The sequence below is a fragment of the Pelobates fuscus genome, chromosome 3, assembly GCF_036172605.1.
Source record: "Pelobates fuscus isolate aPelFus1 chromosome 3, aPelFus1.pri, whole genome shotgun sequence".
NCBI classification, from domain to species: Eukaryota; Metazoa; Chordata; class Amphibia; order Anura; family Pelobatidae; genus Pelobates; species Pelobates fuscus.
This window is the reverse complement of record NC_086319.1, coordinates 318,168,541-318,229,488: the sequence shown is the minus strand read 5'-3', so window position 1 is coordinate 318,229,488 and position 60,948 is coordinate 318,168,541. Positions and strand designations below refer to the sequence as shown.

Below are 60,948 nucleotides of genomic sequence, written 5' to 3'. Positions count from 1 at the left end.
CAACTTCTATATTTTAAATTATGCACAATTCTTTATAATTTATAGGCAAAATGGCCTCTGCATAAATACTCACACTTTAGACATAGAAAGGATATTTAAACGTATATGACCAAATTTGTTTTATAAAGAAAAAAAATAATAATTAAAAACAAAACATTAGTGTCACGATTGCTTGTTAAAGTAAACTTTTACATGTACAACCACATTAAAAAAAAAAAAAAATGCAGTGCCCGACTTTACACTAAAGAATGTAGGCCAGTCTGTTTTTGCCTATTAATCCCACTGAACATATCTGAACAGACAAAAATTTAAACTCACACATAAGAGGACTACAAACCTTATTTGTGTTTTTCAAACAAATACTCATCTAAAATAAATGTTGAATCTTTTAAGCTACCATCATGTGTTCTTGACCAAATTTGTTTGCTTTGCAGCATTAACCTTGTTCAGACAAGGATTTTTTTTTCTAATCAAATTTTAAAAATCGCAATAAAGTTTTACTTCCAAATAAATTAGATCTATACCAATGAATATATATTTGGAGTGGTTGCTTTTATCGTATACCTATGGGATTGTTGAAACGCATCCCATGGATTCAATTAAACTAGTTTTAATATTTCTATCAAAATTTAGAAAAAATAAAATAAAAATCTCCTCTCACCAACAGCCATTACAGGCGCAATTATACTTTCAATTTAAAACGGATTCACACCAATCCTCTTGATTTCTGCCTACACACTCTGGCATTATGACAAGTGTACACCTCCAGTTCTTTGGGAGCCCAATTCAGATTTCAGGCTCACCTCAAGCTCTAAAAGGAGTAACTTGAAATCAACATTCTTTGGTAAAGTGAAGGGGGCAACCCTGTTTAGGGTGATTTCACAGAATTTGAGTTTACTGGCGGTAGAGTTCTAGGAGATGACCTCTCTCTCAGTGCCTGAGACAGCAAATTGCACCCATCGGAAACGGCACAAGCAGAGCTTCTCAATCTGTCCTTGTAGTCTGTCATTTTGCTACTGCTATCAGAGTGTTGGGTTATATCCCTGAGACATTGGGTCAGGAGCACACAGGCAGACACCACACTCATAGCACCCCCTAGAATGGCAGTCTGTACTGCTTTGCCCTCTGAATTCAGGATGGCAGCTTTACCCAGAAACTGAGGCTCTGTGGCAAACCCTACTAAGGCATGGACAGCCTGTACCAAGGGTCCACTGAAAAGGGCACAGCGATTCCTAGAGAGCTCACTAGGGGATGTCTTCACTTCCTTCACACAGGCCAAAAGAGCGGTGGCACTGGTACTCATGCACTTGACTCCCAACTTAAATTGCTCTCTGGCAAACTTGTCCCTCGATCTTTCGCTGGCGGAGACGCTGGAATCTGTGAGAATCTTGAGGTTCTTCGACAAGTTCTGGGAGACTTCTAGCAGCAACTGCGGAGTCAGTTCCGACAAAGGTACCGTCCTGAGGGTGGCACAGCTCTGCTCCACCTCATGCCTACACCGGGTCACCTTGTAGCGGTCCACCAAGCCGGGCAGCGCCGCCTGCGAGCCTGGCACCTCCACAGCAGCCAAATACGCAGCATGGGCGGACAGTTCGATCAACGACACCACCAGGTCGCCCATCTCCCTCAGGCTCTCGCCGACCTCTGCAAACTTGCCCATGTTGAGCTGGCTCTGGACATCATGGGTGAGGATGGAGAGGCCCTTGGTTCGGGCAATGACTGTGTCTCTGCACTTCTCAAAAGCCTCACCCAGATGCATGTTGTTCTCCGGGTTGACAGGCCGGGGCTCGCTGGACAGCAGGAGGAGGTCGGCCACCAGCTGCATCTTGGCCTTGCACTGCTCGCAGATAGTCAGCAACTTCCTGCGGGGCTGGGAGCCGCCCGGGGCCACTCCGGAGGGCAGGGAAGACCGGGCGGAACCAGAGCCGCCGCTAGCCATCTCGGCCGGTGCAGCCTCTCATACCCCGGCCAGTGGGAGCGGTATCCCGGGGACCCCCCCGCCGCATCATCCCAGGGAGGGCTACCGGGGCACTGCCCTAAATCCCCGGCTTTACCTCTCACACCCCTCGGAGGGTCACTGCTCTCATGGCTGCGGTCAACGAGCTCTCTGCTTTAATTAGTATTCATTTATTTTAATCCGGCAGGAAAAAAAAAAAAAAGAAAGAAAGTGACCCGCCCGAACCCAGGCTCAACCTCTCCCGGCCCGGATAAGGAACGTGGGACGGCGCCGCCCTGTGACGTCATCCACCAGAGTAGCAGCGATACCGAAAGGAGAGCGGGGATGGAAGGAGAGTGAGAGAGCGACATCTAGAGGCCAAGAGGTGTCACGCAGGCCACATGGACAGGCACTGCAGAGAGAAATGTCGAGTTACTGATGGGAAGTGTGAATTGGACCTGCAGTCATCATTCATTCTAAACTCTGAATTGTATAGGATTAGAATCGGTGGTAAAACTTGGCCACAAATAGCCAAGCTATAACTATAGTCCAGTTGATGAATTCTTCCATATTGGCTATTTTTTTATATTTTTTTTAAACTCAATATTACCATTCAGATTTGAATTTGCTGCAATTTTGGAGTTTAGTGAATAAACCCGCAGGCTTAGAGGCCTCCCACTTGTACTGATTTTGGTGGGACAGTCCTGATTTTAGGGTCCTGTTATGCATTCCCTGGTTTATTTCCTAGTGTTGTGCTTTTAGAGACACCAGGGAACTTTCCTAAAAAAATCATAGTGAGCATGTCATTAGATGCGCATGCACTATAATCAGGGAATCAGGGCCCCGCAGAAGGCACTGAAACCTGCTTAATTGGCATGCAACCTGGCGTGCGTTTATACCAGACTGTAATTCGCAAGGCCTGCCCCCTTTCTGGACTGGTCAGCGCCAGTCACATGATTCGTGATGTTGAAATTTGAAAAATAGAAACATTTGACAAAAAAAAATGCCTAGACTTGGGATTCCAACCATTGGTCCTGTCAAATCTTTACAGAGTTATACACCAAAGTGTTAATTATCAGGAATTCAAAATTAATTTAAAATTGTAAATGCACTTACAATAACAAATACAAATACAATAAGAAAATTGTTATGTGGAATAGAGTACAGGTGGTCACTACCAGCATCAGACATCTTGAGGTTCAGTACAAATTTAGCCAAGCATAACATGACAGAGCCCCATTGTAATCTGCAAATCATTCATATATACACCTTGTAGGCTATCAAATGTATAGATTTATCTATACAATAAAAATACACTAGCATTAAGGTCTAGATTGGGCACAGAAGATGCAAACTGTAAGTCAGCAGGCAAGGGAGGGCTTGAACATTTGGGTTTAGGCTGCAATACAAAAGGAATAGGCTTTTGATGCGCACAAAACTCGCAGATCTCTGTGTGAATGGTCTACTTGACAGATGAAGGCTGATGGAATTTTGAGTTGGAGTGTGGCATCAAATATCCCTGCAACCTCCATCTCTATGACCTGCACATCATTATGGAGCATTCACATTGATCTATGCAGATACATAGTAATTTTCTTATGACTCCACTACTACCATTAGCATTTGACGTGTGTTATGAATGGCACAAGCACTATGTTCAGTATACTCACCCTGTGGTCATATGTAAACACCTCCGAAGGACATCATATTCATCATAGTCTGAAAACCTGGTCAACCCCATATTCTGCACTCCAGGAGAATATCCCACTTGGCCAGTCCAGGTCTGGAGAACACTAAGGTTGTGGGATGTCAACCCAGGTTCAAACCCACACTGTGCTAGGCTAGCAAAGCCCTGCAGTACTGTACCAGCAGAAATCCCATTGCACCTTCCGCTGCTATTATTCCACAGCTGCATGTAACAATCTGAATACGCTGGTGGCCCACAAGGCAATTACCCTCGGCGCCCCTTGCAAGCCCTCTCATATCAGCAGTATTATTCATTAAGCCATGAACTGTTAGGGACTCATAACAAGTGAATTGTAGGCCAAAACAAACAAACTGTAAAAATTCTCCATCTCATCTATTTTTTCCACGTTTTGGCCTACACGATGCAAATACCTTGTCATTTACCAGATATTTACAGGTTATTAGAAAAGACTGCTTATGTGTCTGCACTTCACTCATAATCCTCTCTGAATACAGAAAGCTTTATTTTTTTGTAGTAATCACAGAGGTTGTCAGCTGAGATGCAAGTATCATACTTGCTAACACTGGGAGATATGAGATCAGAACAGATGGACAGGTCTCAGAGGCATTGCCAGCGAAGTGACTAGCATAACTGTTGACGCCCCAGAAAAGAGGCAGGGCTGCCCAGAAAGTTTACAAGCCCACCTGTTATAGGACTGAAGGGGCCTGTGTGGCCAGACCCCAACCTGCAGGACCTTGTAAAGAGTGCTGCTGAAGGGCTTTCTGCAGGGCCCTAGTGCCAATGCACAGCACTAGTGCATCTAATGATGCACTTTCGCTGTGCTGCCCAAGGACAGTAGGACACCAAGAGACTAAATTAGCACAGCGGGACAGGACCCTAAAATCTGGACTGTCCCATAAAAGAAGGATGGATTCATGAAGAAACATCAAGAAACATCAAAAACCAAAGTATGGAGTTCAATACACAGGAAAACCATTGGTATCAGCTGATTTCCCTATAGAAACAGAGAGGTCCTATAGAACGTTCAAAGCAGAGAATATGACAAGTGTGAATTTTCAGTAGGCTTTGGGGTAAGTAAGAGAACACATAGCCATCACATATATCAGCCCCTGAGTTCATATCTCCTTGCCACCATATATCTTTTTCTTCTTAATTTTTTATAATTTGGGACAGTAAGCACATTCATTAGTAATCCAAAAAGGTATCACAAAGTTATTATTAGTGAGTAAGAACCTACAAAAAGTCCTCCTGCAATTCATCAGCAGCTGGTAAAGTACCGTATGTGCTTTTCAGACTTCTTGGATGATCTAAAGTTTAAATGGATTGCCGGATCTCCTCCATTGTGAAAAATGAACGCCTCAATGCATATGAAAGGATAAACAACCTTTACATATATTGGGACACACAGCCATATGTTCACTTGGAATAAAGGTTATTTATCCTTACCTATGGATTGAGACGTCCTTTCTTCATGATGGAGGAGATCCGGGGATCCATTTAAGTTTAGTGTCTCTCTGCAGTTGCGGAGTTGCCTCTACTAGGATTTAGATACACATTGCCTGCTTTTTAAAGAGTGTAATAAAATAATATATATTATTTATTATAAACATTTTTATTGAGCCAACAGTATGCAATACACAATTTATTACATATGTTTCAGTAGATTTCTTTGTTTTGTTTACACAGAATATAGCAGGTGATGATCACAAATGAAATGTCCCTTAAATTCCCACCCTCCCCCTGAGCTTTCTCTTATAGGATAAGGATTGCATATAATTATTTATATTTATAAAGTGCCAACAAATTCCATAGCGCTGCACAACAGGTGGACTGACAAACAATTATTTGTAACAAGACAAGTTGGATGCACAAGAAGAGAGGTTGTTGACTTCCCTGCTCAATGAGCTTACATTCTAAAAGGAGTGGGGTAAATTTGCACAAGAGGTAATGGTAGGATGTATTTCATGTATGGGAAAATGTAGGTTACTAGGACTATAAAGGCTTCATTTTTTGGATGACACACAGGGCCGGCGCTACCATAAGGCGGCCCAGGCGGCCGCCTTAGGGCGCACCGGTCCTGGGGGCGCAAAATCAGGCTGACCGGAAGGAGGGAAGCGCACTGCGCTCCCCTCCAACCGACGACCTGTTGTAGCGTGGCTGAGCGCCCGGTTCTGCGGGCGCGAGAGGGAGCACTCTCCCATGTGTGCTTCCTCTTCAGCTCCCTCGCGCACCGCGTAGGGATGCCGGAGCCGGAAGATGACGTCATCTTCCGGCACCGGCATCCCTACGCGGTGCGCGAGGGAGCTGAAGAGGAAGCACACATGGGAGAGTGCTCCCTCGCGCCCGCCCGGGAGCCAGTCAGCAAGTCAGCCAGCCAGCCAGCTAGCTAGCCAGCCAGCCAGCTAGCCAGCCAGGGAGGGAGCCAGCCAGCCAGCCCAGGAGCCCAGCAGCACCACTGGACCACAGGGAATCCCTTCAGCACTCCAAAAAGGTAAGGAGGCTGAGGGATTAAATTAAAAAAAAAAACATGTGTTAGTGTGAGTGTTAGTGTGTGTGTGTGTCTGCTAGTGAGTGTCAGTGTGTGTGTCTGCTAGTGAGTGTCAGTGTGTGTGTTTGCTAGTGAGTGTCAGTGAGTGTGTCTGCTAGTGAGTGTCAGTGTGTGTGTTTGCTAGTGAGTGTCTGCTAGTGAGTGTCAGTGAGTGTCTGCTAGTGTGTCTGCTATTGTGTCAGTGAGTGTGTCTGCTAGTGTGTCAGTGAGTGTGTCTGCTAGTGAGTGTCAGAGTGTGTCTGCTAGTGAGTGTCAGTGTGTGTCTGCTAGTGTGTCAGTGAGTGTGTCTGCTAGTGAGTGTCAGTGAGTGTGTCTGCTAGTGAGTGTCAGTAAGTGTGTCTGCTAGTGAGTGTCAGTGAGTGTGTCTGCTAGTGAGTGTCAGTAAGTGTGTTACTGTGTGTCTCTTACTGAGTGTGTTTGTGTGTGTATTAGTGAGTCTGTTTGATGTCTGTTAGTGAGTGTGTGTTTGTCAGTGAGAGTGTATGTTTTGTAAGTGAGTGTGTATGTATGTCTGTCGCTGAGTGTGTCTGTCAGTAAATGTGTGTGTCTGTTAGCTGGTGTGTATGCATCTGTTCGTGAGAGTGTGTGTGTGTCTTCAGCACTTACCTTTCTCTAGCGCCGGACTCCCTTGGCGCTGGGGATCCCTCCGCCTCTCAGCTCCGAATGCTCTTGCCGCACACGCATTCAAACCGCCCATAGGAAAGCATTACTCAATGCTTTCCTATGGACGTTCAGTGTTTTAGAATAGCGGAAGCTCCTCTAGCGGCTGTCAGTGAGACATCCACTAGAGGCTGGATTAACCCTCGGTGAAACATAGCAGTTTCTCTGAAACTGCTATGTTTTCAGCTGCAGGGTTAAAACTAGAGGGACTTGACACACAGACCACTTCATTGAGCTGATGTGATCTGGGTGTCTGTAGTGGTCCTTTAATTGTGTGTGCATCTGCATGCACTGGCGTACATACCGCGGTCGCAGGGGTCACAGCCCTGCAACCCCTGCGACCAGGTGCCCGCCGCCATGTGTTGGAGGGGGCGAGGATATGAATGACATCATATCCCTGCTCCCTGTGTACCACACAGCGCGGCTGGCGCCCTGTGATGGGGCTGGGCTGCAGGACAGGACTCCAAGGAGCCAGACAGCATGCATCCAGGGGACAAGATTGAACTGATGTAAGTATGTAATTGTGTATGTCTCTGTATGTGTGTATGTCTCTGTATGTATGTATGTATGTATGTAGGTCTCTGTATGCCTGTATGTCTTTGTATGTATGTTTCTGTATGCATGTATGTGTCTGGATGTTTCTGTATACCTGTATGTCTCTGTATGTACAAATGTATGTTTCTGTATACCTGTATGTCTCTGTATGTACAAATGTATGTGTCCGTATGCCTGTATGTCTCTGTATGTACAAATGTATGTGTCTGTATGCCTGTATGTCTTTGTACGTATGTGTCTGTATGCCTGTATGTCTCTGTATACCTGTATATATGTATGTGTCTGTATGACGGTATGTCTCTGTATGCGTGTATGTGTCTGTATGCCTGGATGTCTCTGTATGTATGTTTCTGTATGTCTGTCTATGTATGTATGTATGTATGTATGTGTCTGTATGACAGTATGCCTCTGTATGTATGTCTATATGCCTGCATGTATGTCTCTGTCTGTGTCTGTATGTCTCTGTATGATTATTTCTGTGTTTGTATGAACCTTATTTTAAACGAGGGTGGGGGGCACCAAAATGCATCTTCGCCTGTGTAACTAAAAATCCTAGCACCGGTCCTGATGACACAGTTGCAGGAGAGGAAGGTGGGTTATCAAAGTGTGTGAAGGGAAAGCTATTAACAGTTTAATTGATATGCTTTCCTAAAATTATATGTAGTAGATGGTCTGCCCTCTATAAACCCGGTAAATTTCAATTAATATAGGCGAATATAAAATAACATTTTAAACTGCAAATTTATGTGTGTGGAAAACAGTTTCTGAGTTTTTCATGTATTACATGGTTTTTCTTTTTTGGTTATAACGTAATACACCATTTAGCTGCTATAATCTGATTTCACTAACAAGCCGCTATGAACTTGAAAAAGAAACCATTTGAGTTGCATATGTGGAAAAAGGAAATATTGTATCAGCAACAGCTTTGATCCCGTGGCCAGATGGCACAAATCAGGGCAGGGTCAAATCTACGTGTAATTGTATGTATAAAAGGCCTTATCTTAGCTCTCCATGTGTATTGCATAAATACTACAAATAAGAACCAGGGAAAGTCTACAAGATAAGCACACTCCAGAACGTCATACAGCTTCCCCTCCTGTTCCTCACTTGTATGGATGGATTAACCCAGTTTTCTCTAGGAATATTTATATATTCTTACACTATAAGAAAATAGAATAACTTTACAAATATTACCTTCATAATGTCCAGCACCATATTAGATATGCTGTAAAGATATTAATTGTAGAACTTTTGTTGAATGGCACACATAACGCTGCATTCTCTTTTTTAATAGGTGTGCTAGGGGTTTCTCCACCATTAGCCCCTCTAGGTTGTAAGCTTGATTGAGCAGGGTCTTCATCAACGTACTGTTCCTGTAACATTTGGAATTTGTCCAATTTATTGTTAAATTTCCCCCTCTTATAATAATGTAACGCGCTGCGGAATATGTTGGCGCTATAGAAATGCCCAAAATAATAGTAATAGTAATAATAATAATGGCCTCACCTATTGTCAGACAAATTAGTCTATTAATTAATTTTCCTTTAACTTTGGTTGTACCACTCACTGCTTAGCGTTCAGCCTAATCATCACTTTGAGACATGGTGTTAAAGGAAAACTCCAGTGCCAGGAAAACAATCCGTTTTCCTGGCACTGCAGGTACCCTCTCCCTCCAACCTCCCATCCCAGGTAGCTGAAGGGGTGAAAACCCCTTCAGGTCACTTACCTGAGACCCCGCCGATGTCCCTCGGCGGTGGTTTTGGGTCGGCATCGCTCCTCCCAGTAATCACGTCAGCCGGTGGGCGAGACTGATCCCGCCCGCCGGCCAAGGAAACCTAATGCGCATGCACGGCAATGCCGCGCACGCGCATTAGGTCTCCCCAATGCTTTTCAATGCTTTCCTATGGGGAATTGAGCGACGCTGGAGGTCCTTACACAGCGTAAGGACGTCCAGCGACGCTCTAGCAAAGAAGATCTTTGCTATGAATCAGGAAGTGCCCTCTAGTGGCTGTCTAATAGACAGCCACTAGAGGTGGAGTTAACACTGCAATGTAATTATTGCAGTTTATAAAAAAACTGCAATAATTACACTTGCAGGGTTAAGAGTAGGGGGAGTTGGCACCTAGACCACTCCAATGGGCAGAAGTGGTCTGGGTGCCTGGAGTGTCCCTTTAAGGTGTGGCACTTTGTAACACTCATAGATTTATGGTCAATGGTTTACTAAAACGTGTGCCTCTTGTAGCCCCAAAAGTGAAATATCCACCCCCTATTGTATCTGTTGTCACATTGACCAAAATATCACCTTTAATGCACCTCTTGCATTGCGATCTGTTAAATGCAGAGCATTGCAACCTTCGCAAACATACTTCCTGGTTGACTAGAGGGAGATTGGGCTTATACTTGCAGGTGCGCTCACAGACAGCCTTCAGGTGAAGAATCTAATTCTGACAACAGACATAATTATTGCACAGAGTTACCATTAGTCAGCCCAGACTTAGTCACGTGTGCAGGGGGTGTAATTACAGAAAATTATTATTTTTGGATTTATATAGCACTAATTTATTCTGCAGTGCTTAAGCAGTGGTCATGGTGGTTGGAGTAACCCTTTAATCCTAAATTTAACTCCTCTTAAAGGACCACTCTAGGCACCCAGACCACTTCAGCTTAATGAGGTGGTCTGGGTGCCAGGTCCCTCTAGGATTAACCCTTTTTTTTTTTATAAACATAGCAGTTTCAGAGAAACTGCTATGTTTATACTGAGGGTTAATCCAGCCTCCAAAACCTCTAGTGGCTGTCTCATTGACAGCCGCTAGAGGCGCTTGTGTGATTCTCACTGTGAAAATCAGAGTGAGAGCACACAAGCGTCCATAGGAAAGCATTGTAAATGCTTTCCTATGCGACCGGCTGAATGCGAGCGCGGCTCCTGCCGCGCATGCGCATTCAGCCGATGACGTCGCAAGGAAGAAGGAGAGGAGGAGGAAAGCTCCCCGCCCGGTGCTGGAGAAAGAGGTAAGTTTAACCCCTTCCTCCCCCCAGAGCCCGGCGGGAGTGGGTCCCTGAGGGTGGGGGCACCCTCAGGGCACTCTAGTGCCAGGAAAACGAGTGTTTTCCTGGCACTAGAGTGGTCCTTTAAATATTAAACACCCCATGAAACTTAGCTTAACTCTAAACCAAAGCTGACTAACTGTAAATACCTCTAATGCCACAACTATAATCCCTTTTAAGTTTTTAATCCTGTTAACACTAAAAACCCTATGTAAACTAACTTGGCTGATGTCATCATCATGTTTAATTAGAGAAACATTGAGAGGTTAGTGAGCATGTGCAGAACAATGCGCAGAAAATGCTGTGGTGCTCCAATTAAATTGTCTCTATGAGGCCATTTCATTGAATAGCCGAGTTTAAAGGGACACTATAGTCACCAGAACCACAACAACTTGATGTTTAGAAAAAAGACTACATGCTGTCTAGTAACACCTCTAGGTGCAGCCACTCAGATAGTCACTATCTGACATTGAATGCTCCTTATAGAAATGCATTAATTCAATGCATCTCTATGAGGCGTTGCTGATTGGCAAAGTGCTTTGTCACGCATGAGGAATGGCCTCCCAATGCTTTTTTGTCAAAGCATTGGATTGACTGAGATCATCAATATTTATTCTCTCAGCCATGGAGACGGGGCCAGCCGCGTAGAGACCAGTGCGGCGTTGGAGAAAAGGAAAGAAACATATATTTTAACTCAATTCTGACGGGGACCATCTAAACAGGTACTCAAGCACTAAAGTGTTAGGAATACATGTTTATATAGTGTTCCTCTAATTTGGCTAATAGTGAGGAAGCACCTCTAATGACTGTCGGAAACCCTGCAATGTAAACACTGCTTTATCTACCAAACGCCAGTTGCAGTGTTAAAGAGACAGGGGAATAGCACTCAGACAGACCACTTAATTGACATACAGAGCTGTGATCAGAAATGTTGGGACCCCTTACACAGCTTAAGGCCTGGGGCCAAAGGCCTCACCCCAGACTTGCCCACCCCTGAGTCCACCAACAGGGCCCATCCCCAAGTCCGCCCCCAAGGATAAGTAAAGTGGATGCAGTGTGTTTTTGTGTATATAGTGGATGCAGTGTATAGTGGATGGAGTGTGCTTGTAGTGGATGGAGTGTGAGCATGTAGTGGATGCAAGGTGTGTACATTGGATGTGATGTGTTTAGAGGATGCAGTGTGTGTGTTTGTATAGTGGAAGCAATGTGTGTAGTGCTTGCAGTGTGTGTGTATACATTTCTATGGTAGGATAAGGGCTTCTGTAGACATTTTCTTTTTTAAAAGAATACATATATTTATTTTATTGTATTCTCCCCTCCCAGCTTCTTACCTGTGGCAAGCCTGTATTCATTTAGACAGTTACATGCACTCACTATATACTCACATTCACAGATGCAAGCACAATGCATTGCAAGAAGAAATAAAAAAAAAATAATAATAATAATATATATATATATATATATATATATATATATATATATATGTGTGTGTGTGTGTGTGTGTGTGCCTAGCTATGCCTACAGTGTTCTATTACAAAATTAATGAAACTAACTGTATCTGCTGTTTATTTTGGGGGAAGGGAGGGGGGGGGGGGGACTTGACAGGGGACACCTTAGAACTCTGTGCCAATAGGCACCTGATGTAAATCTGCCAGGATTGCCTTGTGCCTAGTAATGCCTACAGTGTCCTAGTACAAAATTAATGAAACTAACTGTATCTGCTGTATATTTGGGGGGAGGGGGTGACTTGGCAAGGGACACCTTAGAACTCTGTGCCAATAGGCAGCTGATATAAATCTGCCAGGATTGCTTCTCTAAACATGATCCGATGAATGGATATAAAAATGTAATGGTCTCCCAATTGTGATTGATATTCTGCTCTTAAAAGAAACTCACATGTGTTTCCTCTTTCCTTTCACTATATCCTAAAATAAAACATTTTAGTAATTACCGTTAGACAGAAACTTCAGCTAATAGACCCTCCCCTCAAATATCCCTATAACAGCTCCAAACAGTGCTTCCAGTACAGCTCCTATCATTATATCCTCCCAGCCCCCCGGCGTTCTATTCTAAACACTTGTTTTCACAATATCTCTGTTGCAATGTATCATGCTGGTCACATCCTGTTACCATGGAGACAATAGAGTCCACCGCCAATGACAAACATGGCGTCTAACAGCCCAACAGGTTCCACCAATCGGAACAGCAAACAGGCGTCGCTCTGCTATTGGTGGATGGTGCAGAATGAAGTAGCCAATCAAATAGAGAACTCGTTCAGTATCCGGTGTGGGTGCTGCTGGGTGTCTGTACGAGTGGTGTGTGCTGCTGGTGGAGTAAGATGGCCGCCTTCAGGCTGTTTGGTGTGTGTCTGTGCTTCCTGCTGCTTGTCAGCCTGGCTGGCTCTGTGGATGAGAAGAAGAAAAAGAAGAAGGATATTCGGGATTACAATGATGCTGACATGGCTCGGCTGCTGGATCAGTGGGAGGTGAGAGCTCCAACTAGCAGGCTTTACTTAATGTGTAGGTGGAGAACAAATAATGACTTATTTAACCCCTTAAGGACCAAACTTCTGGAATAAAAGGCAATCCTGACATGTGACACATGTCATGTGTCCTTAAGGGGTTAAAAACAATAAAAAAAATAAAGGTCTAAAAATGGGGACATGTTTTTGTTTCCATATAATCCTGCCATGCTGTCAGTTTAATTATTCAGCTAATGTAAATGTTTTTTGCCTGTGACTGTTACATTGAGTGGGTCTCTGTGTGACATCTAATGATCCACCCATCAATACATTGTGAAAGGTAAGATATCTGTTCGATATATATACAAACATATTGTTCATTGCTAGTCCACGTTCACTTTAGTTTTTCTTTTTAGACTTGGCTGCTTTGTATTCAGCCAGGAAGAGTGGGATTGGATTCCTGCAGTTTGAAGTCATTGCCCATATAAGTGTGTAAGTCAGCATTTCTCTGTGGTGCTGATTCATTAAACTATGAATGGTGCAGAGTTATTGAGGGGGAACTGCAATTGTTATGCTCAATTAGCCGAGCAGGGAAAACTCTCCCCATCTCAGCTATTCTATAACTTTCAGAGACAGTATTAGTCATCCTCGTTTACTGGTTAAAAGGTTGCTGCAAGCATCCTAATGAGAGGAAACACTTGTGCTGTTACCCAGTAAGGGTGCAAACTATTTTGGAACAATTTGCCACTTACCTGGTTCCCACTGGTCACCGAAACACAATGAATGGTAGCTGAATGACATCCAACTTCTGCAGAAGCCACATATTCATTCATTCATTCATTCACTCACTCACTGTCAGGGTCAGCAGAGCTCTCTAAGCAAACACATGAGCACCTGCGCATATAGTATACACAGAATTGGCAAACCTGACTTTTTGTTCTGGGTTAACTTATGAAAGCTGCTCAAGGTGGAATTACACCTCTGCTAGCAGCATTAAATAACTCTGCATGTGTAGTGTCTCATAGTGGGAAAACCAGAGCACTGAAGTGGTTGGAGTAACTATTGAAGAGAATAAAAACTTCTGAGTCTTTAGTGTACTCCTATAACAGGGAATTGGGAAATACCTAAATCCTGGACTATTGGTGTTCTTTGAGGACCTAGCTGGAAATCACTACTCTCTACACCATTATTTACGAAAGTGTGAATTGTCGAAGTTCACATTTTAAGCCAAAATTTCTGTTACCATTTTTTTGTTTGACTACAATTTGAAATTGTAAAGCACTATGGAATCTGTTGGCGCTATATAGTTGGCGATAATAATAATTCCTGACCATTAACACTTTAGTAAATAACCCTTTGTCGTGTGATATAGAATCACCATAACCGGTACTTACACACTTTGTAGGATTTTAGTGTCAGCCTGCAGATCAATGTCAAACTGTTTTTATAATTGTTTGACACTTGCCTAAATCTCCCTGATGCCCAAAGTCCATCTGATGGTCTCAGATTTCGTTAAAACTGATATTCTCATTCCCCACTAGAAAAGTTAATTTTTTATTCAATTACTACAGTTGTTGGCTAAAAGTGTAAGCTGACACAAAAATAACTGAGATTCAACTCGCTCAGTAATTATTAACAAGCACTGTTTTTACTGGGTGGAGTCCATTAATAAGCACTGTAGTTAATGTATATTCTCAGTGCTGTGACCCTAGTGCATTTTTATATTAACTGTTTCTGCTGAGCCTTTATTATTATTATTGGTATTTATAAAGCGCCAGCATATTCCGTAGCGCTTTACAATATTATCAAAGGGGGAGATTTAACAATAAATGAGACAAATACAAAAAACTTACAGGGACAATAGGCTGAAGAGGACCCTGCTCAAATGAGCTTACAGTCTACAGTAATTGATTCATAGTGTGTAGAAGTTGCACTTTTTTTTATATATGATCATGTTTGTATTTTTAGCAGTATTGCTTCTAACAAGCATTGCTAATGATTATTTTCTAAACTCCAGTACCGTAACCATTATAGTGCAATGTTATGGTGCCAGGAGTGCCCCCTAGTGTAAGTTGAACTGTTTGCTAATGTTGTAAATTCAGTTTTGGAAAAAATTCTTAAACTTTGCTGTAGTGCTGGAAGAGTCTATTGGGCATTACACTGATACTTATGGTAGGCTTAAAGGACCACTATAGGCACCCAGACCACTTCCACTCAATGAAGTGGTCTGGGTGCCAGGTCCCCCTGGTTTTAACCCTGCAGCTGTAAACATAGCAGTTTCAGAGAAATTGAGTAATGCTTTCCTATGGGCGGATTGAATGCGCGCGCGGCTCTAGCCGCGCATGCGCATTTGGAGCTGACGTCGGCAGGGGGAGGAAAGGTCACCAGCACTGAGGTAGCCCGGCGCTGGATTAAGGTAAGTGGATGAAAGGGTTTTAACCCCTTCAGCCCAGCGGGAGGGGATCTGATAACCCTATAGTGCCAGGAAAACTAGTTTTTTTTTTTTTTTTTTTTTCCTGGCAGTATTATATAGAGAAATCACTAAAACAGTCTTACCTCCCAAATTACTTGTATCAGATGGAGATGGTGCTGAAGGGCCACTTGCAGATTGCATTTTAAGCCTAAACATACCCTATGTCAAGTTCACTATTCCATCTCAATTCAGTCGATAGGGTAGGAAGGCTTACTTTTACTAAAAACAGTGTTTTTGTTTAAATATTTCATAATCAACCAGTCCTCAGAAGTTTGGTTTCCAATTATCTATTCCTTCTGAACAACATTTCAGAAGAAGAGCATTTGAGGAGTCATGAAGGAAACACTTACTTTGATTTATTGAATAACCCTATGGCAAATGGTCCATATTTTGGGCTTTGAGCTTGTCAGAAAATGTACACATTTCTTGTGAGTAGGTTGTTCTAAATCACAAGATGTAAGAAAGGCAAAAAGTGCAGATTGCATGTTTCAAGAAAACTGTGACAAGATTGTTTGCTAAATTAGCCACTCATAGGCAGTGTATTCGTAAAACTCTAGACAGTTACTGTTTATCTAAGTCTGTATGAATAATGCACAACCATATTGTTTGTCCACTTTTCTCTTTGCAATGTTGTAGCATTGATTACAGTTCCTGGATCACTATATCTAGATGGCATTTGCACTAATCCCTTTCAGTAGAGAGATGAGTGATGATGTAACTGTTTTTCCCGGTCTATGTTTTTTTTCATTAGTTGTTAATGGCTGTTAAATTAACATTCTGCAGGAAGATGATGATATAGAAGAAGGTGACCTCCCGGAACATAAGAGATCTCCTCCTCCTGTGGATTTCTCGAAGCTTGATCCCAGTAACCCAGAGAGCATTTTACAGATGACCAAGAAGGGCAAGACTATAATGGTCTTTGTGACTGTTTCTGGTAACCCCACTGAGAAGGAAACCGAGGAAATTTCAAGCCTGTGGCAAGGCAGTCTTTTCAATGCTAACTATGACATTCAGAGGTACGAAGCTTCGATGAATTCAATACTTTATTCTACTTGGTTACTGTCATACGGGGGAAGCTGTATATATTCTAATGCACACTAACATTACATGAATCCCTTAACCTTTCATTGATTTTGTTATGATTATGATTGACTAGCTACATATTGGTGTTCTTCCTAAATAAAGCATATCGGCACGCTCGCGAACAGAAAGAGAGATTGCACTTTTTTTAATGCAAGCTTTCACTTCATTACTGCATCTGCAGATTCCATGATGTTTAAAAGTGCTTTAACTCTCTGCTTTAACTCTCTGTTTCTTGTGTTTGGCTTTCTTCAACATTTTGCCTGATCGCAAAAATAAAAAAAGTTATGTTTCTTTCAAAAAGCAGATCAAAGTAGCATAATTTTATAGTATTCTTTCAGTTTTGCAATATTTGAAATTCACTTTTGAATTCGAATTTTAAAGGCACACTATAGGGTCAGGAACACAAACATGTATTCCTGACCCTATAGGGTTTGTGGGGATATTTATGGGATAATAATAGTAAACAGATGAGAAATTGCCCACGATTTTCAATTCTCAGATCCCTAATCGTTATCGTTATAAGTGAAAATGTAAACCATATAATTAAGATCACAAATTGCTATAAAAATAGATATTTTATTGTGACATTTTAAAATATAATATTAAGTAACATGCGTGACAATAATCAATGGAATTTGAGTATAACGATATGCAATACAATATGGTAATTTAAAACAACATTTCCTAATGACTAAGACATAGTTTAAAATCTAAAGCATTAGGTGTCAAGATTGATTTACGACCCTTTCACAGAGACAAAGAATGTGAAGTTTCAGTGTGCAGCATGAGATCATAAAATAAACTTTCAGCTGGCAGTTTAGAAATAACCCTTGCAATGCTGGCTAGACCTCCTAAGTAATTAAGATCTACTTTTATGTAATTTTAATAAAAATAATATTTAAATAGTCAGTAACCACTCCTTGATCCATCCAATGAGAAATCTATATGTTTAATAAGCTGATATTTAATTAATTTGTCTAACAGATATTTTATCTTATTTTAGAGCAAATCATACAGCTGGATAAATGGTCATGATATGCTAACGTGATATTAATCACACAAATACATTAATGGCTATATTAATCCCAGCTGCAGATAGGATGCTATAACCATATATATATTCTTTAATAATTAAGATTTCTAAATATGAAATCGAATCATGATTTATCCAGTCATATATCATGCTATTAATTTAATTAATTTAAATTAATTAATTAAATGCCTGTATATTTACCAGTTAAGTAGATATTTTCTCATCAGATGTTCTCAGGTAGCTAAGTGTCATGGTGTCAGGATCAGGACAGGGATCCAACACGCAGAGTACAAACAGGAGAGATGTACGTATACCGGACCTTAGAATGGCCGGACTAATGTAAGGAGAAAGCAAAGAATGGTCAGAGACAAGCCGAGGTCGAGGGAACGAGAGAACAGGTAAGCGAGAGACAAGCCGAGGTCAAAGGACACGAGAGGTAAACAGGAACGAAAGTACAAGCCGAGTCAAAACCAAATAGACAATAGAAATAAGAGCACTGAGGAACCAGACAAGCTAGAACCACGACAGGGCAATGAACCATTACACACATCCCTCTTTTATACCCTGGTTCTTTAATTGATGACTCCGCCCTTGCCGAGCCCTGATTCGTTGTTCAGAACTAGATTGACAGGTCGGGATGTGATTGCCGTCATGACGTCGGCTCCTGAGCGCCGTGTCATAAAAGGAAGCGGGGCTATCGCGGCCGGCGTGAGAATGACTATGAGAGCTGTGAGGATTGGGTGAATCAGCCCCCCTGAGAGAACGGCCGTCGGGAAGTCTAACCTCCTCCGAGGTAGCGACTTCAGGTACCCTGACAGTACCCCCCCCCTCAGAAACACCCACCGGGCGGAAGGAACCGGGGCGAGACGGAAAACGAGCATGAAAAGCCCTGAGGAGGCGAGGGGCATGCACATCTTCCTGGACCACCCAAGACCTTTCCTCAGGACCATAACCTTTCCAGTCAACAAGATATTGCACCCTCCCCCGAGAAATTCGAGAATCGAGGATGGACTTGATCTCATACTCCGTAGGAAAGCTAAGTATTTAATCCCGTCGTCCCTGATCCACAAACTGTTGGATTAGAGACTTGGGAAGGTGGGTCAGGGTGGTGGTACCAGTTCCACCTAAATGAGGGCTTGGACCCCAAAATTTATATGAAAACTGTAGAGAGATTGTGTAGATTGGATAGCTCCCCCTTTAAAAAGGAAAAAAGGGGGGACGCTCCCAATCAACCTGGTATTTGGAAAGAACTCAATTTAATAGACTTGTACCTTGGATATGTCCTAAAAAGGTATCGCTAAGAAAAAGCATATGGATATTGGAAACACTAGATAGACATGTATCCTAACATGAGCAGTGAGACACTGTAACTTTATTTAATGAACTGTAGAGAGGATACAATGTGTCCGTGTCCAATAAATGCTTGATATCAGAACAGATCCTAAGTGGATATATCTCAATACCCCAATACCAATAAAGGCAAATTATGCCGAAATAAAAATGGATAGTGGTAGAGTAATCCACAATTCGAAGGAAAAGAAAATATGATACCTTTAAATCTTATATGGAAGTTGGACTGATGTAACAGTTACAGCAGTGTAGTACAATATGAGGGGGGACACAAAGTGTCCGTTTGAGCTATAGCTTTAGAGTTGCCCCGAAGGGTAGGTTAAATGCTAAGGAGTAATAGGGTGAAGTGGTAAATGAAAGGGAGGGAGTTCCAAATTCCCTGGTAGTCCACTATCCTAAACTCCTGTAAGCTCCCCCCAACACCTTCGTGGGTGTTCTATTCTTAGTAGAAAGCTATGCTCTGTCCCCTTCTACTACTGTTGCATCCCTTGAAATTTTAAATCTTAATTAGAAGTTGCACAGATGTAACAGCTACAGCTGTGTAGTACAATATGAGGGGGGACACAAAATGTCCGTTTGAACAGTAGCTTTTGAATTGCCCAGAGGAGTGGGTTATATGCTAAGGAGTAGTAGGATAAAGTGGTAAATGAAAACAGGGGGTTCAAAATTCCCTGGTAATCCGCTGTTCTAAACTCCTGTAAGCTCCCCCCAACACCTTCGTGGGTGTTCTATTCTTAGTAGAAAGCTATGCTCTGTCCCCTTCAACTACTGTTACTAGATTAGTCCAGCTTCTAAAGAGAAATAATAGCCATTCTGTTAACGAAAGCAAGAAAAGAAAAAATAATAATAAATAAGTGAGTATCAATAATGGATTCCCTCGTGCATCGTGATGTGCTCAGTGGGTGAGGGAAATCCAAGTGGAAACAACCCTGTCTAGTAACAGTAGTTGAAGGGGACAGAGCATAGCTTTCTACTAAGAATAGAACACCCACGAAGGTGTTGGGGGGGAGCTTACAGGAGTTTAGAACAGCGGATTACCAGGGAATTTTGAACCCCCTGTTTTCATTTACCACTTTATCCTACTACTCCTTAGCATATAACCCACTCCTCTGGGCAATTCAAAAGCTACTGTTCAAACGGACATTTTGTGTCCCCCCTCATATTGTACTACACAGCTGTAGCTGTTACATCTGTGCAACTTGTAATTAAGATTTAAAATTTCAAGGGATGCAACAGTAGTAGAAGGGGACAGAGCATAGCTTTCTACTAAGAATAGAACACCCACGAAGGTGTTGGGGGGAGCTTACAGGAGTTTAGGATAGTGGACTACCAGGGAATTTGGAACTCCCTCCCTTTCATTTACCACTTCACCCTATTACTCCTTAGCATTTAACCTACCCTTCGGGGCAACTCTAAAGCTATAGCTCAAACGGACACTTTGTGTCCCCCCTCATATTGTACTACACTGCTGTAACTGTTACATCAGTCCAACTTCCATATAAGATTTAAAGGTATCATATTTTCTTTTCCTTCGAATTGTGGATTACTCTACCACTATCCATTTTTATTTCGGCATAATTTGCCTTTATTGGTATTGGGGTATTGAGATATATCCACTTAGGATCTGTTCTGATATCAAGCATTTATTGGACACGGACACATTGTATCCTCTCTACAGTTCATTAAATAAAGTTACAGTGTCTCACTGCTCATGTTAGGATACATGTCTATTTAGTGTTTCCAATATCCATATGCTTTTTCTTAGCGATACCTTTTTAGGACATATCCAAGGTACAAGTCTATTAAATTGAGTTCTTTCCAAATACCAGGTTGATTGGGAGCGTCCCCCCTTTTTTCCTTTTTAAAGGGGGAGCTATCCAATCTACACAATCTCTCTACAGTTTTGATCTCATACTCCTCCTGACCCACAACCTGGACAGAACGAGGGGAAGACACAGTGGAGGAAAATCTGTTACACACCAAAGGTTTCAATAAAGAAACATGAAAGGAGTTCGGGATGCGCAAGGCAGGCGGAAGAGCCAGACGATACGCAACCGGGTTTATACGAGACAGAACCCTGTAAGGACCTATGTAACGAGGAGCAAATTTCATGGAAGGAACTTTCAAGCGGATGTTTCTGGTACTCAACCATACCCTATCACCCGGAGAGAACACTGGAGCCACCCTTCTGCGTTTGTCAGCGTGTCGTTTGGACACCATGGAATTATGAATAAGAATTTGTCGAGTCTGATCCCACAACTTTTTCAGATTGGCAACATGAATATCAACCGACGGTATCCCCTGGGAGGGGGAGACCGACGGAAGAACGGAAGGATGAAAGCCATAATTCATGAAAAAGGGGCTAGAACGAGTAGAATCGCAAACAAGGTTGTTGTGCGCAAACTCCGCCCAAGGAATCAGACCGACCCAATCATCCTGGTGTTCAGAAACAAAACAACGCAAGAACTGTTCAACCTTTTGGTTGGTGCGTTCAGCGGCTCCGTTGGACTGGGGATGATAGGCAGAGGAAAAATTTAATTTGATACCAAGTTGAGAACAGAAGGACCTCCAAAACCGGGAAACAAATTGAGACCCTCTATCAGAAACGATTTCAGAAGGAATCCCATGTAAACGAAAAATCTCCCTCGCGAAAATCTCAGCCAATTCGGGAGAAGAGGGCAATTTAGGCAGAGGTACAAAATGAGCCATTTTGGTAAACCTGTCAATTACTGTGAGGATAACCGTATGTTTCTTAGAAACCGGTAAATCAACAATGAAGTCCATAGCCAGACAAGACCATGGTTTCTCAGGAATTTCTAGGGGGTGCAAAAGCCCACATGGAAGCGTATGAGGTTGTTTAGTCCTCATACAGACATCACATGCCCTGACGAAGTCCTTTACATCCTTACGTAACGAAGGCCACCAGAAATCTTTAGAAATCAGAGAACATGACTTGCGTATGCCAGGGTGTCCGGCAAATTTACTGTTATGAAAACACTGCATAAGTTCCAGTTGGAGTTTAGGAGGAACGAAGTACCGATCCCCCGGAATAGGTCCGGGTGCCAGATGTTGTAACTTCTTGATCTCATCCAGCAACGGAGAATGAATCTTGATGCTAGTGCTGGCAATAATATTACACTTGGGAACTATAGAAGAAAAATCCATATCAGACATAGTAGAAGGTTCATGTTGGCGAGACAAAGCATCGGCCTTAGAATTCTTAGAACCAGGTCTATAAGTGAGCACATAGTTGAAATGAGTAAGGAACAAAGACCAACGAGCCTGCCTGGCGGACAATCGCTTGGCTTCCCCTATATATGACAAATTCTTGTGATCCGTCAAAATAGTAACCGGGTGTAAAGTCCCTTCCAACAAATGTCTCCACTCCTTTAAAGCCATAATGACCGCTAACAGTTCCCTGTCACCAATATCATATCTGCTCTCAGGCCCAGACAATTTCCTGGAAAAAAAAACACATGGATGCAGTGGTTTATTCAAACTTAGCCTTTGGGACAGAATAGCGCCTACACCTGTCTCTGAGGCGTCTACCTCGAGTAAAAATGGCAAAGATGTGTCCGGATGAACTTATATCGGTGCTGAGGCAAACTGTTCCTTGAGAGTACTGAAAGCAACAAGCGCCTCCGGAGACCAGGTCTTAGTATCAGCACCCTGTCTAGTCATGTTGGTAATAGGAGCAATAATAGACGAGTACCCCTTAATGAAGCGCCTATAGTAATTTGAGAATCCGATAAACCTCTGAATGGCCTTGAGTCCCTTGGGCAATAGCCAATCCAAGATAGATTGGAGTTTAACAGGGTCCATCTTAAACCCCTCTCCAGAAATAACGTAACCAAGAAAATTTACCTGAGATTGGTCAAAGCTACACTTCTCCAATTTGCAGTACAAACCATGCTGTAGGAGCTTATGCAATACCCTTCTGACTTGTTTGTGATGAATCTCAGGCTCTCTAGAGTGTATTAGTATATCATCCAAATAAACTATAACACATTCATGTTGAAATTCCCTAAGAACCTCATTAATCAAGTCCTGGAATACAGCAGGAGCATTGCAAAGCCCGAAGGGCATTACCGTGTACTCCTAGTGGCCATACCGGGTATTGAAAGCCGTTTTCCATTCATCACCCTGCTGAATTCTCACCAAGTTATAAGCTCCCCTCAGATCTAACTTGGTAAAAATCAAATAGCTCAGTAATCAGGGGAATCGGATAAGCATTTCTGATTGTTATCTTGTTCAAGCCCCGATAATCAATGCAAGGCCGTAGTGTGCCGTCTTTCTTATCTACAAAAAAGAAACCGGCCCCGGCTGGAGAAGAGGACCTCCTAATAAACCCTTTGTCTAGATTCTCCTGAATGTACTCCTCTAAGACTAAGTTCTCCTTAGTGGATAGAGGATATACATTACCCCTCGGAGCCATAGTACCAGGTAGGAGTGTAATCTTACAGTCAAAGGACCTGTGTGGTGGTAAAGTATCAGCCTTCCTTTTATCAAAGACTGCCTTTAAATCCAGGTACCGAGAAGGTATCTGTAAATCTGTGGGCTGGTTAGAGTTACTAGGTGTGTCCACTACGCACAACGGTGCGATTTTCTGTAGACAACCTTCCTGGCAACCCTGACCCCAAGAGACTCTCACCTTGTTCCCAATCAATAATAGGGTTATGCTTTTTAAGCCAGGGGTACCCCAAGACTATAGGAACTGAAGGAGATGAGATAAGCATGAGAGAAATATCTTCCTCGTGTAAAATACCAATGGTTAACTTAACTGGAATAGTCTCACGAGAAATAACAGGATCTGATAATGGTCTACCATCTATGGCTTCAACGGCCAAGGGTGTCTCCCTTAGCTGAGATGGGATAGAGTGTTTCTTGACAAAGGCTTGATCAATAAAGCTTTCAGCTGCTCCTATTAATGCCATAGCATTTAATACTCCCTTATCCCAAGTTAAAGAAACATGTAACAGTAGCCTATGATCCTTGTAATCATATGTAGAGGACAATATAGAAACACCCAAGGCCTGTCCTCTTGAGAAACTTAGGTGCGAGCGTTTCCCGGACGGTTAGGGCAATTTAGGCGTAGGTGACCTCCTACTCCACAATACATACACAGAACCTCCCTTCTCCTATATTGTCTTTCATTTTCTGAGAGGCGAGTGTTACCAATCTGCATAGGTTCTGGGAGAGCTAGGGTAGTAGATTCAGAGTTCTGAAATGCGGGGGTTAGTCTTAAGGAAGGTCCATAACTACTGCCTCGAGTGTTCTGCCTCTGTCTCATGCGTTCATCTATACGAGAGATAAATGAAATTAATTCTTCCAAATTTTCAGGAAGATCTCTTGTGGCAACCTCGTCTAAGATCGCATCTGATAATCCGTTCAGAAATACGTCCATATAGGCTTGTTCATTCCACTTGACCTCTGCCGCCAAGGATCTGAACTCTAGCGCATAATCCATAAGGGTTAGACTATGCTGTCTAAGACGTAATAGTAATCTAGCTGCACTGGCCTTTCTCCCCGGAGGATCAAAAGTCCTCCTAAAAGTAGTAATAAATGCATTATAATTATAGACTACTGGATTATCATTCTCCCACAAAGGGTTAGCCCATCTAAGAGCTTTGTCAATGAGTAGCGAGATTATGAATCCAACCTTCGCCCTGTCTGTAGGGTAGGCGCGGGGTTGTAATTCAAAATGAATCCCTATCTGGTTTAGGAAACCTCGACAGGTATCCGGGGAACCGCCATACCGTAAAGGGGAAGTAACACGGGAAGAGGCTCCCACTGTGGCTACCTCTAGGCCTGTGTTAGCAAGGGAGATGGGTGGTGTACGCATCTCCTCTGCTTGATTACTCGGATGGGATAGCAATGCTTGCAGCGCTAGAGCCATTTGGTCCATTCTATGATCCATGGCTTCAAACCTCGAGTCAGGAGAACCAATCTGAGCGTTTGTACCTGTAGGATCCATGGCCCTGTCGTAATGTCAGGATCGGGACAGGGATCCAACACGCAGAGTACAAACAGGAGAGATGTACGTATACCGGACCTTAGAATGGCCGGACTAACGTAAGGAGAAAGCAAAGAATGGTCAGAGACAAGCCGAGGTCGAGGGAACGAGAGAACAGGTAAGCGAGAGACAAGCCGAGGTCAAAGGACACGAGAGGTAAACCGGAACGAAAGTACAAGCCGAGTCAAAACCAAATAGACAATAGAAATAAGAGCACTGAGGAACCAGACAAGCTAGAACCACGACAGGGCAATGAACCATTACACACATCCCTCTTTTATACCCTGGTTCTTTAATTGATGACTCCGCCCTTGCCGAGCCCTGATTCGTTGTTCAGAACTAGATTGACAGGTCGGGATGTGATTGCCGTCATGACGTCGGCTCCTGAGCGCCGTGTCATAAAAGGAAGCGGGGCTATCGCGGCCGGCGTGAGAATGACTATGAGAGCTGTGAGGATTGGGTGAATCAGCCCCCCTGAGAGAACGGCCGTCGGGAAGTCTAACCTCCTCCGAGGTAGCGACTTCAGGTACCCTGACACATGGGTCTCTTTCTCTGCATGGAGTGTCTTGATTTTCTGAGTGTCCGATTCTGCCTGGATCTCTCTCCTCAATTTTGAATCAATCTTGGCTATTTTTGACGTCATTTACGTTATCTATATGTGGCCTATAACCTATTTTATCTGTCAGATCAAGAGGATTTCTTCAGACTATGCGTCTCCATTTTCTGCTATAATTCCTAAAATTGATAGTTTGTGAACTAAGTTTCACCTTAAACTATAATGGGACGTTGTACAATATCGAAAGTAAAATTTAATTATTTAATCCTCTGTCACCCAGGTCTGGGTTTTTAGAATTTATTATATTCCATTAGTACCTAGACAGTCTGTTATCACTTGGTTTGTTTATACAAGACATTCCATTCAGCTCGGGCAAAGTGGTCAGTTTTAGAGAAAAGATAGAAATTCTGTGTCTCTTTGTTAGCTTGAAACTAACAAAATGGAGTCTGATCTGTTCAACAATGACTTCAGAATATACACTTTGTATTTCTATCATAGCACAAAATGTCTGCCGATATAAATACCGTATTTTTCGCTCCATAAGACGCACCTAGTTTTTAGAGGAAGAAACCCAGAAAAAAAATATTCTGAACAAACTGTCCCATAGTGTTTCTTACTATGGGACAGTTTGTACAGAATATTTTTTTTCTCCCCTGTCCCATAGTGTCCCCCCCTCCCATAGTCTTCTCCTCTCTCCCATAGTCTTCACTCACCCCCTCCCCATAGTCTTCACTCACCCCCTCCCCATAGTCTTCACTCACCCCCTCCCCATAGTCTTCACTCACCCCCTCCCCATAGTCTTCACCCACCCTCTCCCCATAGACTTCATCCACCCTCTCCCCATAGACTTCATCCACCCCCTCCCCATAGACTTCATCTCCCCCCCTCCCCATAGACTTCATCTCCCCCCCTCCCCATAGTCTTCATCTCCCCCCTCCCCATAGTCTTCATCTCCCCCCCTCCCCATAGTCTTCATCTCCCCCCCTCCCCATAGTCTTCATCTCCCCCCCTCCCCATAGTCTTCATCTCCCCCCCTCCCCATAGTCTTCATCTCCCCCCCTCCCCATAGTCTTCATCCACTCCCCCCTCCCCATAGTCTTCATCCACTCCCCCCTCCCCATAGTCTTCATCCACTCCCCCCTCCCCATAGTCTTCATCCACTCCCCCCTCCCCATAGTCTTCATCCACTCCCCCCCCCCATAGTCTTCATCCACTCCCCCCCCCCCATAGACTTCATCCACCCCCCCCCCATAGACTTCATCCACCCCCCCCCCATAGACTTCATCCACCCCCTCCCCATATTCTTCTCTCCCATACTGTCCCCCTCCCCTTGTCCCATAATTACTTACCTGTCTTGCAGCACAGGGCGCACCGCGGTAGTGGAACTTGAATTTCATGTTCCGGTTTCCGGCGGGACTGAAAGGAAGTGCGCATTCAGCTTGTGCACACTTCCTTTCAGTCCCGCCGGAAACCGGAACATGAAATTCAAGTTCCACTACCGCGGTGCGCCCTGTGCTGCCGGCCAACGCTGCAAGACAGGTAAGTAAAGCTTCACATTCGCTCCATAAGACGCACAGACATTTCCCCTCACTTTTGAGGGGGAAAAAAGTGCGTCTTATGGAGCGAAAAATACGGTACCCTGACAGGTTAAAACCACCTTATTGCCTCCATAAGTAAATATAGTATAAAATCTTACTTGTATTCAAGTCTGCAGCTACTCCACCTGCCCCTGATCTGTCTGCTTGGCTGACATGATCAGAAGTGATTATCAGAATCAATCACAATGCTTTCCAATAGAATTGGCTGAGACTGTCAAGAAGGCAGATCGGGGCAGAGCCAGCACAAGTTAAACACAGCCATGGCAAATGAGCATCTCCTCTTAGAGATGAATTGAATCAATGCATCTCTATGAGGACAGTTTAGTGCCTCCATGCGGAGGGTGGAGACACTGAATGTGCAGCACTACCCCAGGAAGCACCTCTTGTAGCCATCTGAGAGGTGGTCAGTGGAGTTATCACTAGGCTGTAATGTAAACACTGCATTTCTCTGAAAAGACAGTGTTTAGTGCAAAAAGCCTGAAGGGAATGATTCTACTCCTGTTCTGGTGACTATATTGTCCCTTTAAGGATTAACTATTTTGGTACCCCAATAAAGTAATACCTTTTGCTGCGAGATTGTGCTGGACACTACTTTAAATCCTTGTTGAATGTATTAAAGGAAACTGTCACTTCACAGAATTTTTTATATAATGATTACTTATCCCTATATTTAAGAAAAATTTATTTGTGAGATGTAAACAATTAAAGGACCACTATAGGTACCCAGACCACTTAAGCTCAATGAAGTGGTCTGGGTGCCAGTTCCCTCTAGTTGTAACCCTGCAGCTGTAAACATGTTTCACTGAGGGTTAATCCAGCCTCTAGTGGCTGTCTCACTGAGAGCCGCTAGAGGCGCTTCCGTGATTCTCACTGTGATTCTCGCTGGACGTCCATAGGAAAGCATTCAGTAATGCTTTCCTATGGGCGATTTTGAATGCGCATTCGGATCTGACATCAGCAGGGGGTGGAGAGTTCCCTAGCGCATTAGTTCTCCCTGGCCGGTGGGCGGGATCTGTTTCGCCCACCGGCCAATGTAAAGACTGAGAGGAGCGGCGGTAAGGTAAGTGGCTGAAGGGGTTCTAACCCCTTCAGCCCAGCGGGAGGGGGGCCCAGAGGGTGGGGGGGACCTAATGACCCTATAATGCCAGGAAAACAAGTTTGTTTTCCTGGCACTATAGTGCTCCTTTAAATACAATTTTGAAATCCACACCTCTTATTCTGCAACTGGGCATCTCCATTTTAGCCCCCTGTCCATCGTTGTTTTAGCTCAGTACTTTGCTCCTGGTAGTCAACATAAAGGAAGCATTCAGAAAATGAAATGAGCTAAATGAAACAATATTTCTATTCCTTTTCTTCATTTGCAGCGTTTGCCCTGAAATTGCCTAGTCTAAATAGGATGATGATGTAATGTTCATTATCTTTTAAGGAAAGCTATAGTGCCAGGGAAACAAACTCGCTCACATTAGGATTTCCCCATAGGAAAGCATTATTTAGTGCTTTCCTATGGGCTTTTGGACGAAGCTGGACATCCTTATGCATAGCATCAGGTCGCCGAACATCCCGGAAGTCTCTCTAGTGGATGTCTGGTAGACACTAGAGGAGGAGTTAACCCTAGCAGGTAGACCACTTCTGCCCATTGGAGTGGTCTGGGTGCCAACTACCCTTAACCCTGCAAGTGTAATTATTGCAGTTTTTTATAAACTGCAATAATTACATTGCAGGGTTAACTCCACCTCTAGTGGCTGTCTACTAGACAGCCACTAGAGGGCACTTCCTGCTCTATACCTGTGTGGTCCTATGGGGACCTCTAATGCGCATGCGTGGCATTGCCGCGCATGTGCATTAGTTCTCCCAGGCCGGTGGGCTGGATCTGTTTCGCTCACCAGCCGATGTAAAGACTGAGAGGAGCAGCGGCGAGAAGAAACCACCGCCGAGGGACATCGGTGGGGTCTCAGTTAAGTGACCTGAAGGGGTTTTTACCCCTTCAGCTACCGGGGATTGGGAGGTGGGAGGGAGAGGGGACCTGCAGTGCCAGGATTGTTTTCCTGGCACTGGAGTTTCCCTTTAAGGAACCTGGGGCAATGCACCCAGACCACATCAATGAGCTGAAGTGCCTATAGTGTCCCTTTAATATAATTTTTTTTTTTTTTAATGGAGCATCCCATGGAAAAAGTCATCACAATTTACAGGTGTTAATATTTTATTCAGTGGTGTAAATTTTGAGAAAGTGACAGTTCTCCTTTTAAAGCATGTTTTTTGCACGTTTGAAGATATAATTTTATCAAGGCTCAAAATTCCCGCTCGGTCACCAGCCTTTAGCAAGTGAACATTCAGTGTGGTGAGTGTGCCATGGGCTCTCTCCAATCATGCAGTGGCAGGAATATAGGAATTGAAAATACGAGCCCTGCTTTTATTTTGTATCACACGTACTCTTCATATTAAAGTCACATATAAGAAAAGTTCACACGTGATGGTTTCCTACATGTACTTCTATATGCAAACTGGATGCATATCTATTCTTGGATGTACCATTGCATATAATTTTATTAAGTATATATATATATATATTTTTATTTTTTTTTATTGATAAAATTCATTCCAATTCTCTTTTTATACCCAGGTTTATTGTTGGTTCAAATCGTGCAATTTTCATGCTTCGGGATGGAGGCTATGCTTGGGAAATCAAGGACTTCCTTGTAAAACAAGAGAGATGTGCAGATGTGACTTTGGAAGGACAGGTGTACCCAGGCAAAGGAGCAGATGGATCTTCAAAAAGTAATAACCAGATTAAACCGGAGAAGAAAAAAAGTACCAAAACTCAAAAATCTAAGTCGTCTCATGAAACTAACAAGGCATCTTCACCAAAAGAAGATTTATGACAGCTGCTACCAAGTAGAAGACTCTAAATAAAACATAGAATAGTCCCATGACTGGATTTCTGTTCTAGCACATGGGTGCTTTCAATCAATCAGTGTACTTGTCACTAGGCTGTAACTGGTCTGTTTCACATGGAACATGTAATGCTATGTATGTCTTTCTCCTAAGCACAACTTACTCCCTAGTGTTTTTATATGCCCGGGTGAACAGTGATTGCTAAACCTTAAATCCATTAAGGACAACTGTCATAAAAGTTTCAATTAACTTAAAAAAAAAAAAAAAAAAAAAAAAAAGTTATTACATCAAAAGGGTTACTTATAACTTAATAGAAAAAGAATGTCATATTGGGCTACAAATAAATTCTAAATTCACACTGCTTTTCACACGCCCCCAAAAATGTAGTGGATGGAATAGGAAGGGAGCGAACTGGGACACAAGCAGATTATGTCTGTTGTCAATGTGCTTTGACGAAAGACATAAAATATGCAGAATTGACATTGTCACGTGTGCCGGGGGTGTAACTAGTCCTTGGAACACACATGCAAATAACTCTGTGAATGAATAATATGTGTTTTTATGAAGAAATATCATTTTTATTTTTTTTTTAAATCTAGCTGAGCTGCCATGCTGGGGCACTACTCTTATCTGACCGGCTGCTTCTCAACCTAACATGTATGCTTCTGCAGTCTCTCACAGAGAAGCAGAGTCTGACCCAACATGGCTGCTTGGTCAGATAAAGTGACATTTTCTCAAAAAAAATTAAAACTAAATACACAATTTAAATAAATATATATAATGTAACATTCATTAAATATAATAAAGTTTAAAACAATAAAACACAAGAAGTGAAAATTTAACGTCAGTTGTTCTTTAAAGGTACACTAACGTTGCATGCCTGAATCCTTGTGCATTAAATCAGGTCATACCAAGTTTACACAATATTCATTGGTTGAGAGCGGTCAGCTGACACTCTCAGACAATGAATACTGTTGAAATTTGGTATGATAATGTAGAAGTGTGAATTGTTTTTTAGCCTAGCACTTCAGACCTGAAAGGTTTCAGGCACTTGACACAGCAAGGTAAGTGATCAAACTGTTCCTAACTGGATATGGCAGATTCTTGTCCGAGAGAGCCCTGGGACTCCTAGCACCAAACCACTACAGCCTGCTATAGTATTTGTAGTGCTTAGAGTTAGGGATCAACCAATATAAACTTTCCAGAGCCAATACAGATTATCCTAAAATAACAATACCAATACCACTTATCAGAAATATGCAGAATATCGGCTCTAATAATCGATAATTGGTCTAGCGTATCTCTAGTGTGGTGAGATGATCATTGGTAGTCTATGCAACAATATCCAAACTTTCTTTTAGGTTGCAGCCTTTGTAATTGTGGTATTATTCTAGGTACAACCATGAAGAATACAACTGGTGTTGGGTTCCCCTATACCGATACCGTGTCTAATCGTTCTGGGTGGCTTTTTACATCTTGACTTACCGTAGTTTGTTAAATTATGTATTTTATTTTTGTTTTACCCACAAAGCAAAATGGCAAAGTGTTGACATCTTGATTTAAAATACATAACTATTACAAAACTTGTTTGTGCTACTGGTGCCGATATCTGCATACTGGAAACGATTATTAAGTCTCTATATAAAAAAATGTATTTAAAATAATGGAAGGACTTTTTTTCTTAGGTTTACAGGAAACAGAGGGTAACTCATTCAAATATTAGAGTACATCTAAATACCGATCATCACAAATTTGACTGTTTGTAAAACATGTTCGTACTAATGTGATTGTAGTCTATTAACAAGGCCACCAATAACTTAGATGTAGGTATCTTGTTGGTACGGAAAACCTTCTCCCCCTAACAAAAAGAAGTGCCATGAAATATTTATGTATTTGTAGTTTGAAAATCATGCAATAACATCAGTCAGTTTACATACGGTACTGTTCCTCTTACCATTTCAGGTCCAAGAATTGCACCAACTCATCCTAAAAATCTATCTACAACTTGTGATTGTACTGGCTAATAATATTTTCTACAACTTTATTTGAGAAACTGTGTGTATGTGTGTGTGTTTTTTTTTCCTTTTTGTTGTTTTTTTTTTCTTCACATTTTAATGTTTGTTTTGTTTTGTATAATTTCATCCAAGCCTGTGATCTACTTGACATTTAATTTGTTTAGGATAGTGATTCTGAGTCTCGTTTGAAATAAACATGTCATGTTAGATTTCAAGCAACAGCCCATAGGTTGTCTAAAGTATAGATAATTGCCTTTCACGTTGCAATGGAGATGTCAAGCAGGTGCATTGCTAAATTTATTTTACTACAGTTATTTTATTACAGCTAAAGAATGGGTCACCCTGCTAGTGCCATAAGTTGCCAGTTGAAAATCGTTATAACCCACTGGTTAGGAGTCTTGTGCCAGCAACAACTGTGCCAATTTACATACTGGAGCCTTGTTTCGAAGGATTATTGGGATAAATGCATTTGAAAGCTAGTGTATGGGAGTGAAGAGAAGGCTGCACAGTATTATAATCTCAGTATTTCTATGTCTATTATGCATTGTATCCCACTATTATTAAACACTATACACAGCTGTTAAGAATTCTGCCAAATACTTTCTTTCCTAAATACATTTTTTTGCTACATTTTAACCAAATATTGCTTGTTCTTATTCTCCAATAATTAGAAAATATTAGTAACAGTTTGCATGATTGTTTCTAATTAATTTTGTGCTCCAGTATATGCCTAGTTTACTTGGTGACAGTACCAGAGGAAGTCGAAGTAAGTGGTCAACTGCATTGGTAAACACATAAACAGATTACTTTGAATTGTTAAACAGTGTGGAAATTGATATTGTTAGCTCCAGAGGATACGCTTGTTGGTTTCCATATCTCGACTTTTTGTTACAAAATTTGAGTACTTAAAAAAAATTTGAGCATTAAAATCAGCCACTATACAATTTGGTATCATTCAGTTCTGTATGTACCCAGCTGTGCTGGCATCAGACAGTCAAGGCAGCATGTTACCCGTTGACCTCTGGTGAGGGACAGTGACAACAGTAGAAGGTGGCCTCTGCACTGGTACAGAGGTAAGTTTTAATCTTTTATTTATTTTAACTTTGGGGAGGGGGCACCAAGCTAGGCATTGTTACTCCAACCAAAACCAGGGTTTTCTTAAACCCCCTTTTTTTTTTGTACTAACCCTTTGGATTAAGGTGGATCTAATTAATACATATCCTGAAATATAGTACCTGGTGTTTTGTACCTATATGATTATTTTGTTTTTGTAAGGACTCTGATGGTAATTTTCTCCAACTCATTTCGTTACCCTTCCCCTGGCAGGTTGCTTTGTGTTTTGCAAATTAGTTACAATTTAACACAATCATGAATCTTTAATAAACAGTTTGACACATAAAACACACATTACTAAAAATAGAGTAGTAATAATGTGAAAATAGAAACGTGGAACACCACTTACCAAGTGTTACCTCACAGAACACCCAAAAGACAAAGTGAAAAATATATAAGTTGAGGGATCCCACCCAAATAGAATCCCTCCACTTATAGGCTAACTGCCACTTAAATATATATGTGACAAAAAAATACAACCTGAGAGGTATATATAATGATCCAGAAAATTATGTGTCTATAAAAGAGACAAACTAGGAATAGTGTAATACTGTACACAAAATATATAATGAAGGAGGAACATTGTCTATTAGTGGTGGAAGTGTCCGCTAATGATCTGTAGAAACTAAAGTTAAAATATAAAACGACCAGTGTTCTTTATTAAACTGGAAGCAAACACAGAAAAGAAAAGTAGCAATAGTACCTGCAAAACTTTTGAGTACATCCATACAAGGAGAACTATATTCTTAGAATGGTAGGCAGTGGACAAAAGTACTGTAAGATTTGTAACAAGAAAGGTGTGGCAGTGGCGTTGAAGAAAATATTCCTAAAGAACACTCCAAACACATACATCAGTTTGTGCTTTATGTGTGGTGGGCCTTCTTTTTTTTTACCAAGTGACTTCATTAGACTTTGAACCTTTTTATAAATTAACCTCATGGTTTCCTGGCTTTTAAGAATCCAGTACGATTACTTCAAGGTCTTGTGTAGCAAAATATAGTGGAGTGCTTAAAGGGACTCTCCAGTGCCAGGAAAAAAAAAGTTTTCCCGGCACTGCAGGTCCTCTCTCACTCCTCCTCCCCCCCCCCCCCATCCCATGTTGATGACGGGGTGCCCCTCGGTGCTGTGTCAGGGTCCGCCAATGCTCCTCCTCCGTCAACTTCATCTGGCGGGGGAGACCTATTGAGCATGCGCGGCCGGCAGCAGGGGAGGCCTAATGCAGATTGAGGAAGCCATTTCAGCAAAACGCATCTCTGGGACTTCATTAAGACATTTAATGTTAAAGTATATACTTTTTAATTTATACTTTTATGTACTACTTACTAGCCATCATAGTTCCTGCATCTCCCTAACCATACCAGGCTGGTTCTTATGAGCCAATTTATAGGCTCCAGGCTTGTGAGTATTCTACTTTTTATATATTGTAATATTTTCCAAGTGATTGTCACACTATTTTTGAATCTCTTTTTCTGAAATACCTGAACCTATCACCTAATATAAGGATACCAATTATCATTAATCAAGAAGAAAGGAGAAGGTCAACTAAACTGACCTATTGGCTTATACTTCCAGAGCTAGGTTATAGCTCTGGACCATGTGAGTCCCCCATTATTTTGTTCATTAGATATATATCTTAAAGGGTTCTGCACTTTTTTTTCCTGCTATTTTTATTTATCTTGAAGGTATACATACCATCAGATTACAAAAGATACAGGAGTAAGTGTTAAGTTAAAGTATTTTCTATCACACAGAGTGACCCACATATTCACAATCACCGTTAAGCGTGAGTTTTTGGGAGAACTGCACATCACGGTGTGGAAGCAGCTGTATATACATGTTTTGTCACATGTAATTATTGTTTTTTATACAGTACTTACACTCAATAGGGATCCATCTTTAGTTCTCAATGCCTTTTGTGAGAGTCAATTTGAATCTCTTCAAGAGCTCCCACTAAAATTCTTATCAGTGAAAGTTGACTTCTTAATTGCTATTATTTCACATAGGAGAGTGGGGGAAATAGAGGAAGAACATCCCTTTTGGTACTGCCGCTAATAATAAGGAAAAAAGAATTTCGGTAAAAAGTAAAATTTCTTGTGACTCCAGAATAGAAGGTAATACGGGCAGTCACCGATGCCGACTTACTCCCTGTTCCATGTTGAGGCTTGTCAGATGGGTTTACATATATGATGAGTATACAGGTTAAGGAGGACTTCCACATTTAAGCTGAACCTTGCCAGTGTGTCCCCTTACCCCTCAATGGTATATGGTGAGCAAGGAGTGAATACAAATATTTACTGCAGAGTTGAACAATAAAACACAGGTTTGTACTCTGATTCCAATTTCCTACATCTCAAATACTGTGTTTTCCCTCCTTTCTTTTTTTAGCAAAATAATGGTTAAATCCATTCTACTGTTTCTGTTTAGTTTCTTGAATGAATATGGCAAAAAACACAAAACAAATGCCTGTTAAACTGCGGTTATCCAGCAGATGGCAGTATATAACTAGTGAAGGACCAATATTGTAAGAAAAATCTCTAATTAGTCCACTGAATTTAAAAACCTTTTCATCTCGGTAGATTTTCTTTCAGTATAAAACAGGTGAAACAAAAAAAAAAAAAACTTGAAATTAGTGGTTATCTTCCAATGGAATTGGATTTCGCTACTTGCACCTCTAGGACAACACACTTTTTCCCCTCATGTGATTTACTAATAATAATTTTCGCTGGGCATGTTTTTTTAATTAATATTTCCTTTAGGATTAAGACATATTGCTATATATATATATATATATATATATATATATATATATATATATATATATATATATATATATATATATATATATACACTGCTCAAAAAATAAAGGGAACACAAAAATAACACATCCTAGATCTGAATGAATTAAATATTCTTCTTTACATAGTTGAATGTGCTGACAACAAAATCACACAAAAATAAAAAAATGGAAATCAAATGTTTCAACCCATGGAGGTCTGTATTTGGAGTCACACTCAAAATTAAAGTGGAAAAACACACTACAGGCTGATCCTTTGATGTAATGTCCTTAAAACAAGTCAAAATGACCGGTCCCCATTACGGAGGAAGTCAGAGACGAACTCAGATGGTGGCTAGACAGCATGGAAGCGTGGAACGGTCGGGCCATCTTCGGGAACACACCCGACATAGTCATGGAGTCGGACGCCAGCCTCTGGGGATGGGGCGCGACAAGCGGAGACACTTCAACAGGAGGCGCCTGGACATCCCAGGACCTCAACCTGCACATAAATTGCTTAGAACTTCTGGCGGGATCATTCGCCATCCGCAGCCTAGCAAGAGACAAGACGGACTGCTGCATCCTCCTCCGGATGGACAACGTCTCTGCAGTCCGCTACATCAACTGCCTGGGCGGTGCCCGATCCCGCATGCTATCGGAACTAACAAAGGAAATTTTCGATTTCTGTCTACCCCGCAACATCTCCCTCAAAGCGGAATACCTCCCAGGGGAGACGAACATCACAGCGGACTGGTTCTCACGCCACTGGCGAGACACCAGCGATTGGAAACTGGACCCACGGATTTTCAACCTATTGATGGAACGCCGGGGTCCATTTCATCTGGATCTGTTTGCGTCTCGCAACAACAGACAAACACAAAGGTTCTTCAGCTGGCTCCCAGATCCGGAGAGCGAAGCAGTAGACGCATTCCTACAACCATGGCCGAACACGGGGGCTTACGCCTTCCCTCCTTTTGCCATGATAGCAAGGACCATCCACCACCTGAAAAGCAAACTAGTCTCCCTAGTGCTTATCACCACCCTATGGAGGGGACAACCATGGTTTCCAGACCTCCTGGCATTATCGTACAAGGATCCCCTCCTTCTACCCCACCACCCCTACATCCTCACGGATCCAAAAGGCAACCCTCACCCAATGATACTAGACAACCGTCTCATCCTGGTGGCTTGGACTCTTTCCGGGGTACCTGGCAGGTCGGCGGACTATCGCAGACTGCTAGGGACCTCCTGTGGGACTCATGGGCTCCAGGAACCAGAAGAAGCTACCTATCCGCTTGGAATTCCTGGTCCACTTGGTGCATGGAACGGAATCTCGATCCATTTACAGCCACTATCCCAACCGTTTTGAATTTTCTCTCACATCTATTCTCCATAGGTCGGTCATACAGATCGATCAACGTAATCCGCTCCGCTATCTCGGCGGCTCACGTCCCCACTCTAGGGATCCCAGTGGGCAGGGATCCACTGGTGTGTCGACTCCTAAGAGGCATCCGACTACAACGCCCCCCAGGACCCAAATACTCACGTCTCTGGGACGTGGACGTTGTTCTCCGACTACTGAGAGACTGGCCAAACAACGATAATCTGTCTCTCCGACAATTATCGGCGAAACTCACGATGCTGCTTTGCCTAGTATCCTTCCGCAGGGTTTCGGACATCCGGGCATTCGACATCGACGCTTTCTCTATCTCCCCAGAAGGAGTCACCTTCCGGGTGTCTCGTCGCACAAAATCGGACTCCACCTCGGTCTTCTACCCTTTTTTCAACTCAGACCCACAACTCTGCGTCGTTTCCACCCTACAACGGTACGTTGAGGTTACACTACCACTCCGGACCTCAGCCACGGGCCAACTCCTCGTATCTTATGTTAGACCTCACGTTCCCATCTCCACGACCACCCTCGCCAGATGGGTTCGTTGGATTCTGGCCCTCGCAGGCGTGGACGCTGCCTTTGGGGCCCACTCGGTCCGCGGGGCGGCGGCTTCCTCGGCCCTCATGGCAGGCGCCTCGCTAACGGATATTCTCCGGTCGGCGGACTGGTCACGAGAATCTACGTTCCGCACATTCTACTTCTGCCCGAATGCCGGTGCAGCCATGTCACTCATTCAACAGCGTTAAAAATGCAAAATAGGAAGCCTCCTGTCATGTGATAAAATTGAAGATTATGCTAGCGCTAGTGTACTTATAATCTTAATTTTAATAATGACAGGAGGCGAGTATTTTCCCACCCTTCCCACCCGGGGAGGAGGGGAACTCATGGTTTTCTATAATATGTAGAGTCCTATCGTAGTATACAGACTTAGTTTTGCTCCGTATCCTTGTTATCATTGTCATCCAGGTTTTTATCAGAATTTTCAATCTATATATATAAGCTTCGTTCTAGTAATATCTAGAGTTTATCACTAGAGTGTATCACTTTCCATGTATAAGTTTATTGTACTAGTAACACTTGGGTCGTTGTTCATTGACGCAACCAGTTGGGAGACCGGTGCCTAACCCATTTCACATTCTCTTTCAGTTTAAAGTCTCTCAAGCATGGAACATCTACAGAATCCTACTCGGAGTACTACTCAACCCTTGGATGACACAGTTCCCGTTGGACTCCTTTTTTCGTCTTGTCAACCGGTTGATATTGGTTACGACAACAGTTGATTCTTGTGACTGATCTTCTTCAAATCCATCGTTATACTGTTTTTTCTTGTTTACTAATGATCGTTTCAGACTTTATACGTATCTCCTTCTCTGTTTACGATGTCGCATCCGAAAGAGGGGGAGGAGCCTATTTACTGGGAATGTCATACTCCCTATTGCATTTTGATTGGTTTAAATGTTTTCACTTTCTTTACTGCTGTGGAGTTTAGTAAAGAGAGTAATGCAAAATACTCGCCTCCTGTCATTATTAAAATTAAGATTATAAGTACACTAGCGCTAGCATAATCTTCAATTTATTGATCATGATATGGGAAGAAATCAGGGTGAACTCAATATAAGCACAAGGATCAGGTAATAAGCATTCTTATGTTAGTAACCTGCCAACTACCTCCCATTGTACAGCTGTACGGAATCTGATGGCGCTATATAAATGATAAAATAAAAATAACTATGATACACTAGGGCAGTAGTAGGCAACCTTTGGCACTCTAGATGTTGTGGACTACATCTCCCATAATGCTCTTCAAGCCATAATGCTGGCAATGCATCAGGAAAGATTTAGCCCACAGCATCTGTAGTACATAAGGTATTTAGTTAATAACCCTGACAATGTTGAGATCCTGCTCCTCCATCCCATATTTTGGAAATCTATAGTGGTAAATATAGAGAAAAAACAGGGTTATTTGGTAAATTGAGAATTCAAAATGGATTTAAATTTTAAGGTCACAGTAGCCAAGCTTGAAGCATAACTGACTTAGATAATATTTCACATTTGGCTATTTTCACCGTTGATTTTAAATTCACTTTGAATTCTTACTTTAGTAAATAATGCTGTGAGTTTTATGGAAGTGTTGCAAACAGACAAGTCGGCCAAAGTTTGAAATGGAGAAGAATCACCAAGAAAACCAAATTAAAGCGGCACTGTCATGCCGAACTTACCTTTCCTCAATCTCTTCGTCTTCTCCCCCTCTCTCAGGATCTGTTCTTCTTTTCTTCCTGTCTTCTTTAGTTTTCTTTAAAACCATAAGACAAAGTAGGGACTCTTTGTCTTATGGGATTCCTCCGCTTGACCAGCTCTGACCAGCGGAGGAGCAAAGTGTGCTTCATTTCCGCTGGTCAGAGCAATTTTCCCATGATCCCTAGCTTTCCTCCCTGTTCCCACAATGCTTCCTGTCAGTATTGCCGAATGTCCTGTCACTTAGACAGAACGCCGGCAAAACTGCCGAATTGCATCCTAACAGAATGAGCACTGTTTCTCCATTGGTGTTAGGATGCAATTCGGTACTTTGTTTGTATCGGAATTTCATTCTAATGAATGAAACTCCGATCCTATTCATTGCCGCGGCTGCATCTTGCAGCCGCTTAGTAGATAACTCCCTAATTCCCACGGTATCAGGGAGCTATCTACTAAAAGGCTGAAATACCTGAATTGGTCTTTCAGCCAACTTTACTAATACTAAGTAAAGATTACTTAGTATTAGTAAATAATATGCCCCTACTCACTATACCGCGAGTAGGGGCATGTCTAGTAAGCAGTGAGCAGCCTGTGGCTGCTCACTGTAAAAAACAAAAAAACAAAAAAAACAACTAATAAACACCCCCCCTCCCCTGCGCGGGGGTTAAAGATTGGGGGGGGGGGGAGGCTACTGTCTTCCCTCCTGGCCCCCACCCCTGCGCAGTGGGTGGGGGCCCTAATAAAACAATAAGGGGGGGGGACCTACTGTCCTCCCCCCCTGGCCCCCACCCCTGAGCGGTGGGTGGGGGCCCTAATAAAACAATAAGGGGGGGGACCTACTGTCCTCCCCCCGGCCCCCACCCCTGCGCGGTGGGTGGGGGCCCTAATAAAACAATAAGGGGGGGGGACCTACTGTCCTCCCCCCCGGCCCCCACCCCTGAGCGGTGGGTGGGGGCCCTAATAAAACAATAAGGGGGGGGACCTACTGTCCTCCCCCCTGGCCCCCACCCATGCGCGGTGGCCCTAATAAAACAATAAGGGGGGGGACCTACTGTCCTCCCCCCCCCGGCCCCCACCCCTGAGCGGTGGGTGGGGGCCCTAATAAAAACAATAAGGGGGGGGACCTACTGTCCTCCCCCCCGGCCCCCACCCCTGAGCGGTGGGTGGGGGCCCTAATAAAACAATAAGGGGGGGGACCTACTGTCCTCCCCCCCCCGGCCCCCACCCCTGAGCGGTGGGTGGGGGCCCTAATAAAAACAATAAGGGGGGGGACCTACTGTCCTCCCCCCCGGCCCCCACCCCTGAGCGGTGGGTGGGGGCCCTAATAAAACTAAAAATAAAAAAAGTTCAATTTTCCCACGCTGTGTAAAATGACACAGAGCACTGTGATTGGATGGCTTGAAATCCATCCAATCACAGTGCTCTGTGTCATTTTACAAGCGTGGGAAAGTTCTTTGGAATTTTCCCACGCTTGTAAAATGACACAGAGCACTGTGATTGGATGGCTTGAAAACCATCCAATCACAGTGATCTGTCATTTTACACAGCGTGGGAAAGTTCTTTTGAATTTTCCCACGCTGTGTAAAATGACACAGAGCACTCTGATTGGCTTAAACCAACCAATCATTGTGTTCTAAGCCTAATTGCAGGGCGGGGCAAGGCTTTATAAGCCGTGACCCGCCCTGCGGAGCTCAGTACGCGGCGTGCCCTCCATGGGTGAAGATGGATTAATTTTTGTTTGCGCTCGTTTTTTTTTTTTTGTTTTTTTTAAAGTGCGACGGGTTTATGGATTTTTATTTGGCTTTTTTGGGGGCTGAAGAAAGAAGAATTTAGAAAAAAGAAGACGTCAAATGGTAAGTTTAATTTTTTTTTTTTTTTACAGGTTAGTTATTTTATTCCCCCCTCACTATTTTTAGGGTGAGGGGGGTAGGTAGGGGATAGAATGTTTTGGGTGGGGGGTGACTAGGGGCTTGGGACCCCTAGTCACCTTGATGGGGGGGGGGTTCATTTAGGGCCCCCACCCACCGCGCAGGGGTGGGGGCTAGGGGGGAGGACAGTAGGTCCCCCCCCTTATTGTTTTATTAGGGCCCCCACCCACCGCTCAGGGGTGGGGGCCGGGGGGGAGGACAGTAGGTCCCCCCCCCTTATTGTTTTTATTAGGGCCCCCACCCACCGCGCAGGGGTGGGGGCCAGGGGGGGAGGACAGTAGGTCCCCCCCCTTATTGTTTTATTAGGGCCCCCACCCACCGCGCAGGGGTGGGGGCCGGGGGGGAGGACAATAGGTCCCCCCCCCTTATTGTTTTTATTAGGGCCCCCACCCACCGCACAGGGGTGGGGGCCGGGGGGGAGGACAATAGTTCCCCCCCTTATTGTTTTTATTAGGGCCCCCACCCACCGCTCAGGGGTGGGGGCCAGGGGGGGAGGACAGTAGGTCCCCCCCCCCTTTTTGTTTTATTAGGGCCCCCACCCACCGCGCAGGGGTGGGGGCCGGGGGGGAGGACAATAGGTCCCCCCCCCTTATTGTTTTTATTAGGGCCCCCACCCACCGCGCAGGGGTGGGGGCCGGGGGGGAGGACAGTAGGTCCCCCCCCCTTATTGTTTTTATTAGGGCCCCCACCCACCGCGCAGGGGTGGGGGCCAGGGGGGGAGGACAGTAGGTCCCCCCCCCTTATTGTTTTATTAGGGCCCCCACCCACCGCTCAGGGGTGGGGGCCAGGGGGGGAGGACAGTAGGTCCCCCCCCCCTTATTGTTTTATTAGGGCCCCCACCCACCGCACAGGAGTGGGGGCCGGGGGGGGGGGACCTACTTATTACCATTTTTTTTTTTTTTTTACAGTGAGCAGCCACAGGCTGCTCACTGTTTAGTGGACATGCCCCTACTCGCGGTATAGCGAGTAGGGGTATTGGGGAGATTTTAATCTCCCTTGTGCTATTATGGGGGTCATATTGACCCCCATAGAGTGAGGGGGGGACATGGGGGGCTTAGGAAGTGGCGAGGAGCACTGCTCCCTGCCGCTTCTATAGTTACATATTACAAGGAGGGAGCTGCACGCCGGTAGCTCCCTCCTTGTAATAAACTGAACGAACAAACTAACACTGATACACAGTGTTAGTTTGTTCATCTGATTTTTTCTATTCATTCATTCGTCTGTCTGATGAATGAATGAATAGGTGAAATTCCCGTTCGCATGTCCAGGTTTTTCACTGGGCATGTGCGGGAATCTCACAGTCTGTGTAGTGTGGGTAGATGACGTGTCCCACAGGGACTTCACCTACCCACACAAAGATGGCGGCGCCCTGAATAAAGATCGGGGCAGAAGATAAAGAATTAAAAAGAGGTAATGTGGGGGGCTATGGGGCATTTGGGGGTGACTAGGGGGTCGATTGGATGTAGTGGAGGCGGGAGGGGGGTTAAAAAAAAAAACGGGATTCGGCATGACAGTGCCGCTTTAAGGTTCCTGCAGATTCCACTGGTTTCCAATAAAAATGTCAATGGCAATGAATGAAGGCACACAGTAACCGCTCGATTCTAAAGTAAGTGATACATTTAATACAAACTCCAAATTGATTGCGTTACTGAAGAACACCAAGAGACACACATTACTTTTAAAATATTTATTCTTCTATTACAGACAACATTTGAATAGTATAAACATTTTGCTACATCTAACAAAAGAAAGAAAAAAAAATATTCATTCAACCAGTTTCCAAACTTTGTTGACCAATCAAACACTGAATTAAAAAGGACGTCATTTAAAAGTATATCACTTTATTTTAAACCTTTTTACATCTACAGGATAATGACACATCTAGACCATTTCCTGGAACTTTGACAAATAAATAAACACAAAATATATCTTTTTTAATATTTGGTCTTGTTTTTGTTTGTTTTTTTCAGTTTTTTTTTTCTATTGTGGAATAGAAATATTGCATACATACAAAACACTAAAACATACTTTTACACCTATTTCCGAAAAAGGACCAGCTATTTCGGTGACTGGTAACAAACAAGAAAGGACGTCAGAAAGCTTGGAAGGAGTACTTTAAAACCACGTTCTCGTGTTAAGCAATCCTGGTGAACATAATCTGTTGCGGTTTATCTGCAGATACAAGCCAAGCTTATTTGGGCAAATTATGTGTCCACGTCAATATATTCAATCACTATTACTAAGACAGGCGATTTCTAATTGTGTTAAAAAGCACAAGTAAAAAGATAACCACCACTTTAGTGCAAAGCGAAAAAAAAAAAATCAATAAAAAAAACAAAAGAAAAAAACACCAAGAATGTCATATGTCGTGTGTGTGATCATCAACTAGACCAGGGATAGGCATCCCCTATAATGCTCTTACACCAACAATGCTGGCAAAGCATCATGGGAGGTGTAGTCCAAAACATCTGGAGTGCCAAAGGTTGCCTATGCCGGAACTAGACAGTTAACCTTTCAGTATGACATCTCTCTAAAAAGGGCAGTACCACTAGAACTTTAGGGGCCATACACTATGAAATTTCACGCTCCCAGATAACAACTGTAAAAAGTCTCTTTAGTGCAGATAGCCTTAAATCTCGTTATAAACATACTCTTTATATTAATTTAAAGGCTGCCTTGATGACAGTTTGATTATAATGCACATACCTCATTCCTTTTATGACCTGTGATAAATTCACAAGGGCTGCTTCTATTTTCCTGCACATTCACGGATCGCGTTTGAGATAATTTATGGGAGTTGTGCGCCACAAAAAGACTTCTCACAAGTACTGAATGTTACAGAAGGTTTATAGGTTGGCCATTTATCATAGATGTTACTGTGCGTGATTAGTCACTCGTCCTATAAAGTACAATCTGTGACTTAAATGTAACCTTTCATGGACCAATGACTGTCACCATATAACAATCTGTTCTTTAAGACCAGATTCCATAATTAGATACCTATGTCCATTAATGACAACAAGGCTGCATGAAGCTGTTACAGCTAAATAAGTAGGGCTGTACATCTTGACATAAGGGTTTTTGGGACCAAAGTGGACAAAGTGCAAAATGTAGTCCTTACGTTAAAAAAACCAAATATCAGTCTATATGGAGAGTGGAATGAAAGTAGCAGTGTGTTTTCAAGACTGCGTATAAACGTAATTGTGAAAGGGATAATGCGATGCAGTGGTTCTACAGCTTTAAATGTAACGGGTACCAAGGTTTAAAAAAATAATGAACTAAATAGCAGCTACTGCTTCATCTGCTGGTAAGTGCAATGATATGGCTAGAGTGAGCAAGCCTGCTGTTTGTTTTTGCTACATAATTGGTACCCAGTATATACACTATATGGCTGCCACAAGCTGGTTTCTTAATAAAACCTATAGCTCCCATTCAATACATTAACCCTTGAGGTGTTAAAGAGGTTCCCCACGCTTCTACTTTCATTTAATCAATTAAAAAAATTAACCACAGTCCCTTAATTATGCAAGAATATTCAGAATATTACTCGACACAAAATGTTTGATTTAAGTATGGACCGTTTCTAAAAAAAAATCCATAATATTCTCCACCCCAGCAAAAAAAAAAAAATGTTTTTAAATAAAGAGAATTAACAGAATATCACAAATGTTTACTTGTGATCAAGCCTGAAAGTTGCAATAACTTTAGCATTCATTCTTTTAGCATCCCAGACCCCATTGAATGATGATCATATAAATGCAAAAGTATGTATCTGCCCAACTAAACGCACTTTTTATTGTAAACAATCTTACTGCATTCCTTAGGATGCATCGTTCAATATCCATTCATCTGCTATGGAGATTATTATATAATCTCTCATCAGTGATTTTGATCCCAGGTTATAGCCTCGTTTTTTGTAAGGAAAAAAAAAAAAAAAGAAAACCTGCTGTGAAAAAAGGAAACTAAAATAATGCAAATAACTGTATCCTGTGAAGGCTCTCTCATCACTGACATCTGTGAGAGCAGTGCAGCAGTCATTATTAACATGTGATCAGAAAGAGCAAGACAAGGCGCTCTCATGAAGTACATGTAAAATAACATGTATTCTATGTGCTAAGGACAAATCATCTTCGTTCCATTCGTGCCGAGACCTCACTGATCATGTGGGTAGTTGGCACAGGGAGTACAACAAGTCTGTTGGCACAGTTTGTACTGATGCAATCTGCAGAGCTAGGCACAGTGTGTGCAGAGTCCTTGGGAGAAATGATTGTGCGTTCCGTCTGGTTATGACAGCTTACAGTTCTCCCAGTTACGGCAGTGATAACATCCAAAGACCATCGCTTATCTTTATAATGCCATTTTCTTTTCCACAGGAAAAGGGACAGCTTGGAAGATTTTCGCAGCCTCAACATCTGTAGCCATCTTAACCCAGATGGGTCGGAAACTACCCTTATAGCCGACAAAGGCCAATTTATCTGAAACAATAGAAGGAGTTGGTGAGAGAATTTAGTTAATGCAGAAGAATATTGCAAATGAAAGAGAGATAGTAAAGCTCTCGTCAAGACTTGTAATAATATACAAATATACGTTTGAGTTTTTTCTCATGTCGACTCTAGGAGCATTAAAGAAATACTCCAAGCACTATAACCACTACAGCACATTGTGTTAAAATAATTTCATAGATTACTCTTAATTAATGCCAGAGCACTTCTTGTACCATATTCGTTGCAACAGGTGTAGTGGTTTTGGTGCATGGAGTGTTCATTTAATCAGACAATATATACATATATTAACTCCTCTACTACTGAATTCTTTGTGATAAACAATTATGGTAACATCACATCTATATGGAAAACACAAAGCCCACTGAACTAGCAGAAATGGCAAATTCATGAATAGATTTCTATACATTCCAGTTATGTACAATTACAGATGTATAATTTGTTTACCGTTTGCATAGTAAATGTTAAAATTTAACAAGGATATTTGTAAGTAAAGTATTCCTCAGAATGTAGATTCTAAAAGCAACAGCAGAATGTAAAGATGATTATGCCACACACAGTAAATAAAGTTATTTGTCTGCATTTCGAAATGTAAAAAGAATTGCTATTGCCAATATGTACTATATAAGTAGCGTGGGATGAAAGAGTCCCTACATGTAAGGGACAAGGACCGGCTGTAGACATAAAGGGCTTATAGAACAATGTTTACAACTTTGGGGAGTTGTAGATTAGTTTTCTAATATAAAAACAGACAATTGACATACAGCTCACAGATACCCCCTGCTGTGCTCATAAAGCACTACTTATGGAATAAACTCAGCACTGCTTAGAATCCACCTCATTTATTCTAGCTTTGTTACCATATTATTAATTGTTAATATAAAAATGTTACCATTTGTAGCTGTAGTCTGCAACCGTAATTTTCTGTGCATGCAGTTTTTTGTCAATGGAATGAAACAAAAGTTTGCTCTGGCCAGTCCCTTTCTCCATCCTTTGCCACTCCTGGCTGTAAATACCTTTGTATAACAGTGTCTTAGCTCCATCACTGTTCATGTGGCCTCACTTCACACACCCAGGTCCAAGCAATACTGGGTCTCTTCATGGACTCTAAGCACTTACCACCCACCCAGGTTCCTACTAAATCTATAGCATGCTATTCCAGCTGTTTCAGATGTTACTCAGTTACCCCCTCACCCCCCCCCCCCCCATTAACATTGCAGTTACCAATTGCCAACTGCCACTGTTTATTTCCTCTGCCCATTACTTCCAAATTCCCCCTTCTACTTCCTGCCTCAAATCCCCTTTATATCCTTTAGAGTGTAAGCTCACAGGCTATCGAGCTAAGCACTTTGTATAAAAAGAGCTTCAATGGCTAGATCTCAGCTTACGGGCAGGGACCTCTTTACCTTTTGTATTTGTCTGTGTATATTGTACGTTCTCCACTAATTGTACAGCGCTGTGGAATATGTTGGCGCTTTATAAATGCCAGTGATAAATAAATAAATGTCACTTAAGAATAACTTCCTGGTTTAGTAAGGGCTTACTTTACATGCTACACAGCTTGGGGATTTGTAGCAAACATAGGAGCTTCCAGTTTTCTTATTTTTTTCTAATTTTTGCATATATATATATATAATGCATTAACTATAATGCAAGTTTTTGTGTGAGTGTGTGTGGTTTGTATTTTTGGCATATGCAAAAAAAGTAGTGAGGTGGAGAAATAAAGGGGGGGGGGGGGGGGAACAAATCGCCATAAGGCCCTGATTAGCTTGCTAATGTATTCAGTGCCACATAATTTATTGTCACTATAAAAACAAGTCAATATGGCAGTATGCCATATAAGGATATTCAAGATATTTACCTTTTAGCTTGAAGTCTGATTGTGCTCCAAGTTTTCCCAGCACTTTGGTCCAGATTCCTTTGGAATACAATCTTCCCTTCGACACGATCACCACGATAGAGCTGTAAGTAAACATACCGTAAGCAGGAGATACACTATGGGACTATGCATCTCAAAAACATAAGCAATAACTCGAAGGCCCACATAAACATAGGTTTAAAGTTACAGTACTTTTAAAATGCTTTAAAATGTAAGAAAATTTTACTTCAGGAAAGGATAATGTTTTAAAAATAACTAATTGAGTTAAAAAAATAGATTGTGGGGGGCGGCGTTAACTGCCGAGCAGGAAAGTCGCACAGCACATGGGCTCCCGCTACACTAGCCAACAAAATATAAAAAATAGCCGTTTACCGCTTCTAAACCGGCAACCTCTTCGGCTCAAGAGAGTGACAGGCAACTCGCCATCAAGATGGGGCGCAAAACGAAGAAGCCCAGACCAGACAAACCGAGACAGGGCCCCAACATTGCGGAACTCTTGCGGCAAACGCAGGGGGCGTCTGGGCCCAAAATGGCCGCTTACCCTGAAACCTTCTCTGAACTCTCGGATGACTTCTCCTCTGGGGAGGAAACGCCAGACCTACCCCAGATGGCAGCACCTCAGCCGATGGTCCGGGTAGCAAACACCTCACCGGTAACAACGGAGGTCCTTAAGTCTCTATTAGCCGACCTTCAAAAAACTCTCCAAACGGACATGGCGTCCCTCCGGGCCGACATCCAAGGCCTAACGGGGAGAATCGGAACTCTGGAGGCATCTACAACTACCCACACATCACAGATCGCTGCACTACAGCGAGAGGTGCAAGGCCTCAAAAGCCAGAATGCAAGGCATGAGTGCCAGTTCGCAGCCATCGAGGACGCAAGGCGGGCCAAAAATGTGAAAATCAGAGGCATCCCGGAAGATATTCAGGCCGCGGAGCTCCCACATATGCTAAGGCGGCTGCTAACGGCACTGTTACCGCCGCGACAAGCCAAAGCAGCGCAGCTGGACGGCTTCTTCCGAGCCCCGAAACTGGCAAAGGCACCTACCACGGCACCCCGAGACCTCATCATACGCTTCCAGCACCACAAGGACAAGATGGCGGTCGTCGCAGCAACCAGGGAATGCTCCCCTTACAAATTTGAATCGATGTCTCTCTCGTTTTACGCTGACCTAACCGGTAGTACACTCGCTTGGCGCTGGTCGTTCAAGCCATTTACAAAGCTGCTGCAACAGCAAGAAATGCCATACAGATGGCTGAAGACACGTGCCATATGGCTCCAGAAGGGTGAGACCAGCTGCACTATAGGCTCCCTTGAAGACGCGACAGCTTTGCTACCCACCCTGGGCCTGCCTAAAGACTCTCTTCAACCCACGGAGAACCTAACAGAGCCTACTCCGACTCACCAGTGGAACCCTGACCGGGTAAAACCCTTTGTCCCACGCAGAGCGGAACGGAACCGAGCTGAGGCTACAGCAACATGAAGCAACCAAGCCCCGATGAGGACTCTTTGTTGACCCATTGGACTATCTTTATTTTGTTATTTCGTTATGCATTAGTGTGTTTCATTTCTTTTATCGTTAGCTCCTCCATATAATGTTACTAACTGGACGAGACACTACGCCCTGCATCCACCGTCTGACTGACATTTTCAGCCACGATCCATTCTCTCCCCCCCCCGCCTGACAGGAGAACGACATAGTTCGAGCGACTACACAAGGCCAGGCGTAACACACACAGCGGGACAGAACAGGGCAGGACCCTACTGTGAAGGGCACCTACCCCCTAAATTCTACTCACAATAAGGTACGGCCGCATAGCTCCACACACATACTCTGACCCGAACAGGGACCCACCGCCACGACTGACCTCAGACTAACTAAAGGCTCTAACGGGCCGAGGAACCCAACCGAGTCGTTGAGTCCCCATCCCAGAACCGGGCACATACCCCTAGCCACGAGATAACACGTACTAGACCGAGACAAAAATATAAAAAGTGCGAGAATTAACAGGCCACACAAATGTAAATGAATATTGTTGAATCTCTGGCACAAGCTGTTGTGGCTGTGCAATGCTGTATGTTCCTCTTTGCACAATCAAAATAAAGAATTAAAAAAAAAAAAAAATAGATTGTGGGGGAGAGATATTAACATAGTGTTTTTCAAGCAAAATGTCCGCTCCCCATTGCTGATTTTCTATTCAAATCCATGGAGTTTTAATTGAAGCACAGCACAGTAAATAACGTTGATTGAAAGCAATTCTAGCACAGACGGGATTCTCTCTATTGTATTTCTTAAAGCTAGGTATTATAGGTTTATAGTGTATTATTCTGTATGGATATATATTAATAAATACTTATTAGTATATTTCCAGATATCGCACTAGAAAGATGGATTTACTTATATGTATACATTACAAAATTAAACAAACGCACACACTCTATGTAATCCTTTGTTTTAAATAATATAAAAAATGGTGAATGTGTTCCTTTAATCCAATAGTAAAATGCATGTAGGTTTATTTGTATTTAGTTCTCTTCACTATGAGAGAGATATGAGTTCAAAAATCGATTTAATTATGTAGCTACCATTTTCACATTTTCATAAGCAGATATCATTCATCTGGTAGCCATTAGATTTCCGTTTAGGTGATATTTTCTTAAAAACTCATTACAAAGCTTATATCCAGCTATTGGTTTCAATCTCCGTAAATTGTCAATGAACAAACATGAATTGAGTTAGTAAGAACTGTAAACTCTGTGCATATCTGAAATCCAAGAATACAATTACCATAAAAATAGACATTTATGCAAATAGACCAGGCATAGGCAACCTTCAGCACTCTAAATGTTTTGGACTATACCTCCCATGATGCTTTGCCAGCATTATGGATGTAAGAGAATTATGGGGGATGTAGTCCACAACATCTAGAGTGCCGAAGATTGCCTATCGATCTAGACCGTGGGTAGGCAACCATCTGCATTCCAGATGCTGTGGACTATAAGGTAGATGTAGTCCACATTATTTAGAGTGCCTACCCCTAATGTAGACACTACATGAAACATCTGCACTATGTGGGTTTGTTTTACTGTAAATATGATTAGATATATTTTTGGAGATCATTCCATTGTAATAAAAAAAGTTAGAAATAAACTTTTGCAAAATGTGTTCTACAATTTGTGTGGCTAATTTTGCCAAATTTTCTTAATTTGCACTGAAATGGTCAACGAATCTCCAGTTTCCAAATAAATGGAGGGCCATTCAAAGAAATCCAAACTTCCACTGTTTATCCACTAACCTCGTTAATCTAAACCAATTAAAAATTACTTCCAAACCACAACCCATGGCGGCTTTACTAATTATTATGACAAATTATTGCATAATTGCTTTGGAACATGTTTCAATAATAAGGATGTGGGAAATGTAAACAGGAGGGAGCCAATCTTGGCAAACCAAAATTAAAAACGGTAAACCACAAATAGACACAAAAGAATTTTAGTTCACGAAAGAAAATGAGGTGAAGTTTTAGCATGATGCTTTAACAGTAGTCAGAGGTGTTCGTGAAATATGTTGGGCATTTATGATTTGCAAATGCACAGCTTTGGTCAAGATCAGCCTAATCAACAAACCTATACAAGGGATTTTTTACTAAAGTGAGAATTTAAATGGAATCTGACATTTAAGACTAGAATATTTTGACCTCAAATTTGAAATTCACTTTACATTTACTTTAAACTCTTACTTTCGTTAATGACCCTGACAGTAGTCCACATGAACTATTATTGTTCCCTGTATCTGTGTGAGATATATACATGTAAAATGTTGACATGAAACAACCAGTGGCGGTCTTTTAAAGTCCTATGGCTTGCTTGGAGTTTTCTTTTTCGATGTGTCTTCATAATGAATAGCAACTTTTTGGGTTGACATTTTAGAAGTGAAACATTTTGAGATTTTATTTTAAAAAAGTTTGATGGATTTCTACTTACACGTGCAATTTAACCTGTGATTATCCCAAAGGGGAAAATAAATGTTTACCAATGAGATCAAAATTATAAAAAAAAAGCAACAAAAAAACACCAAAGTGAACCCAGAAAATGAGTAATTTCCCATCAAATATACAGTACTACTCACTTGTCTTTGATGTTTGTTACATAGTTATCAAACTGTGCTGGGATTCCTTGCAGGATAGATGCTCTGAAACTTGCATTATTCATTACTTTTCCAAGATTGCCATCTACGACAACGACTTTTATCCCATCTTCTGGAACAAAATACTTTTTACCATCCACCTGTACATGAAAAAAAAAATAATTAAATAACACTGTTTTCGTTGGCCACATCAAATAATTGATAGCACATGAAGATTCGTATTGTCCCAGAGATGTCCAACTTGTGACTGAGATGTCCATCACCTTTCAGCTCACGGTTTGGTTAGCCTTTTGTCAAGGCTCAGGATTATGGGAACTGTAGTTTAACATCATCTCAAGAAATGCAGGCTTGCTCCCAATAACATAGCTGAGACAGAGATTGTGACCATATATAATCTTACTATAATGCCCCTCATGTGACTAATCTGCAGATCCAACTAGGAATGATGCACAATCTGCTAGCTTCTCCTGAATTTGATTGGCGTTTATAGCAGTGGTCAGCATATTATAGTAGGAGGCCCATCATGGGAATACTCCTGATATATAAGGTTCTGGTTTGTAAATACTAAGTGAAACCTGATCATGAACTTGTTAGCAAGCTGTCACATAGCCAGACACTAAACAGAAGCCAGGATGGATTATAGACATTAAACACAACTACCTCCATGGAAGGATTAACTACAACAGTCAAATGCATAACTCTAGTGCAAATAAAGACCTTACCTCAATGTAGGCAAAGTCATCCTTCAGATGGAAGTATCTGGTATTGTATGACTCTACTTTTATCTCCAGGAAGTGATCTTTTGACTTCTTCTGCAAAGTAATAGAACACGCATGTTAAGTTTATATCTTACAATAGAATATATTATATATTGATAGCAAATATTACAATAACGTAATGACAGGAATATTACTAGTCATCACCCCTATGCTCTAGATTAGAGGGTGCCCAAAAAGTAGATTCCCATATTTTGTAGGACTACAATTCCCACAATGCTCTGTCAATCAAAATAGGGCAAATAGGGCTGCCAGCAATACAATGTTTTCCTGGACATTTATTGCATATTGTACGGTGGTACATGAAAAATGTAACAAGGGGATATTGCAATGTGCAAAACAACTCGTTTCACAAATGTAGTTTGTTTTATACGTCAATATCTCAGTCCTTGATGCAAAATAATGGCTTCAATTTATTTTTTCCCCGTCTAGATATGCCAATGCCATCTCATTCCTCTAATTACAATTGTTCTAGATACAGTTTTAAACCATCATAATGCTTTAAAACTAATTTTAGAAATTTAGTGATGATGTATATGTGATCAAACACAGACAGTGTTATTAAAATGGCAATTATCCAAAATTCAAAATTAATTTTAAACATTAGATCAAAATTTCCATAGTAAAAAACAGCTGGCATTGAGGATTTCTTCAGTTCGACTACTTTGTCCTAAAATTTGGAGATCACGTTCAATTCACTTAGTTTCCCCATTAATCCACATATTATTGAATAACACTGAGAATGTTAGGAATGAGGCTTTAGAGAATCTGTGCGGATGCCTGCTAAACATTTTTTGAACATTCTGTATGACATTTTAAAGAAAAAACTAAACCAGGGCTGTATGGAAGTTATAGTTCGGCAACATCTGGGGGGCCGCAGGTTGGACAGGCCTGAACTAAACAATACTTGCATCCAATCAGGTTCTCTGTGAGACCCAAAGCTGTTCGGTTTTGTTGTTATGGATTATAATGTATGGGTTTTAAAAGGACAACAGAGACTGACCTTTCTCATAGGTTTTTATTTGCAAAAATCCTTTTCAAAAAACAATTCTTCCAAAACATGTAGCAGGGTATAATAAGCACATTAAACAGCATTACCGATCAGTAGATGACCCAAAATATTTTTGGGATTCTTAATTTTATTCAGCCGTGAATACGGTTCTAAAGAAAAAGGTTATCTGTAGGAAAAGGGCAGCAAACATCTTTATAGGTTTCGTGCATATAAGGAACTTCAAGGCCTTAATTTAATATTGTTGGATAAGCTTACTGAACACTCATATGTTTGGATAAACTTTTAAAATAGTTTAATATTGTGACAAACCGTCTCATTTTGTTGTATTGTGATCATCATATCATTTTTTATATGTCAATACTTTGACAAAGTTACTTTAGAAGTTTATCCAAAGATATTAAATTGTTTGGAATGCTTATCCAACAATATTAAATCAAGGCATGTGTGCTGGAAAAGCGGTGACACGCTTTGAAGTTAGACCCTAAAATACAGTTGGGATCATCTACTCACTGGTAAAGCTGTTTAGTGCGCATACCCCATACTTTATGTTGTGGACTTGATTAGTCCATTGGGTTGATGGCAACAATCCTGTAGCTGATGGAAAGACACCCCTGTAGCTCAAAACTATCTCATCTAAATCTAAAGCTTCTGCTGTTCCAACTTTAAAACAAACTCAGAGAAAATAAAAGTTACTTTTTCCACTTGTTTTATTTCAAGATTTTATTAGAAAAATCACATGAGACATGTATTACTCCTAAACAAGTATGCAGTGGCCAACTTTGTACATTTATAGTAACACAGCAATATAATACAGTATGGGGGTACTTTACCAAAAGGTTTTTATTCAACTTCTTTGGAAGGGGCACATCCACCATGGGAGTTTGAGCATATTTGGGGTAGGCGGAGGCTTGGCAGTCGCTAACACCAGAGCCCGCTGGGATCATAGCTTTGATCTTTATCCTCTCGCAGCCTTTTACGGAACAGAAAGCAAACGGCTCCTTTTCATTATGACCTTTCAGAGTCAGGAACAGGAGCCTGAAATAAATTCCAGAGAAAGTGTAAAGTGAAGAAAAGTTGAGAAAGCACACAGCTGTTATTAGAGATCACCAATAGTGCAAGGAACTTCACGGAGAACAGAATTCTAGGTTAATGAATAACATTTTTTGGCTATTTTTGATTTTCTTGCTATTTTTTTTTTTCTTTATTTAACCTAAAAAAGGTGAAAAGGGAAAAATAAATATCATACATCAGGAACATAGTCACTTGTACTATAATGAGAGAAAGGCCCTAATACATTTTACAGACAATAATAATGAATATAGAGAAAAAAAATGAAAAAAATAAAGATGTGTTGAGAAAAATCTTTTTTTTTTTTTAATCGTATCATATGGTGTAACACAGCCGATAATCTGTTAACGATATTTCTTTTATAATAGCAGTCACTCTAGAGACAGGCGGAAGAGAGTCTTGCAATTAATAAAAGGCTATTGCTTTTCTGGCATTAACTGGTATCTACATTCTATTCCACCCTAGCAATATCTAAACGGCAGGAAAGGAAAAAAGAAAAAAAATCTCCTGAGTTTTTAAAGCTCATAATTTCCTGTTATGTGCTAACCCAGTAATGAGGCATATCTAGAAGTACGGTACTTTTTATACTTAGATTGTTCAAATAAGATTATATATTGAAAAGTTTTCCATTAAAAAAACAAACAAACCATACTTTGGTCACACCTATTACATATAAACAAAATAAAAAAATATGGTGCACTCTCACACGTACTAAAAGAGTGGATAGGGGAAAAATATTAGTGACAATACAACCCTAAAGCGGGAATTGTTCTCATGCACTACTAATTCTAGAGTGTTGGGAAAGTTAAAACTCATGTATTTGAACATATTTTGACTTGGAATTGTTTAAGTAGTGAGACATCTACTCCATCCTTTCATTGTTGGCCAAGTCTAAAATAATAAAGGGATGGAAGGAATGTTAGACAATTTCCACTTTTTAGCAATAGCCAATTTCATCGCTGTGAAATATCGAGTGATGGGGTAAACGCAGGACCTGCTTAATTCGGAGATGAGAACACAAGTGCCAGCCTAGCAGGGAAACACTTTTAGTTAAGCTCTAAGTGAAAAGTACATTTGGAAAATGAAGTAATGTGGGAGAAGGCAGGTAGCTGTAAGGCTACATCAAAAAAAGTGTTCATCGTGTTGTATTGGTTTATTTTGTCCTTTGCAAATCTACAATAAAAAATCAGATAAAAAAAAAAGTGTTCATCGTGTTGTATTGGTTTATTTTGTCCTTTGCAAATCTACAATAAAAAATCAGATAAAAAAAAAAGTGTTCATCGTGTTGTATTGGTTTATTTTGTCCTTTGCAAATCTACAATAAAAAATCAGATAAAAAAAAAAGTGTTCAATCTCCCATTTCCACGTAATCATTTACAAATGCTTTACTGGATGTGTTGGTTCTGACAAAGCCTGGTGACATGTTGCTATTATTGGTTTAGTCACACTAGCCTTTCATATAATATCAAATGTTCAACAATGAGGTCAGTACTTGCTAGATAAAAAAAAAAAAAAAAACATTCCCCATGAGGAATGCCCCCCCTCCATATCCAGAACCTGAGTACTACTCTCGTAGACGACCTAGATACATCTACATGATGGATAAATAAATGGGAAAGATAGGAGCAGAGTAGCCGTTGATGCAGGGGATAAACCTCTGAGGTGTACTCTCACTTATTACCATCATTAATGTCTGCCTTGAGTTTGGGTAAGTTTCATCACCAAAGTTAAATTAGGATCTGATTCAGAATTAGCAAATTTTATCAAGATGGTTAATGTATCATTTTAGGTCAGGTCACGCCAGCTAGGTAATTTTGTTGGCAAATGGACTATAGCATGTACCAATGCAGAATACCAATGCAAATCACATAATAGGGAGCCTGATTCCCCCTATGGAGGATGGAAGCTATAAATTAGCCTGTTTCACCCTATACACATGTATATTATTTATATATATATATATAAACATTTTAGCATAACATTTATTTGAAACATAAGGTACATATGGTTCAGCAAACATTTACATTTTCTCCTGGTACGCCAGCACCTGGATTGCACACAAATCAGGGTTATATCTGATAGAAGAAATAGAGGCTCTATAGCCAACATATAAAGTAACAGGGAAACATGACACCCAGTTTTGTAACATTGGGAATATTTAACGTGTGGAAGAAGAAAGTGGTACTTAACCCCTTAAGGACCAAACTTCTGGAATAAAAGGGAATCATGACATGTCACACATGTCATGTGTCCTTAAGGGGTTAAGGGACACTCCAGGCACCCAGACCACTTCTGCCCATTGGAGTGGTCTGTGTGCCAACTCCTACTGCCCTTAACCCTGCAAGTGTAATTATTGCAGTTTTTTTATAAACTGCAATAATTACCTTGCAGGGTTAAGTCCGCCTCTAGTGGCTGTCTACTAGACAGCCACTAGAGGGTACTTCCTGGATTATAGCACAGGTTTTGCTAGAGCATCGCTGGACGTCCTCACGCTGTGTGAGGACCTCCAGCGTCGCTCAATTCCCCATAGGAAAGCATTGAAAAGCATTTTCAATGCTTTCCTATGGAGAGCTCTAATGCGCATGCGCGGCGATTTGCATTCTTTGCCTAAATAAAAAAGACCATTGAGCACTGGTTTTCTCTGAGAAAATTAGCCCTGGAATTACTATTAGAATTATTTCTCTATGCAGCCAAATATTTTTATTGATATTTTTATTATGATAAGCCTGCCAAGAATGACTTCTGTTGTGGGAAACCTGAGAGTTATTAAAGAGAAGGGAGAGGGGAGATGTAAGCTGAGCAAATGTGCGGTAAGTGGTAAATCCAATCTGCTTTACAATACTAACATTATTTTGCCATTCTGTGATTAACGTAGCATGTTCTAATTTTCTTCTTTATCTCTACTTGTCTTGTAATGGGTGTTAGTTTGCATAAATAGTGCAAAACAATACAGTAAAATAATATGTCAGCCATAAACACCTGAATAACTGTTATATAAAAATTCTGAGTGTACTGCTAACTGCTGTCGTAAAGCAAAGCGACTTACTGGAGAGCATTTTCTAGTGACTAAGTCTGGTGTACAGAACGTTTTAGGTGCAATCATTCATTTCTTACTCATGCATCACAAGATCACATACCCAGAATCCTCATCAAAGACATAATAGCCCCTGTTGGGGTAAACTAGTTGCACTTTGTCCATTTGTAAGGTTCGTACAAAGTTTCCCGTCTTGTATGTTTGTTTTGTTAGCCGGTTATGTATGTCTGAGATGATGGAAAATGTTGTCCCTCTAGGATAACAAAATCCTACTTGAATCCAGTCGTTCCTAAAATAGGAGAATCATGTGTTACCACAAGTAAAAGGAACTTGACATCAAATTTCCAAAGGATACCGACAGCCAAAAAAAATATTCACTTTAAGATGGCTGTTTTTTCCTGGCTCAAAGCGCACTGCAAGAAATTCTAGCAAAACATTTCAATTAACCAAGGAAATCACTTTATAGTGCCGGGAATACAAATAATAACACCGTAAAGAGCATTTTAGGTTAGAAGTTTTATCTCTTGAGTTTTAGTTTATAAATTGTATCCTAAATTGCACATGATGCAAATCTCAACAGTGCTGAACTGATTGCTGGCCACAGACTCACAGTACTCTGCAGTCACTGCCTACAGCAATGATAGCGAATGTTTGGCAGTCCAGCAGTTGCAGACTAGGTTTCCCATTATGCTTAGCAAGTCAAACAATTCATACAAAATGCTCACTAAGCATCATGGGAAGTGTAGTCTGCTACAAATGGGGTGCCAAAGGTTGTGTATTGCTGTTATAGAGGGTAGGAGGTTTATCACATGATAACAAAAATATAGGAAGACAAATTTTCTAACAAAAGTATTGTTTAATGTTATCTGGCATCCTTACGAATTGCATATGAATCTGGAAATAAATAGTGGGGTGAAAAGTGAAAAGTGGACCAATTACTAAAGAATCTAATTGAATTTTCCTGCTTACTTACTCCACAAGTTTACTCTTTATAAATAACCATTTATGGATCTAAAACATCATTTAGAACATTAAAGATAAAATGAATATCCACATGCATAGAGTCGTACAGAGTATACTCTAAGATCAGAAATTTTAAGTCACAAGATCTGTAGAATTTAAAAGGTATTCTCACATGGACACATGGGGATAAGTTAGGTCAGTGACATATATACATGCACACGAGATAGACTGGGGGCCTTCTGAACTACTAAATACTTTTTAAATACTCAAAGAGTATTGGTACTGAATACTGAAGAAATAGGAGTAGAGAGCAGCTTTTGAGAATTATAGTAGGTATAGTAGATCATTACTCACTTCTGAAAATTGATAAGCCAGATGGTCAGCTCTTCAGGGGCGGTGTTGTCCCAGTGCACTGTGTAGCTCTTCTGCAGTGTGACTACAGGCTGGTATTGTTGATAGTGGTTGATTTTACCCAAAGCTCCCTCTAAATGCAATGGATTATCAGGATACTCATCCTTAACGATGGTCATTCTCAGATTAGCAGGCCTTCGAGCCTGGACATAAATCTAAAAATAATTGTGATATTTTGGATGATTGGAAGGTCAAATTTCTAATAGTGAAGCAAACCAAAACCAAAAGTTTTACTTGTGATTGCTCTACTTCTAGACCTCTTTTCCTGACTCTAACACACCTAATAAACTTTCTCCCAGCTTTATAATAAAGTTTACAATACAACTTCACCCTACACTCCACAATTTTTTATGCATTTACAAGAGTATGAATTGTTGAGACTTTAACGTGAATTCAAGATACATTTACATATTTAGGCTAATTATTTGAAATTCACTATGAATTCCCAATAAATAACACTTTACTGAATAACTGGCTCAGCGCGAAACGTTTTGGATACATAGACTCCAAACACTTGAACCCAAGGGGCTCAATACAGATATAGATTTGGTTTGCTTGCTGGATTGAGAGATCTGTCTTGTTTGAATATTATTCTTTCTTTGATACTATAAATCTTCTCCTTTGGATAGATACATCCTTTTTTTCTTCAAGTGGGTATATTTATGTATCCTCTTTGTGTGCTTTTTTTCTCTATGATATACAATATTGCATTTTGGGATAATATTATAATTTGGAATTTTTTTCTCCATTATTCTGTATACTGAATGTTGTATTTCTAACAATAGGTAGAATTTTATATGGTCATAGGGACATAATATGACTATATAACCCTTATGCATAAGGTTTTTTGCACGTCTAACTTTAAGACAATAAGACATTATTTTCACTTTATATAAAGTTTCTTTGTAATTAAGTTTCTTTGTAATTTTGTCACTTTAACACTAAGCTTTAAATTGAATACAAGATATCAAATGCACTTAAAAATATGAATTACATTCCCCATAGGTGCTTGATGTATGGTATGAATAGTGTCTGGTTTTGATACTAATTTTTTTCTCCCTTCAGTAGATTTAACCATCGTCTGCACTGTGTATTAGTGTGCTAGATGTTATGTATTGGGCGACCACTAGAGGGCAATATGTAGACATGCCCGAGCTCCGTCGCGCTGGAATGCACGATCAGTTGGAACGCGGAAGTAAAGGACAGCATGCACTTCCGGTTCCGGCTATACACAGATGCGCCAAATTTGATCAGGAGGAAGATTTGATGAATTTTTACACCTGAACAGGTACTGCACTTGCACCAATGGGACTCAAGGAGCAACGGCAACACCCACGGATCCACCAATGGACACAGGGATTAGACCTATATATGGAGACTCATAGGGGGGGGGTATCAGATTATTTTGTTACATATGGTTTTATTGTTGTAATATTACTGCTATTTGGTCCCTGAGGAAGTTCCACTGTTGGAACAAAACGCGTAGGACCTACATTCCTCAATTTTATATTCAAAACTGATGGTGATTGTTCACCTTTTTATAATAAAGCTGCTGATACTCTTTTCAACTTATACCTATTGGAGTCTTACTTTACATCTATCCCATTGGAGTGGAAGTGGGAGAAAAAGCCACCCAACAACATTAGGGGAGGCACCCTTGAGCGTATTATACGTCTCAATCTTGTGAGTGTATACAATTGTGGCGCATTACTGTCTTATTTTAACTGTGTTACACTATATATTGTTTTATGTTCCCTTTTTTAAGATTTTGGACAGCCGTATCCCACA

The 60,948-nt window shown here is 41.6% G+C and overlaps 3 protein-coding genes across 5 annotated transcripts in view; 1 reads left to right on the top strand and 2 right to left on the bottom strand.

Annotated features, from left to right (window-relative positions):
- Positions 1–498: 498 nt before the first annotated feature.
- TLNRD1 (talin rod domain containing 1) lies at positions 499–2,156 on the bottom strand. Its single transcript, XM_063448912.1, has one exon. The coding sequence runs from the start codon at positions 1,937–1,939 to the stop codon at positions 869–871; it is 1,071 nt and encodes a 356-aa protein (XP_063304982.1). The 5' UTR covers positions 1,940–2,156; the 3' UTR covers positions 499–868.
- A 10,575-nt stretch (positions 2,157–12,731) lies between these two features.
- On the top strand, positions 12,732–30,002 carry MESD (mesoderm development LRP chaperone). Its single transcript, XM_063448911.1, has 3 exons — positions 12,732–12,937; positions 16,170–16,402; positions 29,640–30,002. The coding sequence occupies exons 1-3, from the start codon at positions 12,791–12,793 to the stop codon at positions 29,896–29,898; spliced, it is 639 nt and encodes a 212-aa protein (XP_063304981.1). The 5' UTR covers positions 12,732–12,790; the 3' UTR covers positions 29,899–30,002.
- Positions 30,003–45,293: 15,291 nt separating this feature from the next.
- Positions 45,294–60,948, bottom strand: part of CEMIP (cell migration inducing hyaluronidase 1) — a 119,062-nt gene continuing 103,407 nt past the window's right edge. For all 3 annotated transcript variants that reach the window (XM_063448907.1, XM_063448908.1, XM_063448909.1), the window contains exons 23-29: positions 59,104–59,315; positions 57,890–58,075; positions 54,515–54,719; positions 52,619–52,708; positions 51,879–52,036; positions 47,732–47,832; positions 45,294–45,843 (exon numbers count right to left, since the gene is read on the bottom strand). In XM_063448907.1, coding sequence (XP_063304977.1) covers positions 45,716–45,843; positions 47,732–47,832; positions 51,879–52,036; positions 52,619–52,708; positions 54,515–54,719; positions 57,890–58,075; positions 59,104–59,315 — 1,080 coding nt within the window. In that variant the 3' untranslated portion in view covers positions 45,294–45,715. The remainder of the gene's footprint in view (positions 45,844–47,731; positions 47,833–51,878; positions 52,037–52,618; positions 52,709–54,514; positions 54,720–57,889; positions 58,076–59,103; positions 59,316–60,948) is intronic.

Coding starts and splice junctions, on each gene's coding strand:
- TLNRD1 (XM_063448912.1), bottom strand. CDS start 1,939: ATGGCTAGCGGCGGCTCTGGTTCCGCCCGGTCTTCCCTGCCCTCCGGA.
- MESD (XM_063448911.1), top strand. CDS start 12,791: ATGGCCGCCTTCAGGCTGTTTGGTGTGTGTCTGTGCTTCCTGCTGCTT. Junction 12,938..16,169: donor GGCTGCTGGATCAGTGGGAG/GTGAGAGCTCCA, acceptor AACATTCTGCAG/GAAGATGATGATATAGAAGA. Junction 16,403..29,639: donor GCTAACTATGACATTCAGAG/GTACGAAGCTTC, acceptor TTTTATACCCAG/GTTTATTGTTGGTTCAAATC.